At 39.4% G+C, this 72089-nt stretch overlaps 2 protein-coding genes across 2 annotated transcripts in view; both read left to right on the plus strand.

The window, feature by feature from the left end:
* The first annotated feature begins 29160 nt into the window (after positions 1-29160).
* On the plus strand, positions 29161-33653 carry LOC127967963 (zinc finger and SCAN domain-containing protein 25-like). The gene is made up of 2 exons (XM_052568729.1): positions 29161-30150; positions 33459-33653. Exons 1-2 carry the CDS (start codon positions 29161-29163, stop codon positions 33459-33461), a joined length of 993 nt encoding a protein of 330 aa, XP_052424689.1. The 3' UTR covers positions 33462-33653.
* Positions 33654-68482: 34829 nt separating this feature from the next.
* lrig1 (leucine-rich repeats and immunoglobulin-like domains 1) overlaps positions 68483-72089 on the plus strand; it is a 37404-nt gene continuing 33797 nt past the window's right edge. Inside the window, exon 1 of the mRNA XM_052568842.1 lies at positions 68483-69681. Within this exon, the coding sequence (XP_052424802.1) occupies positions 69491-69681 (191 nt within the window). The 5' untranslated portion in view covers positions 68483-69490. The remainder of the gene's footprint in view (positions 69682-72089) is intronic.

Consider the following 72089-nt stretch of genomic DNA (forward strand, 5'->3'; position numbering starts at 1 on the left):
CGGGACTTCTGGACTTCGGAGCATCTTCGCGACTCGGTTGATTCACATCGCCACTTCGGAGCCTGTTCGCGACTCGGTTGATTCAGATCGGGATTTCGGAGTATGTTCGCGACTCGGTTAATTCAGATCGGCACTTCGGATCCTGTTTGCGACTCGGTTGATTCAGATCGGGACTTCGGAGCATGTTCGCGACTCGGTTGATTCAGATCGGCACGGAGCCTGTTCGCGACTTGGTTGATTCAGATCGGGACTTCGGAGCATGTTTGAGATTTTTTTAAATTCAGATCTGGAAGCAGGAAGTGTTTGTCAAACAGTTAATTGGTGATAAATGAATATTTGGACTTGAAGCTTTTTTTACCTGTCGATTAAGCATGTACATGGACCCACACACAAAGTTGGACACACTCTAGACTTAATCATCAGTAGGGCTCTAAACTTTTCATCGATTGTTAAGGACGTGTCACAGATCGCAAGAGGCGAAGACTCAAGTGCAGGCAGATCGGAAGACTTTAAATACATCACCAAAATAAACAAAAACACAACTGAAACCAGAGGAGCGTTCAAAGTTATGAGACATAGACCAGTGGTGGACAGAGTAGCTTTACTTCGTTACTGTACTTAAGTAGCCTACATTTTTCAAGTATCTGTACTTTACTGGAGTAGTTTTATTATGAGTACTTTTAACTTCACTACATTTCATAAAACATATCGTTACCTATAATATATCACGTGCTCCGACACGCAAAAGCGGACGAACTGAGTCTTTTCAAAATAAACATTAATCGGATCGCGAATCGCACCAAACAATTCGTTTACGAATTACAATGATCCGATTGCAGCTGTTCTGGAGTCGACCACTCACTGATTCAAATGAACCGTTTAGTGCGAGTCTCCAGAAGTAAGAGCCGGGAGATCTTGTGAGCGCGCCTGCGTCTGATGTTGCTAAAATTAAGTTATTAATGTCGAAATTTAGGATTAATTATTGTAACTGAAAATCATATTTAGGTCAAAATTGTCAGTTGTTTGGGAACTAAATCCGCTGTAAAGAGTGATCTGTTTAAGCCCACTGAAATGCTCGAGTCCAGACGATGCAGACACATCAATCAGCATCTCTGTGTTTTAGGTTCAAATAAAATGAAATAACCTTAAACTAACACAGATTAAATAAAATAACTCATGCATGTCCAAATTCCCCGCTGCCGTAATATTAACAGTTTTATTAAAATGCTACTATGACGTCTGTTTTTATATGGTTTATCAACAGTAACGTTATATTGTTTGGATTAACTAGACGAGTAACGTTAGACATGGATGTTTATTCATAACCGTACTGAAAATAAGTAAATATTGTAGCTGATGCTAAATGTCTAGCTAACAAGCTTGCTGGGGCTAACTTGAGGTAATTTTTATAAATAATGTCCAAATATTTTTATTCAACCACCTATATATATATATATATATATATATATATATATATATATATATATATATATATATATATATATATATATATATATAATATTACATCTGGGGAGAAAAGAAAGGATGTGATGTTCAGAACATGGTAACTACAGTAATTATCAAATTGGGGAAGAGATGCACCCTATTTGGCCAGGGGTGTTTTTACACCACAGACAAGGTTTGAGAAGGAAAAAAATAATTAAGAAAATATAATTATATTTTCCTTAAGATGTTCTTCCTAACTTCAGGCCTTATTATCATGTCATATATAACTGTGATGTTCTGTAAAACCACAAACTTTAAAATACTTTTTTCTTACTGGTGAAAATCAGATGGTCATCACTGTTTTTTCTCAGGTACATCACAGTGTAAGCTTCACAGTGAACATTACTCTCATCAACGTAGTCCATATCAACAACAAAAATATATCTTGACTCCTTATAGTGGCTATTTTGGAAAAAATCCCAGGTATTTTGAGCAGTAGGATTATAAAAAAAAAGTGCTAATATAAAATTAAATTAGCCTAAAATTGCAAACATCTATTTTTTAGTACTTTTTTACTTAAGTACATACAAAATTGAGTACTTTTGTACTTTCACTTGAGTAAAATTTAAAAACGAGTACTTTTACTTTTACTGGAGTAATATTTTATTATATGTATCTGTACTTTTACTCAAGTACTTGATTTGTGTACTTCGTCCACCACTGGGAATGTTGTACAGGTTGTGTGAGATTGACTCACAAATCTAACCCTAAATCTAAGACTTGGTAAATAATAACTACTTAAAGTCTTGATGAAACTGAAGCAACAGAGCTTTTCTTCCATATTGTGATGTACATTCCAATGAAACTGATTATCAGAAGAGAGGGGACTTGGTTCTGTCCATTGTAATTATTTGAATATAAGCAGGTCTGAATGTAACCTTACAGCCAATTTTAAGAACGTCAATGGTTTTAAAAATCGAGTTATGACATTCTGATACAAAAAATTGTGAGGTCAAAAAAAATGCTTTAAAAAGATGATCAAATGCATTGAATGAATTATTAACAAAAATATGAATAACATGCATTTAGATTGGGCATATTTTCATTTCTAGTCTCTCTCGCTAGATAAACTGCAATGCCATTGTCAATCAGTTCAAGGAAACTTTAAGATTGTTTCGAGGATCATCTTCAATTATACAGATCTCTGTAATTTACAGGCATGCTGTCTCACACATCGCAATTTTTTAAGGTAATTTATTTCATAAAATTGATAGTGGTCCCTGCTCCATTAGTACAGGCAACCTGAATATGAATAATTTATTCAAAATGATACTCATTATTCATGTTTCACATACTGACATGAAAACAATGGACATGGAATATATCAGATGTACTAATTCCGTTTAAGTCATCCATTACAACAATCTTGTTCTCTTGCCTCCTGATTCTTGGCTCTGTGTGCCCATATCTCAGGACAGAGGACAAAGGCACATGTTTTTGCCCAGTGTTTTTTTTCTTGCTGTCAGTCTAGCACAGACTAGAGATCCTTTGACACTGTCTAACACTGCACAAAAAGGTTGTCCAATAAGGTGTAACTGCAATCCAAGCAATCGATTTCATATTTTCCAATTCCTTTCCTCCACAACAGCTAGAAAGGCCATGAAATTGCACTCAAATGAAAGGCTTTCTGTTGCCTTGGCTGTATAATATCTTTTTGCTTATGTTTACATTCCTATAGCCTGCTACCTTTATATATATATAGTGCCAGATTTCCTGATATCAGCGCACCATATCATCATATATCCCTGGGACTGCACACTTTGTACTAACATCAGAGCAAAGTGGATTTACTAATTAGAAATGCGAACAGGTCAAACTTGAAAAGCTGTATTCCTTGCAAAATTCAGAATATGCTCAGGGATGCGGAAAGCTACAATCACGCTTTAAGGTTTTAACCTTGTAGTATTCCATCAGGAAAGTCTCTCCTGTCCATTATAGCAGTCCTACTTGATAAGCTGCATTACGTTTTATCTGGAATTGCTTGAGGCATTTATGGCATTTCCATTTCAGCTTTTGACAGTAAAGACATTTGCTTTGTTAGCCAGACATATTTTTCAAGATATGCGTTCACACCTGCCAGGAACAGAACACCAGTAACAACAAATATGGCCTTGCTTGCTTTGCAATGCATCTCAAAGAAATTTATGGCATCATTAAAGGGGCCATATGACGCTTTTTTAAAGATTGTTATTTTGTGTATTTGGTGTAAGAGAATATGTTGACATGCTTTAATGTTCAAAAAACACATTATTTTTCAAATACTGTACTTTATTGTAGGTCCTCTATGCCCCGCCTCTCTCAAACATGTAGTTTTCTACAAAGCCCCTACTTCCAACGCAGTCTGATTGGCCAACTGACCCAGTGCATTGTTATTGGCCGGACACCTTAAGCCCTCATCAGAAATGTAACGCCTGTTTTCATAATTGCGTGCTTCATGTTTTTAGATAAATGTAAAGACAGTTAATAATGTTCTTAGTTTTACCATTAGTTCAAGCCCCAAAGGGGAACAGAGTCACAGGACAGACACAGTGATGAAGCTCGTATGTGTTTGCAGTGCACTGTCTGAATCTGTCTCTGTCTCTCTCACCAATAACAAAACCCACTTAAGGTAGCTGATTGAGGAGCGCCAGATTGTCGAAGTCAGAATTACCTCCTCTCCTAGGTTCACGAAACGGTCATCCATAAAATGCATTGCTGTTCTGTTGAAAGTAATCTTAAAGATTCATAAATGCATCTACTTTGGAAGGCCAACTAACGTGCATTTTGCTTTCGCCTAGATACACACTGCATCTCCCAGACATAGCTGCTTCAGCATTACACAAATATTTCCACATCGTGACATAGACACGTGGGGTGTGTTTGAATGAGCCGTTTTAGGGGCCCGTGGCAGAGTCTTAACTTTGATAGAGAATATCTCTTTGGATTTGAGACTTTAGTCTTTGTAACTTAACAGATCTTTATTATGCACCAAGAGCTTGTAACACTCCAAAGATAAAGGAACTGAAATCGCATCATATGACCATCATATGGGACTAGGAGCACAGAGGTCTTGGGATTTAATTTGCAATAATGATGGCTTGCTGTACATTATAATGAACCCATTATCCATTGATGCTCATCAAATAAACAACATGGACAAAGTTTCAAAGTCATTTGTCCAGCGAGTGACGTTAAAATGTGCATATTTTTTTTAAACAGATAAATGTGCCTGATAATATTTTATTGCTGGTTCACGCTCGCAACAAGACAGAAATCAAATGTCGATGTGTGGCACTAAAAGGTCAATGCTTTTATCGCTTTGAAAAAACGACCACTACTTCTACTCTAAATCTAACCAATAGTGTTAAAAAAAAAAAAAAAAAAAAAAATATATATATATATATATATCAAGCTTTTGCTGAAGCAACTATGCCATTTTACCTGGCTTTGAGCTCTTTTGTCGAACTGTGTTTTATAGGGCTCTTCCTGAGCACTTTGCATCACAAGTGCAATGCTGTACCAGGTGAGCTACAGAGCAAGTTTACTTTATCAGAATAGTCATATACTGTATATTAATCTGTATATGTGGTTCAAACAAAAAAAATGTATTGCCATGTACTATTAATTCATGTGAAAATTGTGTGTTCATTTCAGCTGAAAACTGCAGGAAATTGTTTTGCAATAATGTTGCAGAGGCACATTTTTCCAGTGAACCATGGTAGTTTGTGGTATATGGAAGCTTAAATGTACTTGCTTAATGCAAAAACTAATTAGGCTTGTTCTCACGTGTCAAATAAGTATGGTTATGCTTTCATTTACCATATTTGACTGCAACAGTTTTACAGTAATATTAATACTGAAGTCCTCTGAAGTAATGATTTTAAGTAACTTTGTAATGAATCAAATATAAATAACATGAAATACTAAATCACCAAGAAAACAAAAAAGTGTAGAAATTACAGTTTAAAAAAAAAACTCTGTTTGACTAAACCTCTTCATATGTGTGCATGTAAGGTGGAGGAAATGTGCACTGAGAGGAATTGCACTAGGTAATAAATTGACCCACCAAACACCTCTCAGGCTGTGAGACGATCTCACTTCTTTCGCCAGCTGATGAAAGAGAGAAAGAAAGGGAAAGCGACAGAGAAAAAGAGAGAGAGGTGTACAGGGAGCACAGATGCCGGAGCTGCAGCACTGAATTGCAGAGGAGACGCTGTAGGGGAATGAAATGAAAAGCAAGAGGGAGAGAAAGCAGGGGGTGTAATTGTAGTTTAAATGTGTGTTTTAGTCAGAGATGGAGGTAATAGGTTATTATATGCCTCTGGGGACCCGTGTTAGAGCATCTGCAGATGCTCAGAGAAACCGCTCAGTCTCCCGCGTCTTCCCTCACCACCTGTGATGAGGCAAATACGAACGCGATGGGAGGCAGCTGTAAATACCTGCCCGAGCTTCCCGCCTCATGTTTAAAAAGTGCCTCTCTACCCCCCATACGTGGAATGAATATGCGAGCATCTGCGAGTAGCAGGTCCATCACTCATGGCTCCATCACACAGAGAGAACAATCTTCCTCCCTGGAACAGAAATTGAGCTTTGTGTGTCTGAACAATGGTTATCATACATGCCAGGGAGCCACTTATTCAAATGGCTGGACAATTATTTCTCAATTTGTTTGCAGAGCTAAAAATGTAAAACACAGATACATTTGTAGTCCGATCTTTCTGAATGTAACCTAATGTCACATTGTTATAGTTCATCACAGTTCTTCTTTCTCTCAGGTAACACTTCATTAGGTTTAGTGGCCACACTGCATCTGTCCTTCAGGTTATTAATGCAAATAAATAAGGCACAGTGGAACCTGCTGTAAAGGAACTCATTTGTCCTACCTGTCAAACTGATGGATCAAGTTTTGTACAGTCATGCTTTTTTTAGCATCCTTCTAATTGTCTCGCTCTCTCTCTCTCTCTCTCTCTCTCTCTCTTCCCCTGCTCAGTCTGTTCTCTCAACAACAGTAAGCCCCATGAAGCTCGGTTTGGTGGCTTAGCTCTGAGAACAGGGAGCAAGGGAGAGAGCGACGGACCCCCGTCTGAGAGGTCTCCTGCTCTAATAGCAGAATCGGATTAGAGAAAGTCCCCCAGCACGAGCGGTGAGCGACCATGTGTGAAAGCTCTGACTGTCATCAATATCACCGCAGCCACACGGAAGGATCCTTCAGCAAATCCAATTGCATGCCCCGAATTCTGAGGTCCCAGTAGAAACTTCTCTGGGCTTTTTTCATTTTTGATTCCATTCCTCAGGAGAATATTCAGCAATCGTGTCAATGTAATGTGTCGCACTGAGGCAATCACATAGTCCTTGAGGTAGAAAATGCAACTTTTTAGTACTTGATCTTCGTGCCGTACAGTGACGTTATGCCAGTCAATCCAATAGACCTTATCTCATATGTTGCTTCATTTGATTATCCTACCGAAAGCATAATTCATATATCTGGATTTACCTTTCCATCACCGATTTTAGCACCGCATAAGTACTAAAGAGAATCCATCTTCGGCTATAATGGAAGTCATTTTTTTTATTTCTACACAAACATTATAACACAGCTTTAGAACAACACTGCTTGGCATCTCTGTTTTTTTTTTTTTTTTTCTTTTTTTTGAGAAAAGAATATCTTTTAAAATTTTCAAAACCAATAATAAATATATGTGAATAGTAGTAGTAGTAGCAGTAGTATATATATATATGTGTGTGTGTGTATTAGATTGATGTTAGATGTGAAACCTTTTGAAAAACGTGGATTTAAATAGGACTGTCAATAAAAAAATAAAAAAGTAATAATGTCGTATTTAAATGTTTAATTAGTCTATAATATTTTTTTCTCTATTATCAAACACCAAAGAGGACCTTAGTGGGAACATCTCGACACAGGGACAAGTTCCCGGTGTCTCCTGATAACAGCACTAAACTACAGCTTTCTTATGACCAATGTGTGAAACATTAGATTGGTTCAAGTCATTTCCAATGTATGGTACACTAAATTTAAAAAGTTTGCTATAAAGTAACAGAAAGCACCACAGCTAACCTCATAAATATGACACGAGTGTCCTTATTATCTTGACCAAAACACATCATAGTAAATGGTCACAGCACAGTCTCAGCGAGCGGCTTGAAGTGTCCAGCTGCCCTTGGGAGAGAGAGACAGAAAAATTCATAGACAAACTCTGACCTAGAGAGCAGAGGAGGGCGGCGAGGAGGGCTGTGTTTTTTTAGAAAGCTCTGAGGGAGAGGGTGGTCGGCATTACTATGTGATTGATTCCCTGGCTGTGTTTCCAGAGGGCTGGACTGATCCCGGGTCAGATGAAAATGTTCCAGCTTAAGATCACACCCTGGATATAGATGCATCTGAACCAGCCTCAGGCGTCCATTCCTTTAACAAGGGCACTGTAGCTTTACTGCCCTTGCAACAGTGTGTCTCTGCCATGAGAAGAAATGCAATACTTTATTCAGAAATAACGTAGCGCATCTATTGTGCAAAGAAAAATATGCCATTTCTTCACAGTTTTTTGTGAAATGGGCAAGTACAAATAATGAGTAATTTGTACAGTCAATGAATAAAACAATTAATTTTCACATGCAACAGTTGCTTGCTACACTCTTACTTTATGCAAACACCATATAGGTGAAACCGGGGCAAGTTGTCACATATATAAGACTTCAGTTACATGTTCTGCAGCAGTAGTTTTGAATGAAACTCTCTTAAAATAGTACATTTTCTTTATCCATTATGTATATATTGATCTTCATTAATTGTAGTTTACATTTTCCCACTGTGACAACTTACCCCGGTTCACTGAACAACAACAGGAACATTTACTAGAGTAAAAGTATTAAAATCCAGTCTTGCATGGTCTCACCTATATGCCAATTTAATAATAAAGTGTCTAATAAAAGCATGCAGCGTAAAGAAAATATAAGTGGAACTAAATGTGGCTCCTATAATGTGTTTTGTCATGAGATGGATGTCTTAGGGTAAAAGCCTCTATTTATAAAAGAAAATAAAAAAAGAAGACTTGTAAGAATGCAATGCAAATACAAACGAAAGTGGATCTAAATGGCTTTTATATTGTCATTTTATAGTGATATGGATGTCTTGATTAACGTGGTAATATCTTAGATTATGCTGCACAGATGCTGTGTCATGTTATTGGATAGCTGAAGCAATGAATTATAGCAGTTTCCGGGGATACTGCTTATTGAGCATTTTGCATCAGGCAGAAATTGAGTTTATTTGGTCTGAAATCAATTGAGCTCAGTAAACTGTAGTTTGGCTGCACAGAATTGAGCTGATTGAACACTTAGCTGAGTTAGGTTCTGGAGTTAATGCGAACTGAGCTGAATTGACTGGAATCTGGTAGAGCTGAACTGAGTTTGTGCTTCAGACAGAACAGAAAATATATAATATCTTATTTTGATTTAGCAAAAATGATAACAAATGTAAATACCATTTAGTGCTGACTGAAAAAAAAAAAAATGAAAGTCTCAATTTGTATTTACTGGAGAATTAACATTTTGAAAATGTTATATCTTCTCAGGTTCCAGATAAATATTTGTACATTTCATAAACAGATTATTTTGCCTGAAATCTGGAATATATTAACTGTCATGCTATAAAAACGCCTAAGAGATTATTTTATTATAAGCATTTTCAGGATTTCCCTTGTTGTAGCAAACACAAATCTGAAGAAAGAATTTACTCAAAAATCGTAACTTTTCTCACCCTCACAGATTTGGAGAAACTGAAGAAGATGCTCACCAAAGGATCCTCTGCACTGAATGGGTGCCGTCAGAATAAGAGCCCAAACAGCTGATACAATAATCCACACGACTCCAGTCCATCAATCAACATAAGTTAAAAGCTGTGTGTTTGTAAAAACGAATCCATCATTAAGGCATTTTAACTTTAAACCATTGTTTCAGATAAAATTATCTGTCTATAATCCATTGTCCAGTCGTGTGGTAACCCTGATGAATTATTGTGATATTTTTATATGCTGTTTGGACTCTCATTCTGACGGCACTCGTTTACTGGAGATATCTATTTCGATGAAGAAACAATCTCATCTAAAACTTGCATGGCTTGAGGGTGAGTAAATGTAATTTCTGAATGATATATTCCTTTATTTTCTTTCAAATTCCATGCATCTCATCAGGAATGTGATGGTGTCCAACAGAGGCCCGTCTACAAAAGCAAAGCCACTCAATGTGGCATGAAGAGACAGTCATTTAGGTAAAGGTCATTTCATCTGACAACAACTGTTAGGGGCCGGTGTTCTGTATTTATGAGCAGGCATGTGCACGTACAGTATGCATATGTGCTTCAGTGTGAATGCACGAAAATCCATCTTTTCTGAAAGCAAAGATGTTTTGACTCCCTTTACATATTCCATTTCAATCTGAGCTAAACAAAAAATGGAACAGATTTAGTCAGGATAGGTTTTGTGTTGTTGGATAAAGGTTTTCGGCTTTCTCTTTCCATTTATACACCTATATCTCATGCTTAAATAAGCCCATCACTATGTGTACGGGGGGTGTCTCTCTGTGATAGAAGAGGAGCTTTTTATAAGCAGAGCTGGCTGTCTGGTGCAAAGTCGTATAAGGAATACTAATGAGGGGTCTTTGTGTGGCAAAGGCTCTGACCTGGGGAGAGAATGTGCGTGCAAACATTGCAAATTTAATGGCAGTAATACAAAGACTGAAATAAATACGTCTGCTAAACTGCACTGGAGGGACTGCGCCAGGCATGTTGATGGTCCTTCAAAGAATATCCGCGGATAATTTTTGAATAACTTTCCTAATCTCGTTTTCTCTCTGTATTAGTGCTGCGGTGAAAGTCTTAATCCCTTATGCCCAACAATGGACACTGAGGCTCAATTTTAATATGCAGCTGGGAGAGAATAAATTGCCCATTGGAATGAATCTATCTATCTCCCATTGACTCACTTTGGACATGTTACGACAAGGCAATCTGTTACGGAGATGAGTTTTGTGTTTCTCTAACACTGATGGTCTTTCAGACATCATATTCTCATATTAGAAAACCTGAGCGGCATTTCAATTAGTTTACTTCAGATCAAAGGATCTCAAACAGGGGGCCAGGGCCCGGGACCAACTATGGGGCCTCAGCAAACTTATTTAAAACAGAATGACTATTACTCATACATTAAAATGATCAAACTTAATTAAAGTACCCAAAAATATAAAACATTAGGATAGGAACTGCAACATAGCCTATTAAAAAGTTTTTATCCTTAACTATTTAATGATTGGATTTTAATGATAGCTTATTTACAGTAGGCTACTGGTAACTCTGGGAATCATAAGATAATTTGTTTAATTAATTGAACTATATCAACACTTCCACTGTTGATATATCTGATTTTATATCAGGGGCCCTCTGAGTCAAAAAGGTTGAGAACCACTTATTTAGACATAAAGAATACCATAAGGTAAAACAAGTGGTGGGTTTTTAAAGAGCATTTCTCCAATTGCAAACAGTGAGTAAGTAAGTGAGATGTTTTTGCTGGCTCGCTCGCTGTAGACTGTTATGTATCCGCAACAGTTCAGCTGCATCTCCGTGATGAACTTTGCAAGTAATCAGCAACAGAAATATCTAACACATCCTCTCAGGAACAAAGTCACAGTGTGATGCCTTCAAAAAAGTAAAGGTGTTAAACCAATACACTCCTATATACTCATTTTCGCAAAGAGTGTGGAATATGTGGACGCGCCAAGAATGCAAATGTCATTTCCTTTGAGCGGAAGTGCAACAGTGCCATCTATCGGTCTGGAAAAGAACAGCAGGCGCCTCTAATCTGACACACTTCAGCGAGTCACCTGTAAGAAATAAACAACACGCGAACGTCTCATTCTGTTTGCGCGTGATTCGTCCTCGCTATCGCTGTAGTATTAGCTTATCTGACAGGTAACTTGTTTTCTGATGATTGACATGCACTGATACGTCAAGCTCGGAGAGTGAGGTTAGAATGATGGATGTCTTCCGGCTTAGGGACGGTGCCAGCAGCCGATGGTCCAGGCCGTTTTGACTATTAATCACGCGGCTCGCGCTCACTCCATTTGCATGCAGTGTCGCATTCCCCGGCTATGCATTATGAGCCGTGAAATCTATTCCACCGGCCGCACTCCGCAGGTGTCGCATTTGCATGGGAACTAGAAGAGGTCGGCAGAAAATGCAGTAATGATAATGCAGCGCAATGGGCTCTGACGTCTCCAAAGGTGCAGCCTGTTTAATTTCACCACCTTATTCCTGAAGACCTGGTGAATGCTGGGATGGGATTCTTTATATGTTCAGGTGGGATAATGCAAAGAAAATATGCAAGTAGAGATGCTGGAAGAGCTTATGCAGATTAGAATCTCTATATTTGTATGTAGTGGGGACAAACATCTAAACCCATTTTCAATTTTATATAAATATGTATGTATGTATATATATATATATATATATATATATATATATATATATATATATATATATATCAAGATAGGATATGCATATAGTGTCCTCCGTAAGTATTGGAACAGTAAAGACAAAATTACTGTTTGCTGTGGAGTCAAGAAATCTGTAAATATAATTATAAAGTGAATATGAGAAAAAAAATTACAGAATGTCACATTTTATTATTGGGTGATTCAACACATGTTTTACCAGCTATTATGTGGACATATGAGAGAAAGATTAAAGGGTTAGTTTATCCAAAAATGAAAATGATGTCATTAATGACTTACCCTCATGTCGTCCTTCGGAACACAGTTTAAGATATTTTATATTTAGTCTGAGAGCTCTCAGTCCCGCCATTGAAAATGTGTGTACGGTATACTGTCCATGTCCAGAAAGGTAATAAAAATATCTTCAAAGTAGCCCATGTGACATAAGAGGGTCAGTTAGAATTTGTTGAAGCATCGAAAATACATTTTGGTCCAAAAATAACAAAAATTACGACTTTCTTCATCATTGTCTTCTCTTCCGGGTCTGTTGTGAGTGTGAGGTGTTATCATTGTTATTGGGCGAACCAGAAAACACGTCAGCAGTATCATACCTCAACAGTGGCGTGAACGCGCTGGATAAACTAACCCTTTAACCTTTATCTAAGTGATATGAAAGCAAAAGTGTGGAGAAAAAGGGAACTGCAAATGATCCTAAGCATACAGCCTCATCTGTAAAGCTTGATGGAGGTGGTGTCATGGCATGGGCTCTGGAACAGGCCCTCTCAATTTTAATGATGACTTAATGTATGATGGCAGCAGCAGAATTAATTTGAAAGGGAACAAAACCATCTTGGCTACCAATATTCAAGAAAATGCTACCAGAATCATCAGAAAGCGCTTCACATTGCATCAGGACAATGACCCAAAACAGTCAAGGACTTTATCAGGACAAACAAGCCCGATTTAAATCTGATCGATTATGAATTTCAACTGCTGAAGAGGACACGAAAGGCAAAAACTCCCCAAAACAAGCAACAGTTGGAATTGGCTGAATTAAAGGGTGGGGAAAGCATTTCAAAGCATAAGACCAAGAGTCTGGTGATGTCTATGGGTCGCAGTTTCGCTGCTCTGATTGCACGCAAGGGATCTGCAACAAAATAATAGCTTTTGATCTTTTACCTCTGCCTAAAGTTCATCTGTCCCAATACTTATGCTCACATCAGATAGTGGGATGATCCATAAAAGTGCTATCCTTTTAATACACTAAAACATGTGTGTGTTGAAACAGCTAATAGAAGTGTGACATTCTGTAGTATTGTATATTTATATTACAAAGTTAATAATATTATAATAAATATTTGAGGAAATATTTTATTCTTTACTAATCAAATATGCTCAATTAGGCAACATTTTCACTGAATTTAGGATTGATATTTTGTAGTTTTCTGTGATGTTAGACCCACATGCACTTAAACCTGGCAGAACGATTTAAGTGGCTGGTTATGCTGTAACACACACACCAAGACATCTAGATGAGGAGTTTATTGCAAAGACTATATTGCAACAGTACAAAAAATTATTTATCCATCTTAAAATGCAGAGATATTGCTTTATAAGTTATCATTCAGTTGCTGCCCTCAAGTCGGTTATCTGGAAGAGCGAGCAGTTTTTGAAATACAAACTTCTCATATAAACACCTAAAAAAAAAAAAAAAAATTCTCTTTCCTCTCAACTTGTGCTCAATGCGCTGCGAGCGCACAGCCTCCCTTGTCTCCTCACACACTCTAACGCACTATGACAGTTGGAGATGAAATAGAAATTTTGCTATCAAACACCTACACAAAGGGGAGATGACCTTTGATCAGAAGTGTGTTTGATGTTTTGACATGAAATTTGCATCAGCGGGGCTTCAGCAGCGGCCGGCGCTTCGAGTGGTTAATGATTCCTCCTGTCAGAGAGACACAGAGGTCAAAATCCTTTTAGGAAATAAGCACACCTTTAATCCGGCTCCCTAGCGGATGCCGAGCGGTCTGCACTGCTTATTAGGAATGCTTGTTTTGTCTCACACAGTATTGCTTTGTATGAAAACCGAGGGAGTTGTTTTATTTATCATGATGTGATTTTACTGTCAGACCACCCTTTGCCTGCGATAGGCATTTTACGGTTCATTTCAAACATGGAAGATCTAAAGACCTTGTAGGTCGAGTAAAGTCATTGATTGATCTCTGAGAGAGAGAGAGAGATAGGGGCTGTTTAATTATTCAAGTGAGCATATAGTAATATTTATTTTTATTTTATCTATTTATTTTTTACACTTTTCGCCTGTCTAAAGTACACTTGCCATTCAGGTTCTCCTTTTGTGTCAGAGCAATATCTGTCTCCATCAATCCTAAAACCAAATGTTTCATTTGTTCTGCTCTGGCCAGTGTTATTTTTGTCATGTTGATGTCCCATCAGGGTTAAGGACTTGACTGCAGATGCAGAATGCAATGAATATTGTTATAATGCTTGTGTTTTCTTTATATAAAAAAAATGTGCAACTGCATTGAATAAGCCATATGAATTTTTTTTAGCTGTCTGTACTTGAAGCAAAGTAGAGGGGTCTTCTATCATCCTAATGCACTTTATTTATTGTGATATTGAAATATTGATTTGAATCTTGTGAGAAAAAAAGACGAGTGATGCAAAAGACAAAAAAAGAATAGTTCAGTTTGTTATCACTACAGAATACTACAACTGACAAATCAGAATCAGGTATTTCAGCAGAGCTGTGATAAAAAAAATTAAAATAATAATAATAATTAAAAAAAAAAAACTAAAATTTTATTTTTTACTAGCAAGTCTCATTTGTTCACCAAGGTTGCATTTATTTTTTCAAAAATGCATCAAAAATGCTTATAATATGTAATATTATTACAATTCAAAATAACTTCTATTATAATATATTTAAAAAATGTGATGCAAAGATTACTTTTTAGCATCCTTACTCCGGTCTCCAGAATCGCATGACTTTCAGAAATCATTCTTATATGCTGATTTAAAGATCAAGAAACATTTCTTCTTCTTATCATAGTTGAAAATTGCTTAATTTCTTTGTGAAAACCGAAAATATTTTCAGGATTCTTTGATAAATAGAAAGTTCAAAAGTACGGTATTTATTTAAACTCAAAACCTTTGTAAAATTCCAAATGTCCGTACTGTCACTTTTAGTGTGTTGTTCTTGTTTGTTCTTGTTAAATAGAACTATAAATTGCTCATAATTTTTTTTTTTTTTTAAATCATACTGTCTACACTACAAACTTAAGAATGTTGCAAACCTTTAGTGTATATGTTGCATTAACGGAATGTTTTATTGCAAAAAAATTATAATGTACATTATATTATCTTAAAATCACAACACAAAGACAAGTTACATGTCAGGTCAGGTAACATGAGTGCATGTTTCCACTAGAAGCACACTTGGACATGTGCTATCATTTATACTACATATATCCATGTATCTCAGCTGCGTGATGGGTACAAAAAAATCGGTTGAGGGGACAAAAGCAATACTGAGGTTAATAAAACAGTTCCATCATGTTTGCAGTTGTTGACATGAGGAAAGAATTACAGGTTTTTCTCAAAGCTTTGGCCTGTCAGGCACTGTACATGTCAGACTGCCCTGTAATTCATTGTTGAAAAACAGTTTATATCCACCCAAAATGACATTTACTCAGCTATGCATGGAATTGCGTAAATGTCAGAACACACTGGCAGAGCGCAGAGAAACTGAAGAGTGTCACAGGAAAATACACTGCCTTTATTAAAGGGATAGTTCACCGGAAATTGGAAAATTCAGTTGAGTGTTGTTTCAGACCTCATTGACTTTCATTATGTGGAGAAACATACTTTAAAATATCTTCCTTTGTGTTCCACAGAAGAAAGACCTACATGTTTGAAACATCAAGAAGGTGAGTAAATTATGATCCCTTTAGGATGATGTTGATGGGGGCCAGGTTTTAGTCTGGAGTTTGAGAAGGATTCATTAATAAGACATCTGTCACAGGGAAAGAGAGAGGAGGGGAACCCTGAGTCTGCCATAAGATACACGTCCTATCAGTTGATATCCAGCAGTGATTCAGACAAATGAGTCGTAGATGAGACTCCTCAGTCGATGAGAAATGCTACGTGAGTGTGCTTCTTCTGGGCCCTCCAATGCATGACAAACATCTTAATCAGTCTCAAAGAGGAAGAGTTCCTTTGAAAAACAGACAAATATCAGACAGCAGTCAGACTGAAGACATATGCTCGCGCTGTGACGGGAAATAATGCTGCAGAGCATCATTTCACAATGCATGTAATTATCAAGATATGCCTGCAAATACTTCATCAGTGCACTTAAAGTTTACTGAGTTGAACTTGTAGTGAAAACAATGGGGGAGAGATTTCGGGATGCTCTGGCCCCTAAAATAAGGTCTGAAAGCTATACCTGTATAAGACTTGATTTTTCTGTCTTAAAAGATTGCTAGGAACTAGGATTGTGAGTAATGCAAAAAAAAATAAAAAATATATAGAATAAAAAAAGATACTTCAGTTAAAATTTCATAATTCCCAACCAGCCTTTTTAAAAGCAATGAAAAAATAAACTGTAATAATAAGTGTTATTGAATTAAACAAAATTACTTTGACATCCTTAAAAATACAAAATTATTTAAATTAAATGATTTTTAACATATGTTTAATTTTTTATAGATTCTGATTCTATACTATTAATATTATATTACTAATTTTAATGATATTATCCCAGTTCCTACAATTTTTTTTGGGGGGGGGGGGGGCACTTCATCATGATTACAGCAGAAAGTACTGGAGGAAATATTATTGCTTATATGAGGGGGGTTGAATATTATGTTGGATTATGGTGGGTGGTCTTATAGTCAAAAAGGTTGAAAACTATTGGATTAGAAGACTGGAAGTCTTAATAAATAAATAAATAAAATACTACAATATGAATACTTTTCTTTGGAGGTTTTAATACATGAAACTAAAGAGGCTTTTCTTAAAAAGAGTGAAGCTGAAACAGAAAAAAAAAACCCGACCCGACGGAATCTACTGTGTTCAAACTCAAACGATGCATTAAGTGTTTAGACCAGAGTTATTCACACAGATGCTGCATGTAGTCCAATTTGTGTCACTGTAAATTAAACATTATTGCAAGGAGATAAAATGTTGATTATCATCTAATCCTCCTTTCCATATGGACAAATAGCTCTGCTGCCAGTGCAACGGCCTAAACAGCTCGGCCCAAACAGATGTTACACACACACACACACACACACCCAGCACAGCAGCCTGTTGCCACAGTAACAACACCTGGTTCTACGGCAATAACCTCATCACATAGCTTAATAAGGCTTCATTTTTTAAGCATTGTACGCTATGGTCTCGCATTCTGCAACATATCAAGAGTGGATGTCCTTGGCTATCTGTGTTGATTTAGACAAGATCACTTGTATTAAGTAGTTTGTTTGCAACTTTGGCTCAAGTGTCTGCCTCAGATTAATAAAGCTTGTTAAAGTGCTGTCAAATAGTCATTCATGTTGTCTCAAGTGGCCACTTTCCCTGTAATGAAGGGCATAATGGTGACGTTACCATATAATATATTAAAAAGCTTATCCCTTTGACAGCATACAGCTAGTAGAATCATATTGTAATTCCAATGAAAGGATGCTGCATGGAACATGAATGCCATCTGCTGGACGCATACATTCTGTTTTTGTTGCGATTTCACATGGTGTTAAAAGCATAGTTCATCCACAAATGAAAATCTTGTCTTCTTCATTTACTCACCATAATGTTTTTTCAAGACCCATATGATTTTATTTAGTCTGTGGAACATAAAAAAAAAAAAAAAAATTAAATAAAGTATTCTTGTAGCTTCATAAAATTAAGGTTTATCCACTAATGTCACATGGACTTTTAATGTTAATGTCCTTACTACCTTTCTTGGCCTTGAATGTGGCAGTTGCATTGCTGTCTTTGCAGGGTCTTTATCAAAAATATCTTCATTTGTGTTCTAAAGATCTTACGGGTCTTACGGGTATGGATCCACATTAGGGTGAGTAATTCATGACAGAATTTTCATTTTTGGGTGAACTATCCCTTTAAGCAAATAATGACTTAATTTAATTAAATATGGCAAATCAAACTGGTTTAGAACTGTATTGGGGCAGAAGTAAAAAAATAAAATAAAAAGTGACAAACAAAGAGATGTTCACCAACAGCTTTACTGCGTTCAAATTTCTGATGTTTTTGTGTGTGTGTGTGTGTGTACATAGACTTCACAATGCATTAAATTAATCAAATAGTGACAGTAAAATACATTTTAAAAGATACCAATTAAAAAATAAATGTTTTTTTTATCAAGGTTACCATGAACATTTTAAGCAGCACAACTGTTTTCAACATTGATCATACTAAGAAATGATAACTGAGCATTAAATTACCAATAAATCTTATCAACCCCAAACAGTAGTGCATATCTGTTTTCCAGATTGTTCTCAGAGTTTGGACAGTTCTTTAAAGGTTGCAGTTGTTTGACAAGTCTTTGCATACAGTACATATGGATATAGTCATTTACCATTAGAGAAAGACACAAAAAGATAAGTGCTTTGGTATGTTAAAGGATTTGGAGTGTGTGTGTGTGTGTGATCATTCTGAGGCACCACCCTGCGGCTGTGATTCTGTCAGACCAACAGCTTTCACATTTCAGCAGCTGAGAACTCAAGTGAAGGGCAAGAGAACGTCTAAAGCAACTGAATTTCCTTCAGAACAAGCCATTTCTAACTCCAGTCTGACTTCAGGATGTACACAAATCATTACAAGTCAATACCACGTTACTGTAAAGCCCCACAAACACCATGCATTTGTGATTTAATAACATTTGGAATCATAGAAAATGTCAGATTTGATTAAAGCTACAAATCAGCAAGTTTATAAGTGTCTTCCCATAGGACCTCCAGAGCAGAAGGGAGTGATTGTAATGCATGTCAACCTGACTCTTGTCCACCAGGGGGCAAACTCTCCCTACACGTGTCAATCAGGCTCCTCATTTGAATCTCATCTACATGTGGTTAAAGTCTCAGCTCCTCTAAGAGCTTGTTTTCCATGTGTCCATACAAACCTGTGCAGGAAGAATAATTACTTCTAAGAAGTATCATGAATAATCTAGTCAAAAGTAAATAGGTTTTTCTGGCTGCTTCCTCTTCTGCTGTTTTCGCCAGGTCAGAGGAACCTGAGAAAAAATGACAACACATTTGGGACAAGCTTCTTCAGTCCAAAATCCAAAATCTGTCCTGTCCATTTTCTAAATTTGAAAGTAATAGTTTTTGCAGAAAGGAATAAATTGGAAACTAAATATCTCAAGTTTGGTTCCTGTATATTTGAAGACAGCCATTTTGGCACCAATTTGCTTTAAAAAAAAAAATGGATTCAGTTCTGACTTAAATTTTAGACATTTCTCATGTAACATTAACTTCACAAGCCCTATGGACTTCTTCTGTGGTGTTTCTATGATTTGTTTTGGGATTACTATTAACTGCCATTGAATGGAAAAGAGCTACATGAACTTTGTTCAAAATATCTCCTTTTGTTTTTCACAGGAGAAAGAAAAAGCACAGAGTTTGGAATGAGGGTGAGTAAATGATGAGAGAATTTTCCCCTTACATTTGTTTCTCATTAATGTCTCCCTGGGTTGGATCTGAATCAACTATAGCAAGTCACTTAAAAGCTCAGCTGGACTCTTCAAGCATATTAAAATCATATTCCACACAATAGTTGCCAGATGCACAGAAGTAGTCACTCAATAACCCGTCCTGACATGTGTGTTCTTGATATAAATGTAGATGTTGTTATGTGGCATGTGACGTCTATCATGTGTTGTGTAGAAAAATATGTGGTAGAACATTCCAAGTACAGTTAGTGGCTCGGTCCAGACTCCCCACAAACAGCTCCTTAACTGTAAACATGCCTCTAAACTCAAATCCGGTTATTTGTGAAGGCGATGAAATGACAGAGACTGGACTGTGGTGGAAAGCATGCTGTGTGGTTACAGTCAGCGGAGCGTTCATGGTCAAAAGCATGACAAGTGAAAGCCAAATGCAATTTATTGCTCGAGTCACCATCCTGAGTATGTTCCTCTCATTACTGATCTGAGGCTTCTAAGTATTTTCGGCTCTCAGGCAAAGCATGTCTTATGGACATCACAAAGTAAATGTCATGAGTTATTATAATATCGGTAGCTGGTAGCACGTTAAATTATATATAAGAGCTTTGATGATAAAAAGGGACTTGATAGATAAATAAATTAATTAATGCAGTTTATAAATGCTATAATGTGTTTCTTAGAAATATTGTTTTCATAGTGTCTTGAAAAATGCTATTTTTGTGAAAATATGTAATTTAGTGACTTTATAAATCTCATATGATATAACTTTCATTTTCATTATTACATGTACTTTTAATTCAACTATTGTTTTTTTTTCTTTTTCTTTTTTTTTTTTTTGGGAAATCACACATTTTTAACAACCAAATCTAACCATATCTAAAGATAATTTATCATTAAATAACATTAGTAACGATATCGATACCACTTCAAAATTGAAGATTCATATTTACATTTTTTTCTAAGAAATAAAGGATAATGTTAAAATGTATTTTCTATTTCTATTTAAAATTTCAATAATTTATGATATCAGTCATCTATATCACCCTGACATTTTTCACTTTTACCCACAATATATAAATGAAAGTAAAAACTTGCTCATCCCAGATGAGGTATTATTGCATGTATGAACTGCATTTTAAGGCATTTTGAGTAAATTAATAAATCCAGACAAAAAAGTATGCATCATATCATCGACCTAGCCATATGCTCACTTGGTTATATGTGTTCAAATCTACATCCGTCGTGTGCAGGTGTTTTTAAAGGGCATGCTGCAGCCTCAAAGTTATTTAAGCTAAGTGTGTGTGCGCTTGTGTGTTTTATATTATACGCTCTCATATTTCCATGCTATGTGCTGATGCAGCACAAGAGCTAACAGCCGCACCTGGTGTGTGAGAGGACTTCACCAGATGCTGATGCTTTAATATAACACATGCACGCGCACACACACACACACACACACACATTCATTCATTCATTTTTCAGTGGCAGTATGTCTGTATGCAAATGCTGTTATTCAAATATTAATGCATACACACAAAAAGACATTCATTTTTATTTTTTGTCACTGTAATGTTCATTAAAAAAAATAAAAAAAAAACGGTTTGTTCAGTGCTGCAGGCGTCGATATTTAATGACCGTCTGGACACAGCTGCACATTTTCCAAAACTCTCCCAAGTTCTGAATTTTGGAATGCTTTGAGTGTGACCTGTTCGCTCATATTCCAGACAAGTGTTATTCCCAACAGAGGGTGTTGGAGAGAGCTGATTGCCAGAACACATAACAGGAATTTATGGTTGAATGAATTCAAGTTCTTTGTTTTTCCATCAATTACATGGTAAATGATGATGATGATGATGAGAGGTTTCTTGCTGTAACCATGTAGCCTGTGATGTGAGAGCTTTATAACAATGTTTAGAAAAGTCAAGAGAGAAACTTAGTCCTATATTTGATGTATTTTAAAGTTTTCCGCGCCGTCGTTATTGATGATAAAACAACTTTGCTTTCTGACAGGACTGCTGGTCCAAAAACTTAATTTAAGTTAAAGAGTTACTCCAAAAACTGCCCTTATCGGCCCATCTAGGGAAAAAATGGCTAAGCTTTGGTTTAAAAGTGCTCCAAAGTTCAATAAAAATTACTCAAACTTAGTCTACTTCATCCATAAAACAAATAATTTAGTAATTTATTTCTATGCATGTTACTTTGTTTTAATTGATTTAAAATCTTAACTTTGTTTATTTCCAGGTTTACAGTGCAAAAAAAGTACAGAACTAATTATTTCGGTAGCGCTTTATTTTACAGTCCTGTTCCTCATGTACATACTATGTAATTATTATAGTAATTACAATAACTATGTAATAGGTACTAACCCTGAACCTACCCTAAACCTAACCCTACCCCATGTAGTTACCTTGTATTACCAGAACTTTCTTACATAAATACACTGTTAAGTTCAATATAAGTACATGTAAGTACACATACTGTAAAATAAAGTGCAACCATTATTTCTTTATTCATTTTGTATCATGATATTTATCCATTTTAATTTCTTTAAAAACATTTTTTTAATTAATTTATTACAGTTTTATAGTGCAAATAAAAAAAGCTAAATTAAAAACATTGTAAAGATTCATTATAATTTGTCTAAAACTTTGCTTAGGTCCAGGTTTAAATTCTATTTTAAATCCTAAATTTTGTGGTATCAGATTTTTCGCCCATTGTTCAAAATTTCACATTACTAGATATGGATACCTTCTTGCTTTATATTTTTCTTTCTAAATTACATGTATGAAAAGTTTTAGATATGCAACAGCCCCCTTATCAGTTTTTAATTTATTTATTTATTCATTTTTAATGTATTTTATTTAACATACAACATTTACTTCATTGAACTAATTGAATATGGGCCAAGTGAATGCGATCTTGTGCTTGTGGGTATGTATTCATTCAGGCTTAATGGACACATTGACTGCTTGTCTTGGATACAGTGGGAAGAGGGTGACACTTAAGGAGAACATCTTCGTCCCATCAGAGAAAGACAAGCCTCTACTATCTCTCGCTCGCTCTCCTCTCTCCCGCTGTTCCTCCATCCAGCGCGACCCATAATTGTCGCTTTGTGCCGCGTGTGAACTCTTCTGTTTCACTCTGCTTCCCAGACCACAACAAGCCACCAAACAGATGGAGTCTGTGTTTATGTTTCCACGGGACGTGCATCACTTCACAAGACATCGCAACGCCAGTTAGCCAGCCTCATTTTAAACCCATTCACAGAAACTTAACAATCTTTCAAAGAGAAAAAGTGTCAAAAGCTAAAGAAAAAAATTGTGATTGCATAACTGAAGAGTTTGTGCGTTTAAATTGTAGCACTGAGCTGGGTTCAAACGAGGGGTGGTGAGCTAAACAGCTATTATTTATTTATTTATTTATTTATGTATATGTCATGTTGCACATATAAAAAGATCTTAAATAATTTGGTTGACACTCCAGCACAGTAGGTGGCAGTATTGCACCGGAGGGACCATTTACTTTTCATGCTTTTTGGCAATAATGACATTTTGGGGGCCTGAAAATGGATTTCATTACAATGTTATCATCTCTGTGTAAGCTACGAAAATGCAGATTTGTGAAAAAAGTGCTGTCATGCGCAAACATGTTACGTGTTCAGTCTATGGTTTGTGGACATGCAAATAGTATTTATTTCCAAAGTGATATAGCCATCTACTGGCCTGGCATGTATAAAACAGTGCTTTTAGTAGTTTTTCGCGGATCCATGACAAAGGAAAAACTCTTCTGTTTTATAGTACAATTGTTAAAATATTCCTTTAGTCACCACCTTTCATCTTTGGATCTTTCTATTCACTAAAATAATCATGTTTTTGCTGTATTTTGGATCAAATAAACGCAAGCTTGGTGAGTAGAAAAGCATTATTTAAAAAAAAAACATTAAACATCTTACTGTTTTTGACTGGTAATGTAAACTTTATTTGAAATAGTAGCATACTTATTAATGGGTAGTCGATCAGATGTCACCCTGGACACCCCTCTGGCTCCACAACTGCTGGAAGCAAACTACTCATTTAATGACTTAAATACATATGGTGAGCAGTAATCTGGAATCTGAGGGTGCAAAAAAAAAAAAAAAAAAATACTGAGAAAATTGGCTTTAACGTTGTCCAAAAAAAGGTCTAAGCCATGCATATTAATAATTTAGAAAAATGTTTTTTATATATTTACAGTAGATAATTTACAAAATATCTTAATGGAATTCAACTCAATATCCTAATGATCTTTGGCATAAAAGAAAAGTAAAAAATTTTGACCCATACAATGTTTTTTTTTTTTTTTTTTGGCAATTGCTAAAAATATACCCCAGCGATTCAAGACTGGTTTTGTGGTCCAGGGTCACATTTATGTTTTGGGGCATACATTAAAAACTTAAATACCTTGGTGGTAATTTATTTTTACCTAATGGTATATTTAGAAAAAGTCTTATTATTAAATGGTAGCATAAGCTAAAAAGCGGTATTAGTTCATGCACGTCTATATTTTTTGTTCAAACAAGCAGGATGTTGAATGTGCAATGACAGGATGACACGAGTTCACACTTAGATTCATTAGTGAATCTCATTCTCACTGTGCGTGATTGATTCGGCTGTAGCGTTAGTCTGGAATGCACATGTGCTGCCTGCTTTCTAACAGGTGCACTGCAATGGCATGATGTCGTGAGAACACACAGGCTGTCAGAACCTGCTTAGCCAGGTGCAGTGTGCAGACAGGTGCAGCTGTACAGAATCCATGCGCTAAACCAACCAGAACCAACCGGAAACATCTATAAAGACAGGGGTCAGGATCAACTGGACCACATGTGTTGAAACCAGCTGTGTGAAGCTATAAATCAGGGCTTAAGTGAGAAGAGTCAATGTAATATTAATGTAAAACATCTTAGCAAGACAGTTATTGTTGTTTTATGGACACTTGGAATGGGGACTACTATTAAAGGAACACTCCACTTTTTTTTTAATTAGGCTAATTTTCCATCTCCTTTAGAGTTAAACGGTTTAATTTTACTGTTTTCGAATCCATTCAGCCTTTCTCTTGGTCTGGCAGTAGCACTTTCAGCTTAGCTTAGCATAGATCGATGAATCTGATTAGACCGTTAGCATCTTGCTCAAAAAAGTTTATATTTAAAACTCGACTCTTCTGTAGTTACACGGTGTACTAAGACTGGCGGAAAATGAAAAGTTGACGTGGTGGTATTACACAGTGCTTGAAAATAGTCCCCAGCTAGTTTGTGTAGTTGCAGAAATAGCAGAGTTGCTGGGGACTATTTTCATGTGCTGCGTAATATCATTGCGCCTGCTGCACCCATGGTACGGCATCAGAGTTCCTTAATTATTTTCCGGATTGAGAGTATAGTTCCTAGCCATATCGGCCTAGAAAATCACAACTTTTCATTTTCCGTTAGTCTTGGTAAATGGTGTAACTACAGAAGAGTCAAGTTTTAAATAGGAAAAATATGTAAACTCTTTGATCATTTTTGAGCGAGATGCTAACGGTCTAATCAGACTCAATGATCTATGCTAAGCTAAGCTAAGAGTGCTACTGTCAGACATGGAGATCGGCTGAATGGATTCGAAAACAGTCAAATTTAACTGTTTAACTCTAGGGGAGTTGGAAAATGAGCATATTTTCCAACAATTAGGAATGTTTCTTTAAGTACACACAGCATTCTAGGCTAAGTGTTGGTGGTGGGAAGTGTTGAATTCAGTTTCACATGAAAGTGGTTTGACTGCACCCTTAAAGCCCTTAACTGTCCAGATCATTCCATTGTCAAACCTGGAGATCCGAATGAAGGAGAAAGTGAGAAAGATGGGACACAGCTGTTGTGATTTTGTGTTTTCAAACAGGGAATCTTTCCATGCTAAGCAAACGTCTTTGCTAATTTAGAGATTTAGACAGAAATTTGGTGTGACATTTCACTGCAGACTGAGAGTGAGATGGACAGCTGTTGTTCCCAGTCACAGCATTCCAGCTTGTGAGATTCCCTCTCTTTCTATATGTTGCTACCCTGTCCCCAAACTGCTAAATGCCACATTAAGCCTCAAAACTAAACTGGAAAGGGACAGTCTGATGCAAACTGCTGTGTGACATATTGAAGGAGAGACAACTCTAGAGCAGAGAGTTTTGGAAAATCACTCGTTCATTTTGATAAAGATGTTGGCTGAGATTTTTTAAAACAATATCTCACATTGGATAAGCTCCATTCTCTCCCACCTTTATTTACAGACAGATTAATGTGTATACTTTTGTCACAGTGAAAGGAAAAGTGCACCCAAAAAAATTAACTGTCATCATTCACTTAATAACTAAAGTATGAAAAAACATCTGATATTTTTAGAGACTTATTGACCTTTTTAGTTATTTTTTCTTTGTTTTTGCGTGTTGACTTTTAAAACATTATGATTAGCAGTGAGTGTTGTCAAAATGCTTTTTTTCACTTAAAAACAATATAATGTATAATAAAAAATAAAACAGAAGATTATGCAAAACACATTAAGAAGGTTTTAGTTACTGTTAATTTCATTTCACGAGTTCACCCTTACATCTAATCTGAAGGCAAATAGTTGGCATATTTTGGCGTGCTGTCCTGGGGGAGGGGTCCGGGCCCGGAGCATAGCCCGAACCCAAATAACTCCCCCTATCCCTAATTTGGGATAAATAGATTAGAAGTGAGGAGTTGGGGTGGAGGAGGGTTGCCGAAAAACTGTCGTGGGACAGGAGGTAGGAAGACTGGATATATATACGCTTGCGTGCTATTTAAGATGATTAGCTAAACGAGATGCACCTGTGTCAAATTGGATGATTATCTGATCGTGCTTCTCCCGAACTTTGTTAATAAAACCACATTTCACGAGTTCACCCTTACATCTAATCTGAAGGCAAATAGTAGGCATATTTTGGCGTGCTGTCCTGGGGGAGGGGTCCGGGCCCGGAGCATAGCCCGAACCCAAATAACTCCCCAAAAGAAGCTTAAAGACATAGGACAGCAGCCAGAGAGCTAAAATTTAGTTGCCCCCCAAAATATGCGTGTTGGGAAGAAAATGCAGAGCGACCGGGAGAGCCCGTGCAGTGTTCGACGAGAGCTGCGGCTCGCAACGTCTTACCAGCGAGCCCTCCGTGCCGCTTATGGGAGGAGCACGATGCCGGATATCAAGAAATGAGGGACTCTTGCTGCCTCCGAAGGGAGCTGCGGCTCTGCTGCACCGGAAGGGAGAGTCCCTCTTGCGGCTGAGTACGAGGCGCGGTTTGTTGCATCTGATGGAGGGCTCTCACTGCGACTGAAGGGAGCCAGTGACTGTATCCCATCGGGAGGGAGATCCCTGGCCGCCATAGAGTATGCAACATAACTCGGACGGGGGGTTCACACTGCGACCGAAGGGAGCCGTGGGTCTGCTGCACCAGAAGGGAGAGCCCCGTCAGATGCTGAATAGGCAATGAGATTCGAGCCGCGGTTTGGCGCGTCGGATGAAGGGCTCCTAATGCAACCGAAGGGAGCCAGCGGCTGTACCCCATCGGGAGGGAGATCCCTAGCCATCGTTGAGCATGCAACATAACTCAGATGGGGGGTTCACACTGCAACCGAAGGGAGCTGTGGGTCTGCTGCACCGGAAGAGGAGCCCTAGTCCGATGCTGAGAAGGCAAAGAGACGCGACTGTTGGAGGGACTCCCGCTGCATCCGAAGGGAGCTGCGGCTCTGCTGCACCGGAAGGGGGAGTCCCCCATTGCGGGTTTATGGAGGCACGTTTTTTTGCCTCTGAGGGTTCTCCCAGCCTCCGTAGGGGGTTCGCAACTCTGCAGCAGGAGTGCTGCCCCGGAGGGGAGAGCCCTGATTGACGCTAACTGGAATACGACTGTTGGAGGGACTTTTGCTGCGTCCGAAGGGAGCTGCGGCTCTGCTGCACCGGAAAGGCGAGTCCCCCTTGCGATGCGAGGCATGGCTTGATGCGTCTGATGGAGGGCTCTCACTGCGACCGAAGGGAGCCAGCAGCTCTATTCCCCCGGGAAGGAGAACCCTGTCTGCCCTTGAGCATGCAACATAACTCAGATGGGGGGGGTTCACCCTGCGACCGAAGGGAGCCGTGGGTCTGCTGCACCGGAAGGGAGAGCCCCATCAGATGCAGAATAGGCAAGAAGATTCGAGGCACGGTTTGATGCATCGGATGGAGGGCTCCTGCTGCGACCGAAGGGAGCCAGCGGCTGTGTTCCCCCGGGAGGGAGATCCCGGTCCGCCATTGAGCATGCAACATAACTCAGACGGGGGGGTTCACCCTGCGACCGAAGGGAGCCGTGGGTCTGCTGCACCGGTAGGGGAGCCCCGTCCGATACGGAGTAGGCAAGAAAACGCGACTGATGGAGGGACTCTCGCTGCGTCCGAAGGGAGCTAGGCTCTGCTGCACCGGAAGGGAGAGTCCCCCTTGCAACTGTATACGAGGCTTAATTTGATGCATCGGATGGAGGGCTGTCACAACGACCGAAGGGGGCCTGTGGCTCTGCTGCACCGGGAGGGATAACCCCGTCTGCCACTGAGCGCGCAGCGCAACTCAATGACAGATGAAAGGCTCACACTGCGACCGAAGGGAGCCACTGCCCAGCTGCACCGGAAGGGAGAGCCCTGTCCGATGTTGAAATAGGCAAGGAGATTGTAACGATGGCTGGAGGGCCCTTACTTTGGCCGAAGAAACGATAACTGAGAGGCTTCTATTATTCAAGTACACAACATGATTTAAGGAGGAATATTTATTTTTTTTTTTTTTTAAATGTCTGATGAACAACAACCGAGGGCATCTATCGGATTATGTGAGAGGCCCCTTTTGAGCTGCTTAGGTTTAGGGCCGAAACGATTCCTCGAGTAACGCGATTACAAAAAATGATTGTGGCGGAGGCGTGGTTTAGCGAAGTCTGCAACGGGAGAGCGAGTGAAGAGACGAGCGGCGATAAGTGGTTCAGGTGAGAAACAAGTAACACCTGGATCTCGTTTCAGTGATTGGCGTGGGGAACTCGCATTTAAGGAGCGCGACAGCCGGCGGAAGGAGAGAGAGACGGGGACTCGTGAGCGCAGGAAGCTGGAGAGCGATCGAGCAAACCAGACGCAGTATCCGTGGCCGAAGTGCTGTTAGAAAGTGCGCGCACCTGCCGCGCTTGTTTGTTTGTTTATTTGTTTTGTTTTGGTTTTGGAATAAAGCCTCTTACGAGCCCCGTACGCCGACTCTGGTCTCCTTCCTCTACTCTGATTGAACCTTTCATTACACTGGTGCCGAAACCCGGGAGGAAGGAGAGCGTTCGCCATGCAGACTCCGTCAGCTACATCAGCCTCGCCATTTGCGGACATCATATCATCGCTCGCGGGCCTGCACCAAGAACACCACCAGGCCCTGCTGGACCTGCGGGCCGACCAAGACCACCGGTTCCAGGCGATGATGCGGGCCCAGCAGGAGGACCGCGAGCTGGTCCGGAGCTTGCTGGACCGGGAGGCTCGGACGGGGACGGCCTCCCCCAGCGCCCCGCCCCCTCACATGCCACTCCCCAAGATGGGACCCACTGACGACCCGGAGGCTTTCCTTGACTTGTTCGAGCGGACTGCGGAGGCGTGTGGGTGGCCGGTGGACAGCTGGCCCGTACGGGTGATCCCTCTGCTGTCGGGGGAGGCCCAGAAGGCGGCCCAACAACTACCCGTCCCGAACCTCCTGGTCTACGCCGACCTCAGACGAGCCATCCTCCAGAGGGTGGGCCTCAGCCCAGAACAACATCGCCAGCGCTTCCGGTCACTGGAGCTGGCCGAGGCGGGCCGACCCTTTGTGTTGGCGCAGCAGCTCCGGGACTCGTGCCGCAAATGGCTGTTGGCCGGGGACGGCGATGCCGAATCCATCATCAACGCGGTGGTACTGGAGCAGTTCATCTCCCGCCTTCCAAAGAAGTCCGCCCAGTGGGTCCAGTGCCACCGCCCGGCGTCGCTGGATCTGGCCATCCAACTGGCGGAGGATCAGCTGGCGGCGTGCTCCGGGGTCGGCGAGCCCCTCCCTGCTGTCTCTCTCTCTCTCTCTGTTTCCCCCTCCCCCCCCACTCCGAAATCTCTCCCTCTCCCTAGGTCCCGTTGGGTGGGGCCAGCGAGGGCTGCGCCCCGCTGGAGGGTGGCGATGGAGCCTGCGGCCGGGGCCCGAGGTCCCACACGAGGGATGGCCGCTCCCCAGCGACGGGGGAGTGAAGACACTCCGGCTGCTTCCCCACGTCAATCCCCTGAGCCACTTCCCGCCACTAGGGCAGCGGGGAGACCCGGGCCAGCCTGCTGGCGTTGCGGGGATCCGGGCCACTTTGTGGACAGGTGCCCGATGATGGAGGTGGGGACACTGGTCCGGATCCCGGACGACCCGCAGGCTGCCCCCGATCAAGCCGGGCTGTACCAAATACCCGTGAGTATTAAGGGGGGTACCTATCAGGCTCTGGTGGATTCAGGTTGTAACCAGACCTCCATCCATCAAAGCCTGATACAATCCGGGGCATTGGATACGGGCCGCATGGTTAAGGTGAGGTGTGTGCACGGGGATATAAGGGAATATCCATTAAAAGCCATAGGTATTAAATTTCGGGGCCATAAGCATAGTGTGGAGGTGGCCGTTAGTCCGCGCCTCCGGCATCCGCTAATTTTGGGGACGAATTGGCCAGCATTTCAGCATTTACTAGGGTGTTTGACAGCGGGTGCCGTCGGGGGAAAGAACCAGCCGGGGGGCGGGGCGAGCGCTCAGGTGGGAGAATCTGTCCCGGGGCCTAGCGGGGCGGTCTCAGGGGAACCGAGCGGCATGGCGAGGCTAAACCTTGCCGGCCGCGATGACTTTCCCCTGGAACAATCCCAGGACGAGACGCTGAAGCATGCCTTCGAGCAGGTCCGCTCGATCGATGGGCGGGTCCTCCACCCTGAGCGTCCGCTATCCCACCCGTATTTTGCCGTTATTAAAGACAGGTTGTATCGAGTGACCCACGACGCTCAGACAAATGAAGATACAACCCAGCTGTTAGTACCGCGGAGCCGTCGGGAAATGCTTTTCCGGACGGCGCATTGTAATCCTATGGCAGGGCACTTAGGAGTAGCAGCAACACTAAATCGTCTAACGACCCGATTCTTTTGGCCGGGCATTCACGAGAACGTGCGCAGGTGGTGCGCGTCTTGTCGGGAATGTCAGCTGGTAAACCCACCGGCCGTTCCAAAAGCGCCTTTGCGCCCTATTCCTCTAGTGCAGGTCCCCTTCGAGCGAATTGGTATGGACCTGATCGGGCCGTTAGAGCGATCCGCACGGGGACACCGTTTCGCGTTAGTCTTAGTGGATTACGCGACACGGTATCCAGAAGCAGTGGCGCTCCGCAACATCTCAGCCAAAAGTGTGGCGGATGCCTTGTTTCGTTTAATCTCCCGCGTGGGAATCCCAAAAGAGATTCTCACGGACCAGGGCACCGCGTTTATGTCGCGCACGTTAAACGAATTGTACGGATTATTGGGCATTAAAGCGGTGCGTACCAGCGTCTATCACCCACAAACGGACGGTCTGGTCGAACGGTTTAATCGCACATTAAAAACCATGATCCGGAAATTCGTACATGAAGACGCGAAAAATTGGGACCGTTGGCTAGAACCCCTCTTATTTGCTGTGCGCGAAGTCCCCCAAGCCTCCACGGGGTTTTCCCCCTTCGAGCTTCTCTATGGACGTCAGCCCAGGGGGGTGCTAGACGTCCTGAGAGAAACTTGGGAGGACGGACACTCGGATAGCAAAAATGAAATTCAATATGTCCTGGACCTGCGCGCAAAACTCCATACACTGGGGCGGCTCTCTATGGAGAATTTGCTTCAGGCCCAGGGCAGACAAAGCCAGCTATATAACCGGGGAACTAAGCTACGAGAATTTGCACCGGGAGATAAAGTGCTCGTTTTACTGCCAACCTCTAGCTCCAAATTGTTAGCCAAGTGGCAAGGACCATTTGAGGTCACACGGCGGATAGGAGATCTCAATTATGAGGTAATACGGACAGATAGAGGCGACTCACGGCAAATCTACCACCTCAACCTCCTTAAAAAATGGAGCGGGGAGGAGTCAGTGTTGCTAGCGACGGTAGTGAGTGGGGAGGATGATCTCGGGCCAGAGGCGATTATTAAAGGAAAACCCCTCGCACTGGCTCTAGGAGGGGACCACCTCTCGCCCTCGCAGCTCACTGACATCGCGCAGTTGCAGGTAGAATTTGCAGACGTGTTTTCGCCCCTACCCGGCCGTACGGACCTGATTCAGCACCACATTGAGACAGAGCCGGGAGTCGTAATTCGCAGCCGGCCATATAGATTGCCTGAACACAAAAAAAAGGTAGTTCAGACCGAATTAGAGGCTATGCTGGGGATGGGAGTAATCGAGGAGTCACACAGCGATTGGGCGAGCCCGATAGTTTTGGTGCCCAAAACGGACGGCTCGGTACGGTTCTGTGTAGACTATCGCAGGGTGAATGCAATTTCCAAATTTGATGCTTATCCAATGCCGCGGATTGACGAGTTGCTCGATCGGTTAGGCACGGCTCGTTTTTATTCGACATTGGACTTAACCAAAGGTTATTGGCAGATCCCCTTATCTCCCATTTCCAAAGAAAAGACCGCCTTCACCACGCCGTTTGGATTACACCAATTTGTTACGCTTCCGTTCGGCTTGTTCGGGGCCCCGGCTACGTTTCAGCGCCTCATGGATCGAGTGCTGCGGCCCCATGCTGCATATGCCGCCGCCTACCTGGATGATATTATCATCTATAGTGGGGACTGGCAGCGGCATATGGAGCATGTGAGGGCGGTCCTCAGGGCGCTGAGACGGGCGGGGCTAACGGCCAACCCGAAGAAGTGCGCAGTTGGGCGGGTGGAGGTAAAGTATCTGGGCTTCCACTTGGGCCACGGGCAGGTGCGTCCCCAAATTGATAAGACGGCAGCAATTGCAACCTGTCCCAGGCCCAAGACCAAAAAGGAGGTGAGGCAGTTCTTGGGGCTGGCGGGATATTACAGGAGGTTTATTCCTCATTATTCGGACCTCACCAGCCCGTTGACTGACCTCACTAAAAAGGAGGTACCAGATACGGTCCAGTGGACGGAGCCGTGCCAACGGGCCTTTACCCGAGTTAAAGCGGCCCTGTGTGGCGGGCCGCTCCTGCACTCTCCTAACTTTGCTCTCCCCTTTTTTTTGCAGACCGACGCATCGGACAGGGGGCTGGGCGCGGTCCTGTCCCAGGAGGTGGGGGGGGAAGACCGCCCGGTGCTGTACATTAGTCGGAAGCTCTCCAAGAGAGAGACTAAGTACAGCACCATAGAGAAGGAGTGTTTGGCCATCAGGTGGGCGGTTCTCACCCTTCGTTACTACCTCCTGGGACGGGAGTTCACCCTCTGCTCGGACCACGCGCCCCTCCAGTGGCTCCACCGCATGAAGGATACCAACGCGCGAATCACCCGTTGGTATCTAGCTTTACAGCCATTTAAGTTCAAGGTGATTCACAGGCCGGGGGCGCAGATGGCTGTGGCCGATTTCCTCTCCAGGAATGGGGGGGGGGGGGCTGCAGGCCGGATGGCTCCCCGGCCTGAGTCGGGCGGTGGGGGTATGTGGCGGAGGCGTGGTTTAGCGAAGTCTGCAACGGGAGAGCGAGTGAAGAGACGAGCGGCGATAAGTGGTTCAGGTGAGAAACAAGTAACACCTGGATCTCGTTTCAGTGATTGGCGTGGGGAACTCGCATTTAAGGAGCGCGACAGCCGGCGGAAGGAGAGAGAGACGGGGACTCGTGAGCGCAGGAAGCTGGAGAGCGATCGAGCAAACCAGACGCAGTATCCGTGGCCGAAGTGCTGTTAGAAAGTGCGCGCACCTGCCGCGCTTGTTTGTTTGTTTATTTGTTTTGTTTTGGTTTTGGAATAAAGCCTCTTACGAGCCCCGTACGCCGACTCTGGTCTCCTTCCTCTACTCTGATTGAACCTTTCATTACAATGATGTAGGCAAATTCCTTTGCTTCGAAGCCTCTTTTAATTTATTCTAAATCTCACGTCAGGTTCTTTCGCAATGATTTATTTTTTTTAAATGTGACAAAGCATTTTTTTTTTTTTTTTTTTTTTTTTTTGCCGGAAGGAGACAAGCGCTGCGTCCGAAAATCACGTACTGCAAGGAGTCAGCAGTGTTTTGATTTGAGGACGTAAAGAGAACGTTGTGGCATGTGTCCATTGCAAGACAGAGCTGGCATACCACAACTAGGGCCCTACAATTTCCACGATGCAGAAAACGTGGAGGGGATCGCGGAATCCAGTCACAAAAAACGGAATTTACAGTTGAACGCGGAATGGCACGGAACTTTGCCAATTATTATTATTTATTTATTTATTTATTTATTTTTATTTATTTATTTATTTATTTTTATTTATTTTTTTTTTTTGAATGAATTAATCAAAATAGGTCATTGCACTTACATCCAATTCACGAATTAATATCTCTAAATATTAAGCCGGAACAGTATTTAAATGTAAATCCTGCATGTTCTGTGTGTCTCTGTTAATGAATGGAGCAGGAGCGCGACTTTCTTTATCACACACACACTGAAGCGCGCGTTACGCTCACAGTAATTTCTGCATCTGCTGTCTCACTAAATAAGGACTTGAACACATGAACAACATCTCCAGAACTGCTCTGACAGTCAGTTCATGAGCATTTGACCATTTGATTTAAGTAAAACTAGCGTCACATCACATACACAGAACTGAAAAGGTACGTCAACCCGACTAAATAAAAGTCCGGGGTCCTGACATTTTATCCTACCCATCATATTTACTTTGCATGCGCACATCAGTATAATTAAGCAAAAACACATTTTATTACTCGATTAATCTATGGATTTTTTTTTTTTTTTTTTTTTTTTTGAAGAATACTTTATTACTAATATTTTTAAACCAGAGTCGTTGATGAAAGGAGGGTCCGTCGTGAATTTAGATTGGGCGTTCCGGAGTTGGAGTTTTTTTTTGTTTTTGAGGCTCTTGCGGCAGCGAGAATTGCGGCAGTAGGGAAGGATGGAAAGGGCTCCTGCGGGGGCAGACACTGCTGCGGCAGTGGTGAAATATAGGTAGAGGCTCCTGCGGGAGCGGAGACTGCTGCGGCAGTGAGGACAAAACAGAAAAGGCTCCTGCAGGAGCGGACAATACTGCGGCGGTGGGGAGATATAGAGAAGGCTCCTGCAGGAGCGGACAATGCTGCGGCGGTGGGGAGATAAAGAGAAAGCTCCTGCGGAAGGATGGCTGAAGTGAGGATTGACCGTTACAGACAGATAGGGCATGTTAGGAGAGTTAGCTATGGTAGATTAGGAGTTTTAGTGAAAGGGGATGAGCTGGCGTTAGAGGGGTTGGCTGAAGAGGGTTCGAGATATATATATATATAAATAAATAAAATAATCGGCCTGACCACTAATAGGTCTTGGTACCCTCTGCCTTCTGGCAAATCTGGAGCTGGAGGCCACTGAACAGAAAAATGGTTAGTAGCATGAGGGAGCGGAAGAGTTGAGGGCGCGTTTACGAATGGAGGCGGCCTCACGTTTGCTTCAGCTGCTGTGGGTCGTGGGAAGGGGCTGGGGTGTGTAATGTCTTGAAGAACCTGTGTAGCCTGCACTGCTAGCAGAAGTAACAGGATGGAAATACTGAGATGTGCAGGCCCGTGTTGCAAGTAAAAGTAGCTTCATGCTTGCTTTGGCTGCTTTAGTTGTTGGCTGATTTGACAATTGCTCAAACCTTGTCTGAATTAATACAGTCCTGTTGGAAAAGCATCTTTTCCTCTCGTTTTGGCCTTCGGGCCCTTTTAAACAGCCTCCAGAGCAGATCAATTTGGGATGCTGTTTTCCTGTTGTAGTATGGACTGTGAAAATAGAGGCTTTGAAACGATGTAGCATGTTTAGTTTTATAAACCATTGTACCAATAGACATGTCTATAGCAGTAACGTTAATTGCAGTAATGTGATATTCAAATTCAAGCCGTTTCTAAAGACATTTACTTTGCATGCTTTTCATATAACAGTCCTAAAAAGACGATAGAAAATGTACTCACACTTGTTGTTCTGCAGCCAAACACGAGGCAGTTGCGTTTTTTGAAAAATTCTGAATAATCATGCCAGTAAATGGTGAAATATGTCCCTAAATAATTGATCCTGCCGGAATAATTGCATGAAACTTATGTCTGTATCATCTCAGTGAGGTTTAAACATGCACAGTAAAGTAGCTAAGTGTAATGTCTTTAGACATTTCGGTGTGGATGACAACTCTGCAAAAAGCCTTTGCTTTGAGTTAAGTCATGACGCCGTTTAACAAATTTTGGCGTCTTCATAAGCGCATTCTATATATAACGTCTATTTAAATTGTTCAGATGAGCAAATCATGAGGTTTTCTTGCATGATTAGCATTTTAATTGTTTGGTCAGATGGTTCATATATTGATCTATATATTCACGTTCATAAATCGGGGATTAAACGTGGAATTTATCTTTTGTATGCTAAATATGTAAACAAGCATATGTGCACAGTACCTATAACTGTGCTTTACATTTTGCAAGATTGACATGCTAAATGGCTAACTGACCCGGTTTACTCTCATCAATTTTTTGTTAAGATAAGATATGTACCAGTTCATTGCGTTTATGAACGACATGTATCCGTTTAATCAGCTCGACATGTATACCGGTTTAGTCCTTTCGTTCACGAATGAGAGCTCTCGATCTCTGAGACTCATGTGAAACTCGCTCATTGTGGATGACAACTGAAAAATTCTTCATGAATGAGTGTAAACTGAGAACTATTCGTTCGCCTAGAAGATTTATTCGAAAAAAGCGATTCTTTCACGAACGACATGCCACTACAATAACGCACGGTCTTCGCCGCTAGTGGAGGCAGCATCGAACTGCGCCACGGCTGAAAAAGCGAGAGAGGTTTACTGCGGGGAGAACTGGAGCACGGCTGCGATCCAGCATTATGAGAGAGCCCGGTCCTGGCGAGAAAATCGTGTTGTCGAGTGAGGTGAGCTCAAGGATTTGCACGAGCTTTTGGCCGCAACGTGTGGCTTGGCGAGAAGAGCAGCTGACGCGATGACGCTTGTTGGTGTTCGGCGGATAGATATCGTCGTCGGAAGGAAGATTGGGCCTGTGATAAGATGACGGACAGAGCGAACCGAATGCTGACAGAGCGAACCGAATGCTGACAGAGCGAACCGAATGCTGACACAGCGAACCGAATGCTGACACAGCGAACCGAATGCTGACACAGCGAACCGAATGCTGACACAGCGAACCGAATGCTGACACAGCGAACCGAATGCTGACAGAGCGAACCGAATGCTGACAGAGCGAACCGAATGCTGACAAACGGTCTATGCCGAAAAACTGTCGTGGGACAGGAGGTAGGAAGACTGGATATATATACGCTTGCGTGCTATTTAAGATGATTAGCTAAACGAGATGCACCTGTGTCAAATTGGATGATTATCTGATCGTGCTTCTCCCGAACTTTGTTAATAAAACCACATGTGTAGGTAATTTACTAACAACACCTGTTAAATTATGCTACAAATACCAGTAAACCAAGGCCCCAAGGTTTCAATAAATATAAATTATATGAAAATGTAAATTAATAATATAAAAAATAGCATTGGAGTCGATAGCCTGCTCTGAAATGCTATATAAAATCACAGACACATGGTTGACAATAAGAATTGTAACTCGAACGTCATTTAAAAAAACTGTCCCTTCTGAATAGGCCTATTATATCGAACAGAGCAGCCAAAAAAGAAAGAAACTTATTCAGGTTTGGAACATCAGGAAGATGTGTAAATGGCTGAGCTGTTTCTTTGATTAATCAATGATTAAACATATTCTGGTCAAGATAGAGTGTTCACTGTTGTGCGGTGACATACATCCCTGCTTGTCCTCCTCACAGGCTGATAGTGTGAGAGTGAGAGTGAGTGAAAGAGAGAGAGAAAAGAGAGAGTCCCAGTTGTCCCTTCTTATCAGATGAGGCATCCACTTCAATTTGCAATTTTAATGAAAATCAGACACCTGCACTGCAAATGATCACCACTCTGTAGACTTCAGGAGAAAAGCCAGAGCGAGAAGAGAGAGAGAGAGTGGGGCGGGTGAAAAACAACCCATAGTTCCTATCGGAGGGGGGACAGAGGCTTTGGATGTATCTGGTTACTGTAGACTTGGGTTTTCAGATGATTGAGGTGGGAAAAGAATGGGTTCCTTTCATTCAGGATGCAGGGACAGGGATCTTCTCACATGCTGAAAGAGTGTAGAGATGATGTCTGCTGTCGGGGCGGCCCGAAGACCTGATTACCCCCCCGGGAAGCACACACACATATACACGCACCCCTCCTCACCATGAGGTAGTCCCTGCACAATAAAGGGTTTGGGCCAAGGGGAGGCCGCCAGGGCGAGGTGAGGCGCCTCGGTGGGGCTGCCAGAGCAGGGTGTCCTCGGAAGGCCAGGGGAACCAAATCGGACTGGTTCTCACTTATTCACATGAGAGAGAGACAAACAGACAGAAGAATGGAGAAAAGAGAACGGAGAGGAGGTCATCAAGATCTTATCGGTCCATTACTTCAACTCACATGCACAAAGGCAGCTACTCTTTTACAGCTTGGCCTAGATGTAGGGCCAGCTCCAGCGTAGCGCATATGCGTACCGTGACAAAAGAGCTTTGGTGCAGGTGTTAGGAGATGCCACAACCGGTGAAAAAGCCCGGTGCAAAAACTTTCCGTGTCCGCAACCTCGCGTTCAGATAATGGATAATGGAACCGCTGGCCCTCAAAACCTGTGGCCGCATTTTTAACCGGTCAGCCCTGCTAAAGGTGACTCCGGTTCTCACACACCGCTCTGCCCTGGATTGCAATGTTCCCTGAACCCAATAGGTAGAGCACTGGGTTCATGAGAAAAGTTGTTGTTTGCTGAGTCTAACTAAGTTGTGTTGAACTATTCAATATGATCTTATTAGTAATCGTAAACATATACTAAAGCTTAAATCTAACTTTGAAATATACACTAAAACATGCATAGCACATTATAAAAGATTATTGAAGGGTATAGAATGAGGGTATGAATGCAGCATACATAAAGTTTTGAACAGCACTGTATATCCAAAAATACGAAAATGTATGTGTTAACATCACGTAAGAATACTAATGAGATCAGACTGAACTAATAACACATTTCACAAAATAATATTTTTATTAAACAAGTATTTAGGGAAATTTCACAAAACTTCTAATAATAAAAATATCTCTGTTAAGCCTTTAGGAAGTCTGAAAAGAATCAATCGTTTCAAAATTTGGATTTGAAACTATTTAATTCAAGTTCATATTCGAAGCCATTGAGAAGAACAATTCTTAAAAACTACAAGCTCGGCAAGGAGTTATGCAAGGATTTTTAAAGGCCTGGGGCCCCATAAGCCCATGTTCAGGCAGATAGTTTACAAACTAGGAAACTCTGCACAACAGTTACTACTACCAAGTTAAGCACCGTGAAGACTGAGATGCATGAAAGCTAGTTTCAGAGTCAAGATACAAGACTGCTACTATTGCTGAAAGTGACACACTGCCACAAGTCCTGCAGATCACTAAAGACAATGAGGAGTTTCATCAGAAATATATTTGCAGTTAAGGTCAAAGAAGATGAGCATACAATACGGTGGATTGGATATAGCACAGTTGGCTGTTGATTTTGGCTGCTAGCAAACGAAAAGCTGTTGCATTATGCAACGTGATAATTATTCAAAACACAGAAGTAAATCATTAAGGCAGTTACATTTCTAGAATGATCATTCTGAGGCTGCACTCCAACAACTGTGTTGGGTTTCTATTTATAAAGAGTCTCTCCAGGCAGTCTGCAAACACCAACAGTCATTCCTTCCATCTTCCAGTCCCTCAGCATGTCACATCACGTCCATCATTAGCATCACTGAGGATGGGGGAAAATGTGCGCTCTATGTGCCACTATTAAAAACGCACACCTGTTGCCCCCATTCCCTGCTCCGCTCTCTCTGGGGTGTTGTCGTCCCTTCAGGGGGTGGCCGGGACACGTGGCCCTCCTCTAGAATGGTCTGGTCAAGGCCCCGGCACACGCCACTTTGGCAGGTGCCATGACGGATGATAATACAACTGGAAAATCAGACCGAGCAAATGCACACACTTGCTGTCAGTGATTAGTGGACCTTTATCCTACTCTTTAGAAGATGAACACTAGAGAGGCTTTAGGGCCAAGAAATATCAAATAATATATAATCAGAAATGAACACATAAACCATATGTGAATAACGTATATTTTGTGTATTGTAACTGTATATTGATTATGAGATCTATGAAGAATCCTGTATAATCTATGGCTTTTTAATCACTCAGCCTAAACACGTTGCTCACAGACAGACAGACAGACAGACAGACAGATAGATAGACAGATAGATAGATAGATAGATAGATAGATAGATAGATAGATAGATAGATAGATAGATAGATAGATGACAGACAGACAGACAGACAGAGAGATAGATAGATAGATAGATAGATAGATAGATAGATAGATAGATAGATAGATAGATAGATAGATAGATAGATAGATAGATAGATAGATACATGATAGACAGATAGATAGATAGATGACAGACAGACAGATAAATAGATAGATAGATAGATAGATAGACAGACAGACAGACAGACAGATAGACAGATAGATAGATAGATGACAGACAGACAGACAGATAGATAGATACATACATGACAGACAGATAGACAGACAGACAGACAGACAGACAGACAGACAGACAGACAGATAGATAGATAGATAGATAGATAGATAGATAGATAGATAGATAGATAGATGACAGACAGACAGGCATATAGATAGATAGATAGATAGATAGATAGATAGATAGATAGATAGATAGATAGATAGATAGATAGATAGATAGATAGATAGATAGATAGATAGATAGATAGATGACAGACACACAGACAGACAGGCATATAGATAGATAGATAGATAGATAGATAGATAGATAGATAGATAGATAGATAGATAGATAGATAGATAGATAGATAGATAGATAGATGACAGACAGACAGACAGACAGACAGACAGACAGACAGACAGACAGACAGACAGACAGACAGACAGATAGATAGATAGATAGATAGATAGATAGATGACAGACACACAGACAGACAGGCATATAGATAGATAGATAGATAGATAGATAGATAGATAGATAGATAGATAGATAGATAGATAGATAGATAGATAGATAGATGACAGACAGACAGACAGACAGACAGACAGACAGACAGACAGACAGACAGACAGATAGATAGATAGATAGATAGATAGATAGATAGATAGATAGATAGATAGATAGATAGAAAGAAAAGGGAGTCAACTCTTACATTATGAATTTTACACAACTCTGACTTAAATAGTTAAAGAGCAAATAGTTTAAGACTGGCTACAATTCCCCTGGTGTGTAAATGAGTGCACAGCAGTAACTTGATATTTTTTTTCAAGAAACCTGGACCACGGACTCTCAGTGAACTCCGTGTACACCACTCACTGTCATGAAGCTGTGGCTATTCAAGACTTCCCTTAGCGTACAACCCAATACTTAAACCCACATCCTCACCTACTCTCAAAATTAGCGATAATGGCTCTCCCAGGTCTGTGCGCGTGGCTCTAGGGGGCACCAGGTGGGTGTTAAGTGGGGCACTAACCCAGAAGTTGTTTGTGAGTGCACAGCAGGAAAGCAGCACAGAGGGACTTCGCTTAGCAAGGGCCTCCAAAACATCTGGAAAAGACCTACAGACTGCCATCGCAACTGCGTGTAGAGGGAACACTTTACAGGGGTGGGGGGATTTATGACTTCTATCTGTGGTTCAGATTATGCGGGTCTGTGAGCGTACAGTGGGCTCTAAGGGGTCAGTAAAGGTTTAGCTGGCACAAGGGCTCAAACCCCCAGGTCAGACTGGGATCAGGTAAGGTGCTGCATGCATGAACGGTCTGAGTGCGTGTTTCAGGGTTTTGTTCCAGTCTTGCTGTGCTGATGGAAGCAGAAATGAGAATCACAGATGTCTGCTCCACTTCCTGTTTCCCAGATCTGCCCCCCATACAGTCTGAGAGCACTGCAAATGTGGGCCAAATCCTTTCATTCTTTTTACCCCCTTTCTGGTCCCATTTTCTTCCTTTCTAACACTTTTATTCGGTTTCCTTTGTCTTTCTTCACAGTTTTATTCTCACTGTTTGTCTTGCTAGATTACGGAGCCCCGCACATGACATGCAATAAAAAATAGTAGGCTAAAACGTGTGCACGATTTACTAATTAGTTCCCTCAATGTACTAAAACATGCACAAGATTACTATTGCTTTCCCTTGATTTACTAGTTTGTTCACTCGATTTATAAATTGTGCGCACAATTTACTAATTTGTTCCCTCGATTTGCTAAATCGTGTGCACGATGAATCGATATTTTCTCGCATGTCATGTGCATGGCTCCATACTTGCTAGCCCCAATCGCACACTTCATCCTCTTTTCCCAAGGCAATCAGGCAGGGATGGAGAGAGAGAGAGATTGAAGTAGTGCCATCAAACGATTAATCGCATGCAAAATAAAAGTTTTGTTTACATAAAATGTATGTGTGTATGGTATTTATTGTATATATAAATACATATGCATACAGTATATATTTGGAAAATATTTACCTAAATATTTATATAAAATGTATATATTATATATAAATATATTTAATATATAAAAAATTATTCTTAAAAATCCATGTATGTGTGAGTACTTATATGTACAAAAATATACAAAGTACACACATTATGTAAACAAAAACTTTTATTTTGGATGCGATTGATCAGAATTAATTGTTTGACAGCACTAAATTTAATTAATCAGATGTGACAGTAAAAACATTTATCATGTTACAAATGCATTTATCATGTTTTATTTCACATAAATGCTAAATAAAGACATAAAATAAAATAAAATAAAATATTTTGAATTTTCTATTTATCAAAGAATCCTGAAATTATGTATAATGGTTTTCACAAAAAAAAAAAAAAAAAAAAAAAAAATATATATATATATATATATATATATATATATATATATATATATATATATATATATATATATATATTTAGCAGCACAATTTTTGTAAACACTGATAGCAAGAAAAAAAAAATGTATTGATCAGCAAACCAATTGATTTCTGAAGGATCATGTGACTCTGAAAACTGAATACATACCTGCTAAAAAAATCAGCCTTTCCATCACATGAATAAATAACATTTGAAAATATATTTAAAAAAAACAATATTACAGTTTTTACTGTATTTTTTATAAAATAAATGCATTTCTGGGGAGCATGAAATACATCTTTCAAAAAAATTTAAAAAATGCTGTAAAAGTTATATCACTCATTGTTAGTTCATGTTAGATATAATATTAGCATAATATTAATAAGAACTATTATACAGTACAACAGATAAACAAATGATGCATGAATCATTTTTAAGTGAAGTTCAATAAAGACCACTGTTAGCAATGCAGTCACTCAGAAAAACACAGTTCTGTATAATGTACAGCATGTTTTAGAGTTGAGAGAGATTTTTTTTTCATATGCAAAGAAAATAAACTTAATTGGAATCAACACTTGGACTGACTCAAACTGGATCTTGTGAATCACAACCTGTATGCTTTTGGAAACTCAACCACCCTAAGTGTCAGGGTGTTGGTTACATAACACTAACCCATAGATTAGTAGCAGGAACTGCAGGTTTACTGACATTACAAGCCTGCTGTATCATCACCATGACTCTTAACACATGATTGATCCAGTGGGAATATCCTTGAATGTAGATGAAAAGCATCTTGCTAAACAACATCAATACAGCTAGCTTGTCTACACAAGCTACCCAATAAATTTTCATTCCAATGATTATCATTGAGAACAATCCTTCAGCTGGCTTCCCCAAAAATGCCTTTTTAAACATTGTCAGCATATAATAGCTCTAGCTGAAGTTGAAGCTAATCCTGGATCCGATTTCATATCAGAAAAAAACAAAGCGATAAACCAAAAGTGCCATGTTGGAGTGACAGATAGGTCCCAAGGGTCCAGTGAGGCTTAAGAGTCCTTGTACGAGGCACATATGGGGTAAAGTCCACCATCTGTAGTGCTTAGCACACATTCCTTTAACATAACAATGAATATTTCATGTCATCATTTTACCCACAAGCTCTAGGAAAGGATACCGCCATCTCATAGAAAAAAAATCTAAAACAAGCAACACTATCAGCTGCTCTTAGTGGCTCTACATTCTCAATCCCACTCCATTCAGACCTCTAATTAGTATGCACAGATTGATACACAAAGTCTATGTGGCAACCATAATTGCCCAGGCTTCGGTTCAAAAGAGCAATTTGTCACCACCTTGCGGAAAGTGATCCCCCGGGGGGCTTGAGCTAATAGGGACGGGTCAGTTTAATTGTGAAATGAGTGTTTCATCCCCAGCTCGCAGGAATTTGAAACCCCTAAGGTACAGCAGACGGGCCTGTGAGCGAGGTGGATCTTGGCAGGACGCAGAAGGCAAATACAGTCAGCTATTTTTTTCCAGGCTCTCATCAGAGAGCAGAGGGGAGGGAATGAGCCGTTGGGCAGGCTGGTTTTTACAGGCCTTCAATTGCTTGTGATATCAGCTGGAAGAGAGACCAGAAAAAAATAAGTAGAAAGTAATCAGGGCCAGATACAGGAGAAAAGCAATTAAGCAGGCCTGCAGAGAAATGTTTGTGTTTTCTGCAGTTGCATCCCAAAATTTTTGTCTTAACATAAAAAAATTACGTTTTTGTATCATACAAGTAACAAATTACTTAGTTACACTTTACAATAAATTTAGATACTAGAAACATTAACATTAGTTAAAGGGATAGTTCACCCAAAAATGAAAATTCTGTTATTAATTACTCACTCTCATGTGGTTTCAAACTCATAAGACCTTCGTTCATCTTCAGAACACAAATTAAGATATGAAATCCGAGCTCTTTCGAACCCTGCATAGACAGCAATGCAACTTCCACGGTCAAGGATCAGAAAGGTATAAGGACATCAATTGTCCATGTGAAATCATTGGTTCAACCGTAATGTTAAAAAGCTATGAAGAACCTTTCTTTTTGTGTGCAAAGAAAGCAAAAATAATCTTTATTCAATTTTTTTTTCAGTCTTTGGCGCATGTTCACAACAGTACCAAACTAAATTTATTTGGAGTTTGTTTTCAGGCGTTTCAAATTGCATGCCAAAGCGACCTTTCCTGAAAAATGTACCACCTTTGAACTCTACCGTATTCATGTTGTTATGATCAGATGCTTTTTTAGTTAATTAACATTAATATTTGTTTCACTATTGGTGTCAGTATTTGGTGATTTTGATATATATTAATTATTATTCAATTTTGGTATGAAAGGGCCTTGAAGTCACACAACGATAAAAATGGCTCTGTTTTCTTTGTAAATTATATAATTCAAATATGAACTCATCATTCAGCTAAAGAACTATCTGGCACTAAGGGAAAACACAAAAATAACAAATATATAAATTTTGTAAGTTCACAGATGTTGGTAAATTATCATTTATGTAAGATGCCATTTCATATCAATGACATTTAATAGACAATTTGATCAGCTGTAAGTGATTATTGAAAAGATTTAACTTTTCCATACCTTTAAAATGTGTTCAGTAAGAGTTCTTTGTATGTAAAGTCTACTTAGTTACAGGGGAAACAGCTCTAGATATACAATATGTAGAGGAAAATATTGCAAAACACTGTAACAGCAAAGATTGGTCCCATAACTAACAGACATCGGAGAGGGAAGAATCCTGCCAAAAGCATACAAACAATTTGATTCATTCCCTCTTGTTTGGACAGTGTCCTTTATCCCTGACAAAGACTACAGTGCTGTACTAAGAGCCAGTTAGCCTTATGTAGCCTTAAACTTTCCCTTCACTGTTAAAGCAATTTTCCGAGTGAAACTTTGTGAGTCCTGTGGCCCTCTACACTGTCTTTCTACTTAAGAGAATCAGAAGAATGCAAAGGCCAAAACAAACGACCTCCCCAGATGATAGTAGAAAAGATAGCTTAGCAAGCATAAAGGCTAATGGCCTCAAGCTGACTTTCCTCTGGGGGGCACATCTATGATCCTCCTCCAGCCCCGTCATGCTTTTAACACTTAAACACACGAGGCCTGTGAACAGTCTGTATGATCCGGGAACACAGAGGCACAGTTTTATCCAAGCATTTTTTATGCAAAATGAAAAACTGTATGGTGAATAAAACACTAAAACTACATTTACTAAAGAATTTACAAAAGGCAGCATATCTGTCATCAAGCTTTTTACTCAACTTTCCATATATGACTTAATTAAATTACTTAAAGAGCCAGTAAGATAAAATTCTAAGCTTCCTATCACTGTTTATAAGTCCTGTACAATAGGTTTAAATCCACCAAAAGTTAAAAAACATTGTCATTTTAAAATTACCTCAATTCTCAGAGATCCCCAAACGGTTCGCGCGAAGCTGTTCAAAAGATTCAGTTTCCTTAAACCCCACCTTTCGGTAGCATACTGTGTTCTGATTGGTCAACTAACATAGTCAGTTTTGATTGGTTGTTCCGTATTCAAGCCGCGCGCTTCAGTTTGAATCTGAATAGCGCGGGGGCGTGGTCATATTAGATATAATGAAGGGAGACGTGAAAAACGGACATCGCGTTGTTTTCATATGGATTACTTTATCACAGAATATCTGGCACTTGTTTAGTTTTAAAGTAGACATGTCAAGCTTTCTATAGATATCTCTCTCATGTCTCTTCGTTGAGTATTCACGGAGTTACACTTCATTTTAATGACGTGTTTGTAAATGAAGATCAGCACAAACAAAGGCAGCAGACAGCACACATACTGACAAGACGCTCGGGACAAAACAGACACATAACTTCATAATCATACTTCGCGTTGTGATTCGGAGATCCTTGTTGGTCTAAATAAAGTTGGTAATGAACCCTCTTTTATGGCCAAACGCTTTGAAAATCACGCCTTGTACTTACCGAGATTAGAAAAGCAGTCATCAGTGAAATGTTATTGTGGTAAAAATGAATTTTAGCCATTGGTTCTTCTGATCTTCATTATTTGGCAGTGAAAATAAAACAAACTTGCCTTTACAATTAAAAACACACTGTCTCCTCGACATGATGCTATCACACCAACCAGAGCGTCTGTGTGTGTGTGGGGGGTGGGGCAGGTCAGAGTTCCGTTTCTCTCATGACGGTAGGCGGAGATTATTATGCAAAGTGCTCCTAGTGACGTACATAGAGATGGGCAAAAGATTTGAAATCTATAACGACTCGTTTCAGCGATTCAGAGTCGACTCCTTACTTTAGAAGCCAATAACTTCATAAATCGTGTACTTTTTGGTTTAATTACATTGCACATTGTTTACACTGATGGACAGCTACATCATACACTGTAATACAGGTAATTTTTGATTTTCCCATCTGTGTGGCTCTTTAAGCATTACATTTTGATTGCATATTTAAAAAATTCCATTCAAAAGTTTGGGGCCAGTAGTATTGCTTTTGAAAAAAAAAAATGTATGCTCACCAAATCTGCATTGGTATTTGATATATTTGGTCAAAATATATATATATATATACAGTATAAACAGACTCTTTTCAATTGCTTTCAGACACTATTTTTGTTATTTTCAGTAACCCCCTGAAATGCAAGTAGGGTGCTGTGGCCTGTGGCATATCATAGCCTTTGTGTCTTTGTGTATCATTACACAAGATGGTTATGAAAAAGAAGAGCAAACACAAACTGATGCCATTTGGGACCTGTGACTGGCAAAGAATACTTTGTTCTAGCTGCTCTAATAAGAAAAATGCCAATCAGGTGGAAGAGGAGAAGGGAGCGAGGGGGAGAAGGGTCCATCATTCATCAAAAGCAATGAGAGAACATAGACATAGACAGGGAGGATGGAGGGGGGAGAGCGATCAGATGATGTTTGTCTCTGGGCATTAGGAAGTATCGTATGTGACACCTCCGTGTGAGAAGGTTACGGCAGACCACTGTAAGGGCCCGTGTAATACTCACACAGGACACAGGAAGAGCTGACTAGTGGACTTCAGCTTACTGCTGTCTCTCATCTCTGACTCTCTCTCATGCACAAACAAGCACAGCCATTAAATCTATCAATACAGAGGCCTTTAAGAGCTCAGTGCTCTAATCGAAGGGTCCACCCAAACAAACTTACAGATCACCAATCGGTTCAATGTGTGGGTCTGGAGCGTATGATGAAGCAGTTCATGACGTGAATAACTGCTAAATTAAAATCTGTTTCTGAGCTTTGACTGGAACTGAGCCAGAGATAATGTTTTATGGTTTGGACTTTTAGATACACAGTCAGTTTGGGGTCAGTAAGCCCAAATTTTTATTTTTTTATTTTTTTAAACAAGTCTCTTAGGCTCACCAAGGTTGCATTTATTTGCTTAAAAATACAATACAAATTTCAAATAACAATTTTGTATTTTAATATAACCTTTGTGTTATGTGGTCTTTCAGAAATGTGCTCAAGAAACATTTTTCTTAATGACAGTTGTGCTATACTTAATGTTTTGTGGAAATCTTTATACTTTTTTTCAGGATACTTTGATAAATAGAAAGTTCAAATAAATGGCAGTTATTTGAAATAGAAATAATCTAACATTATAATTTTGTTTTGATTACAGTCTTACTGATCGAAAACTTGTACAGTAGTATAAGTGCTAGCAAAAACATTTGTAGTTTATTAATAAATAATTCATAAAATAACCTTTCAAACCTGACCACTAACATTTAAAAAATACATTTACTCACAAATATTGAGACTCTAAATATCAAATAGTTCACAGTGCTGTTAATAAGTTTGAGAAAATTTGAAAAAAGGTAAATAAAACTGATCATATTACTGTGACTGCAAAGTGTCACATGACAAGATTGAAGTGCGGCCATGAAAATATTATATACATTCTACAGTTGCCTCAGGTTAAAACTTAGTAAAATGATTAATTAGAACTAGGTTTAGTGCCGAATTATAAATTACGACCATTAATATCTTATACAAAAAATATCTAATAGCAAACATTAAATATTTTACATTTTTAGTTAGCTTAGGTTTTGAAAGCTAACCATTCAGCAGGCTACCTTAAGCGGTAATTAGCCTGCTAGCTTAGCCTATACTCAATACAAATGTTCAGTTACACTGTATTCCCTTTTGTTTGATCAAGCTTGATAAGTGTTTACCCTGGGGTCTCAACAGGCGGACCGGACAGTTCATGACATCAGCCATTTAAAAGTAGCTATCGAAATGAATATGAATGCTAATGGTTAGCTTTTGAGTGCTATTATAGACTTGATTGTGTTTATCACATATTTGTCAGACTGTTTGTGTGCTTTTGTGAATATCAGTTCATTGGTCTGCCTAATTTTTGCTTGTTCTTAAGTTTAGATGCTTTTGAAAACACAAAAACAGTCCTCTGTACTCTATTCCACATGGAATGGACAGAGTGATTGACAATTTTATTTTGAATAATTCATCTGAGTGTGTGAAGGTCAGATGATCTGGCTTGTGCCGCCCAGGACTTACAGCAGAGGTGACACAGTCATCAAATATTTATTTACCCTGTGTACTCCCAATACACTCTCAAAATACACACACACACACTAGCCCACCACCATGACCCTCAAACACTTTCTGACCGGCCCTATTTCTGTAGGAACTAATCAATGATTCTCTTAAACCAGGACATAATGACCTGCTATCAAACTTCCCAGTTGCACTCATTTATAAACAATGCCAGAATTAGGGAAACAGAGAAGCTGTTCCCAGGTCAGTGGGGAAAGTACCAAAACTTTAAACAATTTCACTTTTTTTTTGTGCATACTAATGCTTGGTATGTGCAATATGAGCCTGTGTCATCCTGCTGCATCATGTCTTTTCTGGCTTCCAGTTGCGCATTACTCATGCACACAGGTGCAGAGGGTGAGAGCACAGTGTGGGCGGCAAACACTGCTGATAAGTAACTTTAACTAAGTTTCCAAAAACATATTAAGTGTAACAACATGGATAAGAAATAAATATGAGAACATGTATCTTGAGCACCAAGTCAGATTATTTTAATGATTTCTGTAAAAGATTGTGACAAATCAGACGCTGAAGAATTGCTGCTGAAAATTCAGCAATAAATTATATTTTAAAATATATGCAAAAATGTAAAAGAAAGTTCATTCAAATTGTAATAATAATAAAACGCTTAGCATCACTTGTTTGTATCCTTACACCAAGCAGTGAAGTTTTCATTGCATTTATTTGCTTACAGTGTGTGTGTGTGTGTGTGTGTGTGTGTGTCTGAAACAGTCTGTTTAGAGAGGGAGTTCGAGTGTGAATTTCAGTGTTTACAGTAAAGGGAACAGGGTAGATGAAAATGTACTGTAAGCTTCTGATGTATGGAGCTTATAATATGACAAAACTAGCTGAATTTGTATTGTGTAAATTGGAATTATTAACAAGTGTAATTTAAAAAACCTGAATATTATGTGGCATTTAACATGGCATTAGAATTTTTTTTTTTTTTACTTGAATATTGGACATTTGAAATGTAACAAAACTGAATGTTTTTATGGCAGAGTTTTATGAACATACATTTTTTTAAACAGCATTTTTTTTGGTTCCAAAATCTTAGACAGCAAATATCCAGTTTTAGAGGAAATTTGGAACATCAAATTCAATATTCTAAAATTATGCTGAAAGTCATATGGTCTGCCTAATTATATATATATATATATATATATATATATATATATATATATATATATATATATATATATAGAAAGTAGGTCAGAGCTTATCTACAGGGAAGAGCAGATGATCTTCAAAAAGATTCTGGAAATTTTGCCTCATTCATTCCAAGTTTGATGTTTGTAAGCTGTGTTTTATGCTGAAGGCATTCTGAACAAACATTACAATATAACTAGTCATTTTCACGTAGTAAAATACACGTAAAAAAAAAATATATATATAATGTGACGAGTCAGCTGCCTCCTCCCTGATTGTCACCGGCACCCCGTCCTAAATCGCCGCCCTTCACCAGGCTCCCGACTGGAGTGGGTGTGTGAGAGGAGGGGCGCTGGACGAGTCAGGGCTGGCGGCGTGTGATGGGGCACACCTGAAGGAAGTGGAGCCTCATTACCGCCGCTGTTTAAAAGCCCAACGCGCCTCTCCTCAGGAGACCGGTCTCTTCCCCGTGCATGCACACTGGTGTCCTCGTGGGTCCAGGAAGGGTGCGTTGAGGGACTCCCGCGCCACCAAGACGTGAGCTGCCGGACCCGCGATCCGGATGGGAACCGCACCCGTATACACGGCCGACGGGCCAGGATGCCGGGCCGTCCATCCCCTACCAGCGCCGCGGCCAACGAGCGAGACGCGGCCGCTAGGAGAAGCCGCCGCCCCTCGCGCCCCGGACCAAGGAGGGGAGCGCGTGCGGCCGCCGGACTCCGCCCCTTGCCTGGACCCTTCCTTGATGAACACTGCCCGACCTACACAAATCCCGCAGCACGACGAGGACACCAGATTCCCTGTTATTTTGGACACTTTCCCCCTTTGGCCACTTTTATTCCCTTTGTTTTATGATTTCTGTTAATAAAAGCCTCTCCGAGGCCTGACGCCACGCCCACTGTGTCTGTCTTGTGCTCCTCCCGTGACACTGGTGGAGAATGCAGGCAGGCGGAGCCTAGACAGCGCAGTTGGGAAACGTCTGGTGACGTCACTCCCTCTCGCTTGCAAACGTTCGTGAGAACCCAGACTGGGACGGAGGAAAACTGGGGACAGCCTCCCAGCCACACAAGGGGTAAGTGACTTTTCCATTGTCATTTTACCCTTTGGTTGGTTGAGGCTGTCACTAAAACCCGGTTTCTCTGTCCCTGTTCTGGTGCGCTGCGAGAGGGAGGACCGCCCGGAGAGGAATCCCCGCCCACTCCGACCGTTTGGAGTCTGGTTGAGGATGGTAGCACTCCCGTGTGGGTGGCGCTCTGGGGACGGGGATGTCGCTTGGGAGGGGGAATGTGACGAGTCAGCTGCCTCCTCCCTGATTGTCACCGGCACCCCGTCCTAAATCGCCGCCCTTCACCAGGCTCCCGACTGGAGTGGGTGTGTGAGAGGAGGGGCGCTGGACGAGTCAGGGCTGGCGGCGTGTGATGGGGCACACCTGAAGGAAGTGGAGCCTCATTACCGCCGCTGTTTAAAAGCCCAACGCGCCTCTCCTCAGGAGACCGGTCTCTTCCCCGTGCATGCACACTGGTGTCCTCGTGGGTCCAGGAAGGGTGCGTTGAGGGACTCCCGCGCCACCAAGACGTGAGCTGCCGGACCCGCGATCCGGATGGGAACCGCACCCGTATACACGGCCGACGGGCCAGGATGCCGGGCCGTCCATCCCCTACCAGCGCCGCGGCCAACGAGCGAGACGCGGCCGCTAGGAGAAGCCGCCGCCCCTCGCGCCCCGGACCAAGGAGGGGAGCGCGTGCGGCCGCCGGACTCCGCCCCTTGCCTGGACCCTTCCTTGATGAACACTGCCCGACCTACACAAATCCCGCAGCACGACGAGGACACCAGATTCCCTGTTATTTTGGACACTTTCCCCCTTTGGCCACTTTTATTCCCTTTGTTTTATGATTTCTGTTAATAAAAGCCTCTCCGAGGCCTGACGCCACGCCCACTGTGTCTGTCTTGTGCTCCTCCCGTGACAATATATATATATCGTGATATATACATATATATATATATGATACATATATTATTCAGGACTGTAAAATGTCACATAATATAACTTTTTTTTAAATGACACTTGTCAATTATTCAAATTTACATAATACAAATTCAATTAGTTTTGTCCTATTATAAGCTCCATACTGATGTGGCCACCTTGTTTATTTGCTTAACGCTGAGATTTGTGGCCTTACAAATCAGTGTATTCAAACACAAACAAGCACTTCACGGTTTTAAACAGTGAAGGAATTTACCGTTATGGCTTCACACATGGAGTGTGTGTGTTAGCCACGCTCTTCAGAAGGCATTAAGTTTGGGGCTCTCTGATGAACAGCACATGTTTGATTGCACCGTGCACCTTGAGTCCGGATGTGTTTACGCTTCCACAGATCGTTGGGTAGCGCTAAGGAAGTGGGGTCCGGGTCACGGAAAAAGAGAGCGAGATCAATTTGAGCCACATGTGATCCCAACTTCCTCAAACACTTGAACCCAGGAACAGTTCAAGAAACCATTCATATATTTTCAAAAACAGACAATTATTACAAAAGCCAGACTAACCTTGTTCTATGTTATGCATAAACATAAAATATATCATGAAAGGGTATAATTCTAATCAGGTACTACAGGAATAATTCAACCAGAAATACATAGAATGTAGAACAAAAATGAAATATATATTTTTAAATCTTCAGAAAGGTATGACATTTCACTAGGATTGTGTCTTTTAAGCTTCATAAATGACAAAAAAGCACCTAAAAAATTATGATAAAAATAAAATCTGCAATAAATAAATGCTACAAAAAATTCAGCTTTGCAATCACTGGAATGAAATTATATTAAATTATATTTCATAAAGTGACTGTTTTACAATTACATATTTTCTATTATATATAATATATTATATATACTACTCATATTTTCCACATCCTGAAAGAAAACTTTTTTGTTCATGTATTCTACAAATCCTACTTTATTTAGAAACAATAAAGTCAATGGTATTTCCTCATTTAGAGAACTAAGTAAGCTTGTGTATCTGTGTCTGTGCCTCATGTCCCAGCATGTATCTGGATGTGCTTGTTGAAGACTGTCACACAGGTGTGTGTGTGTGTGTGTGTGTGTGTGTGTGTTGGGTACATACTCCAATTGGTTTGGAGGTGTTATTGAACTCGAGAGTCTCGAACTGCATCTCCAGAGGGCAACTGACAGCTGAGGTCAAAGGTCAACTGCGGCTTCAATGATGGCCGATTAGTTTTGTTGTCAAAGCATCACAGGTGAATGTGGGGAGCACCGAATCTTCTGAAAGCACATCATCTAGAAAAATAGCAAACAAAGAAAAAATAAGAAAAGAAAAGATGTCTGCCATTCCGACAATTCATGTTCACTCAACACGCACATATCACAACAACCTATCGATGATTCACTGCTGTCACACAAAAACAATTGCACCCGCATGTCATTTGACTGCTTTGGTCTTTCCAGTGAGGCCTTGCCCAGAACTATGGAATGAGGAAAATAACATTTGTCGTCCTTTCTTTTCTTTGTTTGTTTTCTCTGTCAGTGTCGTATTTCTGTCGGGTGCCCAGAGCAGCACACCTGCAGTGGAGAATTGTTCTGTAATACATCCGCTATACTTTCCAACACATCAATATTTCCTGGAAACTTTTGAAAACAGGTCACGCAGTGTAATGCAGTGATTCTAATCTCATTTTTGTGCTTCTTAGATCGGTTACTCTATTTTTTATTTGAGGTTATTTTTCACTGTATATTTCAAAATATGTATTTTTTTGTATGTAAGATTTAGATTTGCCATAGTTTTGAATCAATTATTAAAATAGAAAACAATAATTGTTAATGCTATTAATATATTACAATAGTGCTGCTTTTGTAATATGAAACAAATTCAGTTTTGGTGAGCATAAGAGACTTTTCCAGAAGCATTAAAAAATCCCAAACACTGAATGTCGGTTGTGTATGTTCAAAATACATAGTCTAAATCTGCCTCCCAATGTTTACAATAAGAAGGATAATCTGATCTTTGAAGGTGAATGTGTGAGAATTATACAAAACCATTTTGAAAGAGATGCAACGTAAGTTTTTCCATCTCTGTTTGCAGATGTCTGCTCTTTTCTGCTTTGGTGAGCATTTCAGATAATTGCATTTAAATGCTGCAGTTTGAAAACAAATGAGCAGTAATATATAATAATGGCTGACTTCCCATCAGTGCAAAGGTTTGTGTGTTCATCTGCACACCTGGTACAAGTAGTAAGTAAAAACACTTTTTCTCAAACCCTTGCCCATGTACTAGTATGTATTTACTGTATTTGACATTATTTAATATATATATAATATATAATATATATAATTTTATATCACTTAAATATTTATATACTATATAATAACTATTGTGAGAATACAATTATGATTAAGAATACATCGGCAATTCAAGTAAATGAAAAATGATGCATGCAAATAACTAAAGATAGGAATTATATTTATAGATAATTTAATAAAATATACAAATGAATGAAAAAAAAATAGAAAGCAGGGAGAGCTAAATACACTTGGGGTATGCGGGACTGTACAGTATATCTGGATTTGTTGTTATTGTTCATATAAGAAAACTGATATAAAAACCACTTATGGATAAAATTGATTGCACAGGAAAGAAACTTGCAACATTCACAAAATCCCCAAACATGTATCTGTCCTGTCGTTTAACTGCTTTTAAGATATACCATGACAATAACAAGCAGGCACAAGTCTTTTAAAGTTTTAAATTCTCTTTATGTCCATCTGTATCCCCTCTTCAAGGACAAAGCTGCAGAGAGCACCAGCTAACAGTGACCCAGCACATTTCACATGCTAGCATTTGTTTAAAGTCTCCACATGGAACCAGTATGGAAAATACATTGACATTCAACTGTCTCATGATGACAAAGTATAATGATATACTGCACAAAAGATTAGCAGTAGCTACTCTGATGCAACTTGGGTCCAAGGGTTGAAGATCAATTTTTAGAATTTACAGCACGATTAAGGAGCGACAGGGTAAGGTTGTGACTCTTTTTGTTTCAACATCTGTAGCTTGATGATATTTTGAGCTAGAGTGCTCAAACCTTTATACAAAGTACCCGCATGTGTTCTCTGCGAAAGGCACCAATTCAAACCTCTGCAGGAACATCACAGCCCTTATGAGTTTAAACAAAACTGTTATGTGTCTCTGAATAAAACACACGGAGAGAGGTGTAGGTTTCAGACTGAAACAATGTGTTCAAACGAATCGGTTAAGTGAATGATCAGTGAATCCTTCATGTTAAACACATGTAGCCACCTACTGGTGCAAGGATGTACAAGCAAAGTTTTATGAACAAACAACTTATAAATTGGAAATCTGGCACATTTACAGAAAAAAATCTTACTTCAACGTTGCAAACTAAAGTTTGATTTCAGAAAACATATCCTGTATGCGACCAAAACCTCAGTTTGTGCTTTTGTCACCTCTCATTTTTCAATGTGAAGCCTACGTTGTGTTTGTGTTGGATTGAACCACTGGCTTGATTTACTGGTGACATTTTGAGCTGTTGGCAGAAAGTCCTGGGAGTAGATTTTTAAATAATATATGGCAAAAAAAAATCTGTGTTTTGTCATCTAAATTACATCAGGATTTGAATGTCAAAGTTTTTTTGACTAAATAATGCTGGAACGATAAGCACAGGTTTACTCGATTATGTAGTTTTGCATGTGAGTTGGAATAATGCATTTACTGATAGGCCTCACATAGGTGGTTCAGTCCTATTTGCCCTTTAATAATCATGTGATGGTGACTTTCTGATCTTATGCTTGTGTTGACAAAAGATGGTGTTAAGAACTTTGCAATACACAGGTGATATTAATGACAGTGACCGTGATGAAGGTACAGTGTTGACTGCTCCACCAGCAGCTGCTGGGAGTTAGACATGCAGAACTGCAGCGCATCTTCCATGTCACGGTCCTGTCATTCAACCCTTTCTGAACACCCTGAACGAATCCACCGCCCCACCCTGAAAACCCATTGCACTTGTGCTTCACGCCCCCGCTGAATTACTGGTCTGTATGTTTCCGCTGTCTTGGAAGTAAGAACAAGGTCCATTATTCATCAGATTCCTTGTTTGACAGCATGCTCTTGTAAATCAGCTATAGCACAGCTTTGGCTTCGGTCGATGCATCACGCTGGAATCATTTTCAGTAAGAACAGAACCTGGCATTACAATGCAGTTTATGTAAGACGAGTCGTTATTTTTTGATTACCGTGTTTCCTGTGTGACTGAGCTCTCCATTGCTCATATGCAGTGCAATATTAAGTTCTAGGGTTAATTTGAGGAGCACTAGACGTTATGACGGTTGAAACCATTTCAGTGTCTATTTTTCAGTCATTCAATAAAATGTTCATCTGCAGACAAAGTAAATATGGCAGGCATCCCTGCTTTCTCTTTCTCAGATAACACTTTCACAGCTGTTCAAATAAATATTGAACAATAATTGATTTACAATAATTTTTAAAAGGGAGATTTTATATATAAAATGCATGAAAAAATAAGATTATATATTATCTATCTATCTATCTATCTGATAAATTACATAGTATTTAAATAGTTTATTTATTCATTTTGGATATGACCAACAATTAGAAAAATATACTTAGCAAGTAGTCTGTTTTTGGAATGAGAAGGAATTACTTCTCTTTTTCTTTGACACACACTCTCTCTGACTCTCTTTCTGCATTTGTTTTAACTCTGTCATGAATGAATGAACATGGCTGATTAAACGAGGGAATTTGCCTTGTGGTTTTGTAGGGTTAGCGTTAGCATATTTCGATGGAGCTGAATCCACAGAAGCTTTTATTTGGCCGGTAAATGGGATGCTTCACATAAGCATGCTTTGGCAGTCTGTTGTTTATATACAGACAGACTAGCTCATGTAACACTAAATTAAAAAACGTGTAAACCCGACACTGTCTCTCGCCATTCTGCTGGCAAGCGTGTAGTCCTACCGAAGCTTTTCTAAGGAAAAACACGTTTTCTTCCATGCTCTTTGTATTCTAGGCACAACAAATTAAACTGAACAGTGTTGCATTCTCGCAAAGCCCGTCATTTTAAGTGACCTCTATTATTCTTAGATATAAGCGTCAAAATATCTGAGCATTCCTCAGCCAAAATGATTATTTCTATTTAGGTTATTCACATTCTGGCAAGAACGGTTGGGCCTAATTGGGGGTTTGGAGATAATGACTCTTTCAGAGTGCTGTCAGCCAAAGGAATGGACGTTTCTGGAAAGTCCTCTGGCAGTCGGTGCATTGAGTATTCAGTGTGAGGCCCTGGCCTGTCTCAAGTGCTCACAGCTGGAAGCTCTAGAAGACTGGAGAACTGAAGCCGTGTCAGGAGACTGAATGGGCCTCGCTGTATAGGCCTCTGTCCTTATTTACTCGCGGAGCTGGAACCTCTTGTGTTTGAGCTCAAATTGAGATGCATACCTGAGCACGGCTGGATGAAGAAAGACTAAAGCTATTCATCCGATTCTTGGAAATTGGTTATTTGCTTGATTCTTTGTCATATTCTTTGACATTGTTATAAATTAATTAGCTGTGATTGGTTTCCCACAGCGTAGTCTTTCAGTAAAACACATTTAACACATTTAATACTGTTATATATAAATGTGTATATTTTATATGTTGACATAATTCCATTGAGTAAAATATTTAAATGCTGTGATTTTTAAAATACAATTAAAATAACTATTTTCAATTTTAACACAATTAAAATGTCTTTTATTCCTGTAATGCAAAGCTGAATCGTTCTAATATGTTTTTATGTTTTTGCTGTTTGACATTCTTCTAGAATCGATGATACAATACAATTAAAAAGTTTGGGGTACTTAAGATTTTAATACTTTGCATTCATTTGATGAAAATGTGACAATTTATAATGTTCCTAAAGGGTTTTTTAAATGCTGTGTGTGTACACACAAACAACTACAAAATGTTTCTATTGTATAAGCATTTTTGTTTTAGTTTTTACATTTATATTCTCACTATATATATATTGATAAATGATCATATATATATATATATATATATATATATATATATATATGATCATTTATGAAAAACATCCAACATAGACTGTAAGAAAACCTCTTTGTAAAAACATAATTGTAAATGCAAGTGCATGCCGAGAATAAAGCAGCCAAAAACACCTACATGTATTCTTCACCAATTTTCTATAAATGTTGTACTGATCCGTGCAGTATCTCACAAAGTGTTCAGAAGGTGGCAACCATTATCCCATTATCTATAACAGGCACCCCAGGGGTAGACGGACATAAGCTGTGCAGCTGCAGCAATCAATGGCAAAATCACCACTATTGAGACTAGTGTTTTACCAGAGAGCTGGCGTCATCAGGGTAACAGGGCTCAGATCAGCATGGTGGAAAAGGGAGGGACAAACTTGTTGTCTTGTCAGAGGTGGGTGATTATGAGGTGCAGGGGTCAAACAATCGGATGGGCAATTCACTCTGGGAAATACCTTTCACTCCTGTGTAGAGATCTTTTCAATTAAAACAAATGACTGAGCCATTGTAAAGATTAATATTATTTATTCATTAAACAATACTAATGACATTTTCATTTTAATAATCTTATATTTTTCATAATAATGTAATGTTTTTTTCAAAAATATATATATTTGTGAATTTATATGCTATAATGTGTCTATGTGCTTTATATGTATTCACTTGAATTTCTTTTTATCTTAGATTTATTTTTATTAAAAAAAAAAATTTTTTTTAAAGAAGAGATGTATTTATAGATTTAAAGGGATAGTTCCCCCAAAATATAATTTTCTCACAAGCATAAACAGCAGTGTGTCTCACCTGACAACTTGTGATCTCAACGCCTGTTGTAAACTGGTCAAAAGGTTAAAAGGACTGTGCATAACAAAAACTAATTTCTTGGCGCACATGTGGCATCGTGACAGTTCAGCTTGGATGAGCGACAAAAAAACAAACAGCTCAAATGTGAAATACGCTTTGTGCAACATGATTGATTGTTGAATAAATATGTAAAACCATGTTAAACGTACATGCCAGAGCGATGCGATTGCTTTAGCAAAGTTCTCCTTAGTCAGTGTAACCGGGTGACACTTTGCTTTGTGTACACAGAACTTAAAAAAAATGAATTTCGAACAAGATTTATGCACGAGTTCTTTCCTGTGCAAAAAGAAACAGAAAATTAGCTGTTTGCTTTGACAGAGTCGTACAAAGTTTTGACAAATGCTTTTCTTTTGATTTTTTGGCTTGGGCCCGTGGATTCCAACTACAAAGTCACCCCTCTCTTTGAACTGAGCAAAGAATGGAGCTTTGAAACAGGTTCATTACACCATGCTAATTTCTATTATGAGCGATTAAACGCAGCTCCCCCCTCCTCCCTATCATAGCCGTCGCCAGGAGCGGAGCTCTCTGTAGGGGTTCCGGTTCATTTGGGCTCCACTCCCACCCCTCCCTCTGGTGCGACTATTCATCCGACCTTGCCCAATCTATTCAGCGGAGCTCTATTCAGGTCTGGGAAAAGAAAAAAAAAACAGTGAGAAAGTGAGCGAGAGAGGAGAAGGAGGAAGAGAAAGAAAGGTTTCACAGCTGCAGCTGCTAAACGCAGGTTTTGGGATTGCTGAGCATGTGTGGGTTTCAGACCACTAAGGGGCTTTGGCCCCTTCTTCTCATCTCCGTCTTCATTCTTTCTCTCACCTTCCCTCCTTTATTGTGCCTACTAAAGAACAAGAAGAAAGAGAAGGAGGAAGAGGAAGAAAACAAGAAACATGCTGTTCTAGGGCAGTTGAATAGGGTTATTATTCCTGGTGGGATATTCTTAATTCAACTTTATCTTAAAGGAAAAGTTCACACAAAAATGACTTGTCGTCTCAAACCTGCATGACTTTCTTCTTTTGGTGCAACAGAAAAGAAGAAATTTTGAAGAATGTTATGGTCGCTCTTTTGAATGTATTTTCAGTGAATGGGCCCTGGAGTATTCGTGCTTCAGCAAAGACAAAAATGCACCCTACAAGTATAATATAAGTCGTTCAATAGCTTTGGAAATGAAAAAGAGAAATTATTTCTATTAAAGGGGTCATATGACGTTGCTAAAAGTATGGAATTTCATTTGGTTCAATAAAAATGAACATAACTTTATAAAACTGAACATAACTTTTTCAGAAACTATCAAAAATATGCCATTACAAAAGAAGAAAAACACAATGAAAATGAAAAAAAATTACTCAGTCGCACAAATTTAACAGGCTCTTCAAATATGCTTCATTTTTTTGTTAATGTGTTTCAAAGATTAGTTTTCGCTAATCGTGGACTCTGAATGCATGGCCACAGATTTCGCTTATGCTTCGCAGTTTTTCGTTTGGTGTTTTGACACAAACTTGAGGGCTTTTGATGGACGGTGGTCTCTGACCGGCAAGTACAGATGCCACTCAGTGGCGCGCATATTGGAAAGCTCTCGCTGTGATTAAATCTGGTATCTACTGCAAAAAATATTTTTCACAGACATAGTGAAAGAAATGTCTTTTAAGGTCATAAACAGGTTCTATCCTGTAAAGAAGTTTATACAAAGATTAAAATCTGACATTGATCTTACATGCTCTTTTTGTTCGAGTTCTGAAGAGACTGTACACTTATTTTGGTTATGTCACTACACTCAGAAACTTTGGGATGATATTGTTGTGTTTGTCAATTGTAAGATTTTGCCAGGCTTCTCAGTACAAATGAAAAACATTATATTTGGGTTTTATGACTCTGACTCCACAAATGAAAATCAGTTTTGTTATTCATTTAAATTTTTTCCTAAACAAATTTCACATTCACAAATGCAAATTCTCCAACTGTAAACATGTCTTCTCTAGTTTCCTAAAAGAAATGGAAAACTATCTTAATGTAATCTCAGTATCTACTATTAAGAAAGCTATAAGGACTGTTAGAATTTGCTCTGCCTTTGATCACCTTGTGTAATTTTGTTACTTTAGTGCTATTTTTTATTTTTTTTTGGTGGATATTATGTGATGTATGTTTATACTTTTGTATTCTTTTGATCTCTGCATTAATAAAAAAAGGAAAAAAAGCTCTCGCAGTGATTTGTATGCAATACTTCGTGCCTTGTATTACTTAATATGTAAATAATATTTGACCTTCGATTGTCTCAGTCTGTAAAGATGAGCTCTCATGAGATACGGAGCGGCATCATCTTTCTCCTCCGCTTGTCCTTCAAGGCAGCTTGAAGTAAGCTTGTTTTATTGAAGTAGCCAATAACATCGATGTAAGTTTTTCATGTTACAGTGTGCTACAGTTTGTTGCAGGTTATTATTGTCATTCAGTAACAAAAGCTTACTTCAAGCTGCCTTGAAGGACAAGAGCTCATCTTTACAGACTGAGACGATCAAAGGTCATATATCATTTACATATATTTAGTAATCACCACGAGAGCTTTCCAATATGCGCACCACTGAGTGGCATCTGTACTTCCCAGTCAGAGACCACCTGTCCATCAAAAGCTCAGTATCCAATCAGAGTAGATCACTGTTAAGCCCGCCCCCACGAGAGGTTTGTGTCAAAACACCAACCGAAAAACTGTGAAGCGTGCATTCAGAATCCACGATTAGCGAAAACAAATCTTTGATAAACATTAACAAAGAATGAAGCATATTTGAAGAGCCTGTTAAATTTGTGTGACTGAGTTCATTTTTTTTTTTTTTTCTGAAAAAGTTAAGTTCAGTTTTATAAAGATTTGTTAATTTGTATTGAACCAAATGTAATTCCATACTAAAAGAACATTATTTTGTGTATTTGGTGTAATACAATGTGTTTATGCGGTTTAAGGTTGATACTGTACATGATTGTTTCTGCTCTGTGCCCTGCCTTTTTTGAAACACATAGATTTTTACAAAGCTCATCGTTCTGAAAATCGAGATGTACAATGATTGGCGAGCTAGCCAGTGCGTTGTGATTGGCTGAATACCTCAAGTGTGTGATGGATATGTTACGCCCCTTAGTATACTGTGATGCGATGTCCCGCAAGACAAAAACAATAAAACTAAATTTGGCCAATCACAACACACTGGAAAGCTGGCCAATCAGAGCACACCTCACTTTTCAGAATGATGAGCTTTGTAAAAATCGCCACGTTTCAGAAAGGCGGGGCATAAAGGAGACACAATAATGTACAGTATGTGGAAAATAATGTGTTTTTTGAACCTTAACATAAACACATTGCATTACACCAAATACAATAGTATTATGTTCTTTTTAACAACATCATATAACCCCTTTAAAGGAACAGTTCAGCCAAAAATGAAAAATTGCTGACAATTTACTCACCCTTAGCCATCCTATATATTGATTTTTCCCGTATGTGATGAAGATGAGTTTTTTCGAGGAAATAGATTTAGAGAAATGCAGCATTACATCACATGCTCACCAATGGATCCTCTGCAGTGAATGGGTGCCATCAGAATGAGAGTCCAAAGAGCTGAAAATCCAACACAATAATACACACAACCCCACCACTACGAAAGGAAAATATATTTACCAATATATTTCTTAAAATATATTGTGATATATTGTAATATATTATTTTCCCTTTTTATTTTCTAATATTTTATATATTTGAATACATTTAATAATATATTGATGATACATATATTATATAATATATTGCAAAATATACAAATGATTGCCACTTTCAATATATTGCAATATATTGGAAAAACTAAATATATATAAGAATATATTACATGATATTTTCCAATATACTGCAATATATATTTGTTTGATTAGGGCAGTCCATCAATTAACATGTTATGAAGCAAAAAGCTGCTTGTTCATGAGAAACAATTCTAGCATTTTAACGTTAAACTGTTGCTTCTAGCCAAAATATCCAAAATATGAGTCCATAATCCATAAGAAATCTTCCTCCAGTGAAAATGTCCACCCCTTCTCGTCTTCTAACATCAAAATCCACCCACATATTTGTTTAAAACTATTTTGGACTGTTTTGCTTGTAAACTGTGCTTGATCTGTGCATATTTCTCTCATGATGTAATACTACATTTCCTCCAAATCTTTTCCGATGAAGAAAAGATCTCATCTACATCTTGGTGAGTACAAATATTCAGCTATTCCTTTACCTGCTCCAACTGGATCACTGAGTTCAGAGTTGAACTCAAGAACCGGATCGGTTTGATTTGTAATGATCGTCTGTCATTCATTGAAAAGATCCAAGTAAGAATGTTTCATCCATGAATCATACATTCGTCATCTTAATGTGTAATGTAATGTTTCTATGACATTACATCTTAAAATTGGACAGTTGTCTGTGAGTCACAGATTGTGATGGAAGCTACACAAGCAGTTAAGTCAGGTCTGAATTTGTCTACATTTCAGTCCCCAGCGGGCCACTTTATCAGTTTTATCTCTTGAGAGACTCTTGGTCTAAGTAAATCAGAGAGCCCCTGTTCACCGTAACCCTCACCCCACCCCCCATAACCCGCAAAGACGTAATGACCACTTCCCACAGCTCATCAGCCACTTAAGATAATGTAATGACATTGATAAATCACCCCTAAATCGGTGCCCCAAGTATGTGCCATGCACTCATTTGTGGGGGACGGGAATTAGGATTGTGTAACTTTAAATAAATTGAATTTACATGTTCATTGGACTCCACTGAAGGCATAATTTAATATACCTACTGGACTTTCTGTTGATTTACCAGCTTGATAAGGTTATGCACACACCGTGTAAGGTTTTGGAGCTACAGTGAAAACTTTTGTCATTGACCCAGAAGTGTCATTAGACTCAACATTTCTTAATTCGTCTTTCTAAATTCTGCATGAATTACATTTCATCCCCAGTTTCCCTGACTTCACGTATATTTATGTGGTGGAAAACGTAGCTCACCTTGGTATGTGTGTGTATATTACACACACACACACACACACACATATGTATTTTTTCTGGTTACTTAAAATATTTTCTATTCTATTTTCTTATATAAATAAAATAAATACTTTAAAAGTATTGAAATTAAATTGAAATTAAAACACTTTTTTATTAGATTTTGCACAAATTAAATAAATACACCCTTGGTCTAATCATCGATTTACAATTCTAAAAATAACACCCTGCCCTGTTTCAGAGAAAAAAACAGCACTGAAAAAAAAAACTTACAAAAGAATGCTGCTAAACAAAAGATGCATCACCTCTTAAGCTCAGCCATACAGAAGTCACCTTTCACACACTACATTCCTGCCCTACACCACACACACATACACACACACACACAAACCCGTTCCAGACCATCACTTCTTTTATCACGTATTTTGGCCCTATTAAAACACTTTTGCTCGAATAAACAAGAGCTTCACAGTGGTTGCGATCTCCACTCTGGCAGCCTATGAGCGGGAGCGTCTATACATCACACCTGAATCTGTGTGCTGATTGAGGATGTATAAACACCAAAGAGATGTTGCCCAGGTAAACACTTAAGCAAGCTGTTAACACAAGACTGTTGCAACAAGGCATGCCTTCTCGGGATGACATCCAGTGATGGGCAACCTGTGCAACACTCAAGAACAGGTCAAGAAGGATACATCTTTCAACACGCACGGTTTTGGCAGGTTGCGCGACAAGCTCTGGGAAATGAAAGGAACTTGGCAGAAGTGGGCAAGATCCACTCACTTTATAAAACAAACAACAGTAAGAAATGTAAATGTTAGTTTGCTTACAAAATAAAAAAATAATCTACCTTCTTGTTTGGACACCAGCGGAGGGGCTGTGCAAAGTTCCACTTGACTCATGCCGATGGGCCTAAAGACAAAAACACAGCTATGAGAGTGTTTCTTAAAGGAATAGTTCACCCAAAATGTAGACGAGTTTGTTTCTTCATCATTGTATCACTTGCTCATCAGTGGATCTTCTGTAGTGAATGGGTGCCGTCAGAATGAGAGTTCAAAAAGTTGATAAAAACATCACAGTAATCCACAATTAACCCCACAAACCTAGTCCATCACTTAAAGTCCCCCATTATGGATTTTTTTAATTACTTTTCATTCAATGTGTGGCAAGTGAATGAAAATATCCTACAAAGTTTTGCTATTAAAGCTATTGTCTCTCAAAAGAAAGAGTCGCCTCTGATTCATTTAAACGAGTCCTTTTTAAAACAAATTCCAAGTCAACATGAAACAGCAGCATATTGCAACCCATTCCCCCCATCCCCCCGGTTTCCCAGATAACGCTGTAAACAAAGCAGCACTGTGCTCACAAACGCTGCTTTATCTTGCATTAGTCTAGCAATCGGACCAATCATTGCAGATTAGCATCACACAAAGGAGGGGTTTGGAAAAATTATTCATTGAGAGAATCGTTTGGGAGTTTGGGAGGAAAATAAATGCATATTATAAGACAATGAAAGTGCTTTTTGACCTTGCATGCCTGTCAACCTATTGTTGGGATCGACTCCCAAAACCGAAATATGAACCTTTCATTACCCATAAGGGGCACTTTAAATGTCTCGACTTGTGAAGTGAAATGTTTGTTTCATAATGAATAAGTGTTTCATTAAAAAGAATGAAAATCTTTAAAAGTGATCTTAATGATATTTAGTCATTCATTTGTTTTAATTAGAGTGGTTCACACATACATATTCAGTAACGAAAATATGTTATTCATTGTTTTTATTTGATGGCCACATTATTAATATGAACGTTTCTTTACGTGTAACTATAAGAAACCAGCATATAAATCACTTCACTGAAAATCAAAATCAAAGTGTCTTTAAAAATGATTGACTTACAATCACACTGTAAATCGCTGTAGGAACGCCCCCTTTTAGCCATCAGTGTTGCAATATAGTCAGTGTGCAGCTGTGATGCAACTATAATTGTCTAAAACGTTCTGCTCAGTACTGACTCATTGAATTACAGCACATTTAGACCAGTGCATATGAAACCTTTCTTCACGCCTCATCTGAAACTCAAACTACATTTTCTCCTTTGGGTTTAGGGATTCTCGCTTTTTAGCAAGGACTCAGAGATATGATGAGATGTGCAAGTGTCTCTGGTTCCTATTAACCCAGGCATTTCCTTGCTATAGTGCACACCCGTTAAACATTCAGAGATAGCTCAACGTGTTGGCTTCGTTTCACGCCTCTCCATTTTATTGTTGACGAATAGCTTGAGCAGATGGGCTCGTTATCTTTGAAGATTCCAGCACGGCCGGCGTGATAAATTGGCACAGGCCTGCAACACACAGAGGCACACTGACAAAAACACACAAAAACACAGCTCATGCAGATGGAACAGCATCCCTTCCAACCTTGAATTATCTACCGTTTAAAAACTCTGGTTCAGGCCCACTTCTCCACCAAATCCAATGTCTTCATGTGCTGCACCATCTGCTTATAAAGCTTCGCACGAGGCTCTTTCATCTTCTTCCAGCTGTGGATGTGCACTGGATGGAGCGCGAGTAAGAGAGAGAAGAGAGAACAAGAAAGAGAAGTAAGGATCTCTCATCTGATATGCACATTAGTTTACTGGCAAACTTTCTCTCCACTATAAATGATCCAAAAACATCCCAGAGACAGTGTTTGCTAAAACTCTCAGGTGTGTGCTGAATGAAATGTTATGTGTGAAAGGGTCCAGAAGTTTAAACTGATGCTTTCAATCAAATCAGTGAGAATTCATAGCTATGTTCCATAAAAACAATACAAATAAACAATAATAGCTCTACTCACTATAAACTCCCTTTCAGATTACAGATTCATACTGTCACTGTGTAAATGCAGATTCGGTGCATACTATTTGTAAATTAGAGCTGTCTTTTCCTAATTTGGATTAGAAATATTGTTAAAGAATTGTTTTTCACGTTCACTAACACTAATGATACTACCCTTCAAACACTAAACTGTGTCTCTTAATGGCTCTTTATGGTCTCCTGCAACTTGTGCCACTTCCAAGTTATTTGTAAAACAAATGATTTACAGTCGGCACACTGACAGATAAATCATATGTGAAACCATGTCAAGAGCCCTCTCAGAATAGAAAGCTAAAATATCTGAGTCAAATGCCATTTGGGTTAAAGAGGACAAAATGTGGGATCACTTATTTGAATAGATATTTTTATCAGCAATTTGGCTTCAAGTTTACCTCAGTATTACATAAAACAAAGTCCTATTATTGTTGTCACTATAATGCTACTTTTTAATTGATGCTTATTTGTTAAGGAATTCAGTATGAAACAGAAAGTTTTATGTGACAAAGAAATAGTATTTTACAAATTAAATATTTTGGCTTTTCTGTGACAAAAACAACACAGAAATGTGATCTAGAATAAATCTGGCCTTTTTTTTGCTTTTGTTAATTGTATAATAAAAAAAATAAAAATATATATATATCATATTTTGTATTTTATATATATATATATATATATATATATATATATATATATATACTGTAAATCATTTGTACATACATTTTATATTTTAATTATATTATATTATATTATAATTTATTATATTATATTATATTATATTATATTATATTATATTATATTATATTATATTATATTATATTATATTATATTATATTATATTATATTATATTATTAATCATTGTCCCTTTAAGACGTGAATGGAGGCGGTGAATTTTCGCACTCTGGGTGGGAAAGATGGGCGGGGCTAACGCGATTTGACTGACAGCTGAGCCTGGAACGTCCAAAATCGTAGCGCCTGGGCGCTCCAAAGCAGCCAGTAAGATCCATAGTTTGGCCGTCAATCATTCTCCAAGCACCAATCGGAATGCAAATCGAGGGAATCTTTATCACTCCCGATGTATCCAACGTGGGACGAAAGAACGTCTGGATAAAAAGAAAGTAAAGTCCGGGAGGGGGAAAAACAAGCGGTCGAAACGGTCAGAAGTGTGAGGTGAATTAGTGAATTATCGGAGTTTTCGGACCGTACAACGCGATCAAGATAAAAGCTTCCCAGTTCCTTTAAACCGCGCTCAGGGCTGCTGGAGAGAGAGAGAGAAAGAGAGAGAAGGAAGAAACGCGAGCCGGAAAGTTCACAACAGTCGGACGGCTTTACTGGAACTGTTTTGCTTAAAAGTGGTTTATTATTATTCATTAATGTGATGTGAACGCCTGCATTCGCCGTTCGGAAACTTTATATCAAGTCCGTGAAGTAACGAGAGCATCAAACTTTTTTTAGGAGTGCGGTTTTCCCAAAAGGAAAAGTTTCTTTAAAGCGCCGGAGATCAGATTTGTTTTCAACACGCTCGTATGGACTTAATGGACACGATCTAACTATGTTTCAACTCTTCATAATCACGAATGACTTGGGATCAGCACATTATAAAAACTTCTGAAAAGCCGCTGACGATTTAAACTCTTCAGACTACATTTGATCCAGTGGATCTCTCTTGCCAAAACAAAGCGCCCGTCTATCTCCCATCCAGACCCCCTTTTCAACCTTTTAAGGACAACTGCATTTAGTTTTGGCTTCTGGACAAGTTGTGATTCACCTTTGATTTACTTGACGTACGTGGTGGAGCAGGGGAGTTAAGATTTTACTGTGGACCTTTTTCAAGCGCAGGACTAATGCATTGCCAAAAAACAACGCAGTATAATTTGATATTACCGTTGGGTAAACAAACAACTTAATGAAGGCGAATTACTCGGACTCTGAGAAACCCAATAGGTTCGAGCTGTCCGTTTGTGGATGAGCGAGATCAGTCGTTAAGCGCTGAGACAACTGGATACAAAATGGCGGCGTGGCTGGGACAGATGGGATCACTTTCATATCATGTGTTTTATTGGCTTTTGACACTGGGACTGTTAATTAATTATAGCGCACCGTGTCCTCAAAACTGTACGTGTACGCTTGATACGACTGACTGCAGTCATTTAGACATTACTGATGTCCCTCAAGACTTGCCTAAGAGCACTGTGCATCTGTGAGTACACACAACTATCAATTTAAAACATTATTCTCTTCAAAAATAACATGCTTTAAGTTCTTTAACCCTCTTAACTAAAATTGTCCAGGGAAGAAAATGGCTCAAAAGTCACTGAATAACAAGTGGCATGTCCTATATAATGCTTTACACTTATTTAAAATTACTGACAGAAGTTTCTCTTTCCATTAAATTCATGAAAGGGTATTGGTTCTAAGTAGTCTCAGGCCTGGCTGCGACCTGCTGGGTTGTGAGATGCTAGTTACTCTCATAAGTTTGGAAAATCTGACAGAAAGTTTAAGGGAGCCTGCTGATATGAGTCAAAGACATGAAACAATGATCATAATCACTTGTTTATTTGCCCGGAAGGTAATTTTGGTCCTTAAAATCCCATATTTATTAATATTGTTAGACTACAGTGCTAAAAGATATAGGACGAAGCTCATAGTAATAACAAAAAATCTCTTTATTATTGTATTCAGAGTTTATTTTATATTGAAACATTGAAGTGTATATTGAAACCTATTTTACATTTTATTTAACCTTATTCTACAGCTTTGACAGACATCACCTTCACTCTTTTCTACAGGACTTTTTCATAAACTGGCCATAATAATGTGGTTTTGTCATTATATTAGGTCTGGTTTATAGATTATGACTTAAAATTGGTTATTTTCTGTATATGAGATGGTAGATCTAGTTAGTCTCTCATAGTAAAAACTGAGAACAGTTGTAGTTGTTATTTTTATAGTCATCTGACATTTTATAAACCAGCTATAGGCTATTTTTTAAGATTAAAGTCACAAAAACATCACACACAAAAAGTATAAAGCCATTTTAATAAGCGTATTTTCTTAACATTTCTCCTCAAACATGACAGCAGTGTTATAGACGAAGTATTTTGGGGCGTTAGGTCGGTGGTGTTAATATAATGTATCTTTGTGGCCTAGACAAACTTTCTATGGTGTTATCTGCCGTGTCTTCAAGATCACAATCATCATTTTCAAAGGGAACGATTTTACTGCCCAGTATTATCTTCAACACCTTTACTGCATGTTTCATCACTGCAAAGATACCTGTTTTGTCTGTTGATTTCACAAAAGCAGCTCCCTCACTCTTCTCGTCAGATTTAAAAGATGGTTATCATGCACGAGTTTCATCACTGAAGTGTCAACTGAAGACATGAGCTGTCTGTTGTGCATTTTATATCACCCGATTCACCAAATTTTAGTCAGACCTGGTCGTTTGGGTCTTCGTCGGGCTTTATTTGAAATCTATAAAGACACAAACCCAGAGATAAGTTTTTAAAGACGAGAAGCTTATTAGTTGTAACCGAGGGTGGCTGACATAATCGTTCTTTGTCTGATAGGACCGTGAAACATTCATTACACTCTCTCTGTTGGTGTTCTGCCTCAAGGACTGTCTAACCTACTGCTGAGTAATTTGACCTGGTCTGCCTGAGTGCTTTAGTCTGTGGCCCTTGACTATACCATTTAAATGCATATTCATTTTAGTGGGAAGCTAATGTGATGTATTTCAGGATATTCAGCGAAATCTGGGAGATTAGACTTGATTATTGGATTGGATGGTGAAAAGTGGTCTCTGTATGACAGGTGGTTGGAGAAAAGGGGTTGAAATATAGGGTGTGTTTACATCAGCGAAAAAGTAAAGTAGAAAAAATCATTAACAATAAGATTGGGAATGTGTATTAAGAAAGTAAATGGGGTTTCATGTCGACTGTGTTTCTAGCTACCAATCAAATTGAAATACAGGAACATCGGGGCCACGTTTTTCACAGATTAAGCATGAAGCGGTAATAAATAATTGATTTATTCCATATCACACTGTTAAATTGGTATATTAAATAATTTAAAGTGTCTTGTTTCAAACTAGTATTAGAAGCGGTTAAAAAGCTTTGACAGTGCTTTTATTGATAGGGTGCAACCGCCCAACAGTTGATATACATTTCCTTCTGACTTTCCTTATATATGGTCTTTAAAGCGTGACCGTTTTTAATATTCAAACCTCATTGACAGCAACAGCATTAACTCAAAACAACTGGCTCCTTGTTCTTAACCAGTGGCTCTTTGTCTCTAAAAGCTTAAGGCAACTGTGGTCTATTATAATGCTGATTATTTATTCTCATTAATCCCTACAACTATCCCTATTCAAATGTTCAGGACTTTGATATGCTTCTCTGGCAATCGCCAAGCAGTCAAAGCGCTAGTGCTTGTGACATCTAAACCTGTTGCTTGCGTAACCACTCCGCACAAACTCGCCCAAGGAACGTCAAGCCGCGTTTTAGCATTTCCATGAACTAAAAGGCATGTTCCAGCATCTTAATGTCCCTTTATCGTCTGCTTTCATGTTGACAGATCCAACAGGAGCTGGATTTTAAAGTTATAGGC

Source organism: Carassius gibelio, chromosome B11 (assembly GCF_023724105.1).
Source record: "Carassius gibelio isolate Cgi1373 ecotype wild population from Czech Republic chromosome B11, carGib1.2-hapl.c, whole genome shotgun sequence".
Classification (NCBI taxonomy): Eukaryota; Metazoa; Chordata; class Actinopteri; order Cypriniformes; family Cyprinidae; genus Carassius; species Carassius gibelio.

Excerpts from the sequence above, each read along its gene's own strand:
- LOC127967963 (XM_052568729.1), top strand. The coding sequence starts at position 29,161 with ATGCGGGCCCAGCAGGAGGACCGCGAGCTGGTCCGGAGCTTGCTGGAC.